This window comes from Trichosurus vulpecula, chromosome 1 (genome assembly GCF_011100635.1).
Source record: "Trichosurus vulpecula isolate mTriVul1 chromosome 1, mTriVul1.pri, whole genome shotgun sequence".
NCBI lineage: Eukaryota > Metazoa > Chordata > Mammalia > Diprotodontia > Phalangeridae > Trichosurus > Trichosurus vulpecula.
In genome coordinates this window covers 53,886,027-53,957,088 of record NC_050573.1, presented here as the reverse complement: position 1 = coordinate 53,957,088, position 71,062 = coordinate 53,886,027, and the positions used below count along the sequence as shown (strand labels likewise).

The 71,062-nt window shown below is 45.6% G+C and overlaps 2 protein-coding genes across 3 annotated transcripts; both read right to left on the bottom strand.

Moving 5' to 3' along the window:
* Positions 1 to 14,578: 14,578 nt before the first annotated feature.
* Positions 14,579 to 22,065, bottom strand: PLPP2 (phospholipid phosphatase 2). The gene is made up of 6 exons (XM_036762349.1): positions 21,935 to 22,065; positions 18,162 to 18,313; positions 17,318 to 17,595; positions 16,921 to 16,978; positions 16,593 to 16,769; positions 14,579 to 16,379 (listed from the first exon to the last, which is right to left on the bottom strand). The coding sequence occupies exons 1-6, from the start codon at positions 21,984 to 21,986 to the stop codon at positions 16,236 to 16,238; spliced, it is 861 nt and encodes a 286-aa protein (XP_036618244.1). The 5' UTR covers positions 21,987 to 22,065; the 3' UTR covers positions 14,579 to 16,235.
* A 3,159-nt stretch (positions 22,066 to 25,224) lies between these two features.
* Positions 25,225 to 68,481, bottom strand: MIER2 (MIER family member 2). 2 transcript variants are annotated; one of them, XM_036742180.1, is made up of 14 exons: positions 68,430 to 68,481; positions 62,072 to 62,159; positions 60,753 to 60,898; positions 59,054 to 59,179; positions 58,348 to 58,471; positions 57,588 to 57,679; positions 56,996 to 57,065; positions 32,782 to 32,933; positions 31,605 to 31,686; positions 31,427 to 31,521; positions 28,791 to 28,915; positions 28,381 to 28,517; positions 27,195 to 27,633; positions 25,225 to 26,834 (listed from the first exon to the last, which is right to left on the bottom strand). In XM_036742180.1, the coding sequence occupies exons 1-14, from the start codon at positions 68,436 to 68,438 to the stop codon at positions 26,813 to 26,815; spliced, it is 1,707 nt and encodes a 568-aa protein (XP_036598075.1). In that variant the 5' UTR covers positions 68,439 to 68,481; the 3' UTR covers positions 25,225 to 26,812. The 2 variants fall into 2 exon arrangements, with proteins under 2 accessions (XP_036598075.1, XP_036598142.1); XM_036742247.1 differs by having other exon boundaries at positions 28,812 to 28,915; positions 68,430 to 68,474.
* Positions 68,482 to 71,062: the final 2,581 nt, after the last annotated feature.

Here is a 71,062-nt window from a genome sequence, read left to right as displayed (position 1 = left end):
TTGTAGGCAGAGAGAAGGGATCCAGCAGAAACAGAGAGGATGATGATGGGGGTGTGGGCAGATAAGACAGAGCCTTGGGGTAAGCTCCCAGAGGAGACAAGAGGGCATGGGAGGGATCAAAGGCACAGGTCTTGACAAGGAAAAAGGCGATCCTTTCCTTCCTCAGATGCTGTAGTGAAGGAGCAGAGAATAGATAAGGGTGTAGAGGGGTGTTGAGATGAGGCAGCTCACAATAGATGGTTTCTATTTCCTCAGTAAAGTAGGAGGCAAGGTCAGAGCTGAGAAAGGGGGGCGGGGAAGGGAGGAGAGAGGGCTGGAGGAGAGAGGAGAAGGCTTGGAATAGCTGCTACTAATGTGTGATAAAGGGTCCATCAGGAAAGAATAAAAGAATTACCATGCAGCCACGAAGGCCCAGTGGAGATTAGATAATGGGAATTTATGGTGGACCCAGGCAGCACCATTACATGACGTCCCCCAGAGATGTTCATCAGCCTGGGAGTAGGGGTGGAGAAAGTGGTTGGGGGAGGCAACTCGGGATTGAGGACAGACAGAACATGAATGGTGGGAGGAGAAGAGGGAAAGGGATTCAAAGGTAGGGAAATGGTTCAACCATAGGGTCAAGGATGGGAAAAAAAGCCAAGTGGTAAACACTGGGCAATTCTTCAAAAAAAGTGAGAGAGGAGGGAGTCTGCAAAGTCTGGGCTAATGTGTCTGACTTTGATTCCTGGTAAAGCTCTAGGAGAGGTTGTGAAAAGCATGGTGGAAGAACATGCAGGTAAGTAAGGCACGGCAGCTTCACCAAGAACAGGTCATGTGAGACTGACCTTTTAGGACAGGGTTTGTCATCACAATGATAACAGTGATCATTCATATACAGCTTTAGGTTTGTAAAGCATTTTACAAATAGTATTTTACTTGGTCCTCCCAGTGACCCTGAGACAGAGACGCTGTTATTATCACCTTCATTTTACAGATGAGAAAACAGAGGTGGAGAGAGGTTTCAGGGTGGGGAACCCGCAGCCTTGAGGCCACATGTGACCCTCTAGGTCTTCAGGTGCTCCCTTTGACTGAATCCAAATTGGCTGCACTGGAGGACCTAGAGGGCCACATGTGGTCTCAAGGCTGCAGGTTCCCCACCCTTGGTTAGGTGACTTGAACAAGGTCACATAGCCGGTAAGTGTCTAAGACAGGACTTGAATTCAGGTCTTCCTGATTCTAACTCCAGCACTCCATCTGCTAATGTTGTCGATGTGGTCTTTGTTTTTGTTCAGTTGACTGACTCTCCGTGACTCCATTTGGGGTTTTCTTGGTAAAGATACTGGAGTGATGCCATTTCTTTCTCCAGCTCATTTTACAGATAAGGAAACTGAGGGAAACGGGGTTAAGTGACTTGCCCAGTTGCCCAGGGTCGCACAGCTAGGAAGTGGCTGAGGCTGGATTTGAACTCAGGAGGAGGAGTCTTCTCAACACTAGGCCTGGTGCTTTGTCTACCACGTCAGATGTGGTTTACCTGGATCTTCAATGGCTTCATAGTTTTTCATGTCGTTGCTTATCCTTTGTTTTCAAAGAGGAACGATGATGTCAAGAACGGTGTTTTGACCTGTGTGTGAATTGGATTTAAGTGAGGCAGAAATGGACAAAGTCGTCCGCCTCGCTCTCTCTTTCAGAGTCATTGAAGCCAGGGTGACCGGCAATGGTCCGGGAGGCAGTGGATAACCCCGGCATCTTCGAGGTCTGACCAAGCCCTGAGTGCTTCACAGTGCCTGCTCCAGCCGCCTTCATGGCCGTTGGAATAAATTGTTCTTATCTGCCTGGTGGGAGGTAGACACCCCCCTAACTCACTGATGGGTTTGAGGCCTGCAGGTTACCCCATTTGTGGAGAGGCTTTTACGGAGGTGTGGCCGCTGCACACGCTACAGCTAACTTTGGAGTCACGGGTGAGAGTTGGGTGACGGTTGGACCCCAAAGGTAGAAGAGCAGCCCTGAAAAGACCTTAGTAGGTCCTCATGCCAGAGGTGCTGGTCCTCCTGGACACCCCACACACCCTCTGTTCTTGTGGAAAAGATGGAAAGATGCGGTCAAGATGACAGAACAATTATATAGAACCAGACCTGCCTGAATGCCTAGACCCAAAGAATAGTCATTAATATCAACTTGGGAAGGAGGTGCTCCAGTGGAATGCTGCAGGGATCTATCCTTGGCCCTATGCTGTTTAACATGTTTATCTATGACTTGGCTTATATCTCACAGTTAATGTCTTACTTATCCATTCTCCAACCTACCCAAAGCTAGGAGGGAGGGTTACTATCCTGTGTGACAGTCAATTCAATTCAAAAAACATTTATTAAGGACCTACTATGGGCCAGGCACTGTCCTAAGTGCTAGGGAGTTGAATAAGGGAAAGAAAGATGATCCCTGCCCTCCAGAAGCCTGTAATCTAATGGGAGAAGGCAGGAGCGCCAGGGAGCACCCAGAGTCTTCTATAAAAGAAGGTTTTGGGAAAAATTTATTGCTCCACCCTCCAGCCCTCCAATCAGAGGGGAGAAAATGATGAGCATCCAAAACTGAGTCAGTCTGCATGGTGATGACATTTCAGATGATCAGGGACATGATGTTCTTGTGGAATCGAAACCGAGCTGATGGAAAAATGGAGAGTTATCTGGAGAGCAAAAAGGTCTTGACAGGCTGGAGCACGAGACTGAATCTAATAAGATGAAATGTATTTTTTCTTCATTTTTTGCTGTCTTCATCTTATTCATATTGATACCTTTTGTTGCTACATCATATTAATTTCTGAATACATCCTTCTCCTCCCCCGTGGGCCAGCCATCCCTACTAACAAAGATTTAAAAAGAATGAAGAAAAAGCAGTTTAATAAATCTAACCAACATGTCAACTGAATCTGAAAATATATGCAATGGACTACATCCACAGAAGGGCAGTGAGGGGGTGCCATAGTGCATAGAGCTTCAAGCCTGGAGTCAGGAAGACTCCTCTTCCTGAGTTCAAATCCAGCTTTAGACATTTACTAGCTATGCAACCCTGGTCAAGTTACCTAGCCCTGTTTGCCTCCGTTTCCTCATCTGTAAAATGAGCTAGAGAAGGAAATCATAAACCACTCCAGTATCTCTGCCAAGAAAACCTCAAATAGGGTCATGAAGAGTTGAACAATAACACACCCACAGAGTTGTCCAACTTTGAAAAAAAAAAAAGGGAGGAAGGTGCATTTTAAAAATTTTTTCTTATTAATTTTTATCTGTTGACTCTACATGACTTTCATTCCTAATGCATATACCTCTTTATCCACTTCCCCGGCAGCCATCCCTTATAACAAAGATTAAGAAAGAAAAAAGATGTGCAGCAAATGAACATATCAGCTGAGTGTGACAGTGTAAGCAGGATTCTGTACCCACGGTCCTCAACTTCTTCTAAGAAGGGAGGGAGGAGGATTTTCTTATCTCTTCTCTGGGACTAAGATTGGTCAGGGTAATCATAAGGCATTCAGTTTCATTTTAGAGGTTTCTTCCTACTTGGGAGTTTCTATTTGTTTTTCCTATTTTTAGTCACTATATCATGTCTAGTGTTTTCCTGGTTTCCGTTGCTTCATTCTGCATCAGTTCATATAAGTCTTCTCATGTTGCTCTGAATTTTTCATAGGATAGTAGATCTAGAACCTCAGAGGTCATGCCTCATTCCACAGATGAGGAAACTGAAGTCTAAGGAAGTTCAGTGACTTGCCCAAGGTCATGCAAATAGCAAGCATAATTTCTTGTAACCCTAAAATATCTCCCTTTTATGTGAGTACCACAGTTTGTTTAGCTGGTCTCCAATCAATGAGCAGTGTCTATTTTGTTACCAAATCTTTGTTACCACAAAAAAAATAAGGAAAGGAAGGAAGGCAGAAAGAAAGAAAGAAAGAAAGAAAGAAAGAAAGAGGGAAAGAGAGAGAGTAAAAGAGAAAGAAGGAAAGGAAGGAATAAAGGAAGGAGTGAGGGAAGAAAGAAAGAAAAAGAGAGAAAGAAAGAGAAAAAGAGAAAGAAGGAAGGAAGGCAGAAAGAAAGAGGGTAAGAGAGAGAAAAAGAGAAAGAAAGGAAGGAAGGAATAAAGGAAGGAAGGAGGGAAAAAAGAAAGAAAAAGAGAGAAAAAGAAAGAGTCAAAGAGAAAGAAGGAAAGGAAGGAAGAAAGAAAGGAAAAGAGAAGGAAAGAAAGAGAGAAAAAGAGAAAGAAGGAAAGTAAAAGAGATAGGAAGGAAGAAAAAAAAATCTCCTGAGAACATTGTGGTGCTGGTGGAACCTTTATTTCTCTAACACAAAACTAAATAGAATATACTCACATTAAAACAAAAAAATTAACTTCCCACGGACAGACTGATTGCTGTAGCTTGCCTGCTGTCAGTTTGAAAAAAGATCTTACGCTGTGAGTACAAAGTAGCCTCAATAGAAAGCCAGAGTAGGACACACAGGGCCACTAAGAGGCGCCATAGTGTATAAAGCGGTGGGATTGAGAGTCCTGAAGCCTTGAGTTCAAATAGGACCTTAGTTCCTAGATGAGAGACCCTGGGCAAGCCGCTTGACCACTCTCTGAGTCAGTTTTCTCATCTCTTAAAAGGGAATAATGGTAGCACCTAGCTCTCGGGGTGGTTGTGAGAATCCATAGGAGATACATTCATAAAGAACTTTGCATAAGCCCCATAAGCCCCTAGATAAATGGGGTTTTTTTTGGGGGGGAGGGAGCCAAAAAAGCTAATGGAAGGGTGGGAAGTAGAGGGCTGGATTTGGAGTCAGAGGGGCCTGAGTTTGAATCCTGCTTCTGCCACTTCCGTTGAGTATGTCATTTAACCCGGAAGGGCTTTCTTAGCTCATCTGTCCAACCCTCTCATCTTACAGACGAAGAAACTGAAGCCCGGGATCAGGATTTAAACCCTGGTCTCATGATTCCCAATCCAGTGCTCTTCCCACAATACCATCCCACTACTCCAGGCCTCAGTATCCTTATTTGGCAAATGAAGGGTTCAATTAGATCCAAGGTGTCAAACTCACAGTCCACACCCCAGAACTCCCTAGTGTGAGCCCAAACTAGATTGAATGTAATTGGGAAGTGTTTCACAAAATTAAGAAAAATACAAGGCAACATAGATGTTAATTTGTGATTTTCTAAGTCAATCTGTGGCCTGCAGGGATATTTTTCAATGCCACTGGACTGGGTGACTTTCTAAGGTCCCTTTCAGATCTAAATTCAGAATCTTAGATTCCTAAGAGATGCATAGTATACTCTGAACCAGGGAGGGGATTGTCCCACTAGTACTCTGCCCTGGCCTGGCCACATCAGGAGTGGTCTGCACACACTGCATCCATCCAAGGGGCATAGATTATAGGCTATAGAACCCGCAGAGGAGAGTAACCAGGATGGTGAAGGATCTTACCTCGTCCTCTGGAGACTGTTTGGAGGAAATGGGGATTTTTTGGCCTGGAAGAGAGAGAGGACTTAGAGGGGATATGATACTTGTGTTTTTAACTATCTGAAGGAAGAGGGAACAGGATTGTTCCACTTGGCCAGAGAAGGAATACAAGGAGTCATGGGTAGAAATTTTGAAGAGACTACTTTAAGTCTGGCAGGGAAAAACCTTCTCAACAACTAACTTAGAGCTGTTCGGCAGCAAGGGGGGAATTGCTACCTCAGCAGGGGGTGGCTCTCTCATAGTTGGAGAGCTTCGAGCCCAGGCTGTTTGCTCTTTTGTTCAGAAGGTTGTAGAGGGTTTTCTTGGTCAGGTACAGGTTGGACTTGAGGCTCTCCTTAAGTCATGGGATCCCTTCCCTGACCAGGTTCTTTGATTCTGTGAGCCTCTATGACCTCACCGAATCACCATCCCTTCACCAGGACCCCTAATAGTCCATTAAGCTATCTTCCCTTTCACTGATGCTGATTTACCCTCGACTGACTTCTCTAACTGTTCAATTCTTACTGAGCCAGGGGTGTGCCCCTTAATGTTTAACAATCAGGTCTTCCCTGCTCCCCAAAATTTATATATAATACACTTTCAAGTTCATTCAACATTCTTCTCTTGCTTTCTTAGGTCTCAACAAGCAATAAAACAACATATGACATAATAATATATAATAACAGAATAAATCAATCCTTGATTTGTAGTTTGCTAATTTCTAACACGTAAAAGCTCACAATGAAAATTTGACAATTGGCTCTCCGGTTAGACCTGGCTCCAGCACACTCCTTCCCATCCCTTCTGTTATTTCTTACAGTACAAAAGCATTCCATTTCATTTCCATACCATACTGCGTTCAGCATCGCCTAACAGATAGGCATTCCTTTAGTTTCCAGCTTAAAAAATGTTTCTATAAATATTTTTGCACATATGGGATTTCCCTTCTTTCTTTCATCTCTGTGGGGTCATGGGGTCTTTGGTCTCTTTGGGAGATGACATGCTATATACTGGGAAACAGCAGGTAGGCCTGTAAAGGGTAATAATGTGAAATAATTCTAAAAAGATGGGTCAGAGCCAGATTTGGAAAGGGCCTTAAATGCCAAAGAGAGGGGTTTGGGTTTTGTTCTGGGCACAGTCGGCAGCCAGGAGCTTCTTGGTCAGGGGAGTGACTTGCGCTGAGAAATAACAATCTGGAGATGATGTGGAGGCTGGTTTGGAGAGGAGAGAAGCTGGAAGCAAGGGCACCGCTTAGGAGAATGTGACAGTGATCCAGTTTAGAAGGGAGGGGAGCTGGCACTGGAGAAGTAGCTGGGGGAGCAGGGAGAGCAGGAAGGTGCCTGAGGTGTTGGGGAGGGAGAGAAGACAAGACTTGGCAAATGATTGGATATAGGGAGTGGGCAGGGTTGAGGATGAATCAGGTTGTCATAGTCATGAGTGGCTATTAGGATGTAGAACCCCACAGAAAGAGGGAAGTTAAGAAGAGGACTGGGTTTTGGGGAAAAGTTAATGAGTTTTCTTTTAAGCGTGTTGAGGTCAGCAAGGTGGCACCACAGTGGATAGAGAACTGGGCCTGGAGTCTGAAAGACTCAGCTTCCTCAGGTCAAATCTGACCTAGCCTGTGTGACCCTGGGCAAGTCACTTAACCCCATTTGCCTCAGTTTCCTCATCTGTAAAATGAGCTGGAGAAGGAAACGGCAAACAATTCCAGTATCTTTGCTAAGAAAACCCCAAATGGGGCCACGGAGAGTCAGGCATGACTGAAAAAAAAAAAACCCCAACAACTGAACAACAAAAAGCTTGTGATGCCTCTGGAACAGCCAGGTGGTGAAATCTAGCGAAGCTGTGATATAAGGACTAGAATTCGGGAGATATCTTCCCTCCACCCCCGCTGGATTTCAACTCATCACCGTCCTCTTCTCCCTTTCAGCTGCCTTTTGTGCATTGTTTTCTCCCCCTTAGATCGCAAGCCCCTTGAGGGCAGAGACCATCTTCCTTTTCCTTATTTGTATCTCCAGGGTTTAACAAATGTTCATTGTCTCAAATATAAGGATTAGGTAGAAAAATACATAGATGTCTCTCTAGCTAGAGAGGGAGGAAGGGAGGTAGATTGAGGAGTCATCTCTCTGTATGTATATAGGTGATAAGTTAGTGCACAGAAGCAGATGAGGTCACCAACTGAGAGAATGTAGGAAGAGAAGAAAAGAAGGCCAAGGCTGCAGCCCTGGGGTCTGCCTTTACGGAGGAGAGGGATAGGAACGATGATCCGGCAGAGGGTGCGAGGAGCCATCAGACAGACAGAGGGAGAAGCGAGAGAGCATTTCCATGGAAACCCAGAAAGGAGGAAGGGGTGGCCAGTGTCAGGTGCTGCAAAGAGGCTGAGGAAGATGAGGCCTGAGAAAAGTGAAGAGATGGTTGGTAGTCTCCGGAGAAAGCAGTTTCTGCAAAGCAGTAGTGTTGAAAGTCAGATTGCAAGAAAGGACAAAGAAAGAAACAAACACCTGGTATATGTCAGGGCCACTTGGCTAGGCACTTTCCATCCCATTAGATCTTCGGAACACCCCGAGGTGTAGGTGCTATTATCATCCCCATCTTACTGTGGAGGAAACTGAGGCAGACAGGGTTAAGTGACTTGCCCAGCATCACACAGCTAGTAAGGGTCTGAGGCTGGATTTGAATTTAGGTCTTCCTCATTCCAGGCCCAGAGCTCTATCTATTACACTACCTAGCTGCCTCTTAGAAGGGGTTAAAAAGTGAGTGGAGAATAAATGGAGACTGAGTACAGGAAGCTTTTTCTAGAAGTTTGACTGAGAAAGGAAAGAGCGATATAGGATTATAGCTTGAGGGGATGGCATTATCAAGTGAAGATTTATTTTTTTAAGGATGGGAAGATCTGGACATGTCTGCAGGTGGTGGGAAGGGCTGGATTATAGATTAGAAATTATTAAAAAGGTGAGCTCTGAGGTATATGTGCATATATATGTGTGCATATGTATATGTGTGTATGTTTGTGTATATATATGTGTGGGTATATGTGTGTATATGTATATTATATATGTGTACATATGTGTGTGTATGTTTGTGTATATATGTGTGTGTATATATATGTATATATATATATTTCAGTTGTTTCAGACTGTAACACCATTTGAGGTTTTCTTGGCAGAGATACAGGAGAGGGTTGCCATTTCCTTCTCCAGATCATTTTACAGATGAGGAAACTGAGGCAAACACAGGGTGAAGTGACTTGTCCAGGATCACACAGCTAGTTAAGTGTCTGAGGCCAGATTGGAACTTAGACCTTCCTGACTCTAGGCCCAGCACTCTATCCACTCTGGTACTTGGCTGCCCAGGCCCATCGTAGGCACCTAATAAATGTTTATTGATCGATTGAGACCTGAGGGCCAGTAGCTAAGAGTCACAAGATCTGGTCACCCTAGATGGGTGGAGCAAATCTCAAGGGAAACAAAGTTACTGAATGCTTGATTGATTGATTGACTGGACGTGGTCACGAGGAACAATGGATATGCCTACCTCTCCTCTTGGGGAGAGGGAGGCAGGAGAGGCCCACCCAGCACTGGAGAGGATGGTCCCCGATGCTGTATCTTCGAATGGGAGCCAACCTTGAGAGAAGAGGGAAAGAGTGTGGGAGGCAGAGGCTAACCCAAGGGCAGTTTGTTAACAATGGAACAGGGGTTCTGGAGGGCCCATGGAGGCATGATGGGGAGAGGGCTCAAGTGGACCTAGAAGAGGGAGGAGGGGTGCGGGGGAAGGGGAGTTAGCATATTACCAGTGTGGGTTAGCAGACAGTCACACCCTCTCCAATAAGCTTAGCCCCAGTCAGATGAGTCGATATTAATTTTTAATTAATTTTACTTTCTCACAATCTTGGGGGAGGAGGGAGGAGAATCCAGGGCCTGATCTTGGGCAGGGTCCAGATGGCCAGGTTGAGAGAGGGCTGGTGTCTTCCTAGAGCCATCATCCCTTCACTGAGCTGCCCTCCCAGGCCTCTCTTCTGTCCTCCTCCCTTTACTGAACCTTGAGTCTCATCCCCATCCCTTCCGCTGAGCTTCTTTCCCACACTGACACTTGTCTTTGTTGGGTCCGGTCCTCACTGGGTCCCCACCCCTACCACTGAGTCCCCAGATGACTCACTGAGCCCCCAATCCTCCTGCATTCCTAGCTCTCTCATGGGGTCCCCTCCTTTTCACAGATTCCCCAATTTCTTCGCTATGCCTCCAGACCCCTCCCTGATCCCCATCCTCCCCTCTCTGAAGGCTGATTTGTCAGGAGCCCTGCAAGCCACCAGTTGTCCTCAGGCCACAGAAATCCCAGCCTAGGCAGGTCCCAGACTTCCTCTTCCCCAAGTCTGATCCCTCTGGAGCCCTGGGCCTCTGCGGTCAGGCTGGGCGGGAGAGCCAAGGGCGGGAAGAGGAAGGAAAACTTCCCCCAGTGCCCCTGGGGGGCGGCTGAGGCATCAATCATTGGTCCTCAGGAAGCCGCTGACCTCAGGGCTGGCCTGGCAGCCACAGAGCCCGGCAGTCTCTGGGAATGGCTTTGGGCCAGCAGTCTGGCCTGGGCTGGGATTCCCACTGGAAACAGGGCCCGTATGGGCAACCTTTCCAAGCCTAGGCTATCCTGGGAGGAGGCCCCCACCTAGGGCCAAGGGAAAGGATGCCAGGAATGCCAAAGGGGAGAAGCCCTCAGGGCCCAGAGGTGGAGGAGGGGAGGAGACAAAGATAAGGAAAATAATTTCCCCCCACTAACATGGGAAGACTTAACCCCTTCCTCTGTCTGCTCCCATGCAGAAGCAGGGAATGGAGATAGGAAGTGTCCCAAGCACGAATGGGAAGGAAAGGCAATATTTAGAAAAAGCCAGGGATCTTCGATCTGTAGAGCTGGAAGGAGCCTCTGACATCACCGGGTCCAGTCTCATTTTACAGCTGAGGAAACTGAGAACACAAAGTTGAGATCCAGCTTCTTCCAGGGAGGGAAAGCACAATGGTCCCTCCATACCTGCCCCCTATTGCTCCTCTGTTCCCCAAACCCTCAGGGGTGGCACCCCAAAAGGGGCCTAAGGTGGGAAGGAGGGAGAAATAGAAAGTCTCTGCCATATTGGCAGGTAAGGACGATTTCATTCTTTGTACTTGGATCCCCTCTCCCCCAGTGCCTAGGATTGGGCCTGAGCCCTGGCAGACTTCTTCCTTCCCGCTCTAAGGCAAAATAGGCTTTGATTTCCCCATGGAAAGGCCAGCAAAAGGGCACTGTTTCAAGAGGCAAGTGTGGTGTGGTCGATCGAGTGGGCACTGGATTTGGAATGAGGAAGATCTGGGTTCAAATCCCACCCTTAAATACTTAGTATTCATTTTTTTTTTTCAATTCAATAAACATTAAGAGCCTACTATGAGCCAGACACTGAGATAAGCACTGAGGAGACAAATAAGGAAAGTCTCTGCCTTCAAGGAACTTATAGTCTAAGGAAGAGGAAAGGAGTCTGGAAAAGGGGGAACACGGACTAGGGCATCGATGTTCCCTAGAGTCCAAACCAAACGGAGATTCTATGCAGAGTCAGATAGAGAGTTCAGGTCCTAGCCCTCCAGAAAGAAAAGCTTTGAGGCGTTGATTAGCTGTGTGACCCTGGGCAAGTCACTTGACCCAGGAATGCCTCACTTTCCTTATTAATCAAGACAGTAGAAAGCCTATAGTTTTTAGTTCTACAAAGTCTTTTCTGAACAACCACTCTGGGAGTGGTTACCACTGTGTATTAGCATCATTAATACTATCATACAAGTGAGGAAATTGGGGCGCTGAGAAGCCTGTTCCAGAGCCAGGAAAGGGAGTTGGGGACCAGTGTTCATTCTCTAGGCTCCCTCTAAAGCCCTGACCTCAGGGAGCTTCCACTTTTGGGCGAGATGCAGCTGAACCCCGAAGGCAGCCCACATCTTAGAGAATACGTTGCCATGGAGCAGGGAAAGACTTAGTATCATGTTATGGGGAGGGGGCAGATAAACGGATAATTCGAAGGGAGTGCTGGAGGAGGTGGGCTCTGATGCCAAGAGCAGGATTTCTAAGGGCTGGGGTTGGGGTGCCCGTGGGCCTCCCACTTGGGGCGAGGCAATATCATGTGATTGAAGACTGCCCAGGGCCGGTTTTAGGCAACCCCTCAGGACTGTGAGAACAGGAAGCGGAAGGCTGAGCTAAGGGAAGAAGCAGCTCCTAGCTTGGCCCAGCCCTGCCCCGCTGGCCCAGCCCTGCCCAGAGTCTGCAGGACAGGAAATCTGGGCCTTTGCTGCCCCCTCCTGGCTCTGCTGCCATCCAGCAAACATGCTCTGCCTCTACTAGGGACCACCCCATCACCTAATGGGCTGGGATGATACAGAACTCCTAGGAACCCAGGCCTGAGATCAGTCTGACATCCAGGGGCCCCTCAGTTCAAACACCTCTCTTCCCTAGCGGGGGCAGTTTAACCCTTTCTTCCCAGATCAATGAACCCCTTTCTTTTGACAACCCAAGGACAAGCACTTAGGTGCCTACTATGTGTCAGGTGCTGAAAACTGAAAAAAAAAAAAAATAGAAAAAAAATCTTTCCCACAAAAAGGTTGTATTCCATGGAGACACATACATGGAGACACAAAGTATATTCAAAACGATTTATAGAGCTCTAAGCACTTTACAATAATTATTTCATTCTGTCCTCACAACCACCCTGGGAATAGGTAGGTGAGGATCCTTATTCTTACTTTACAGATAAGAAAAGTGAGGCAGAGGTTAAGAAACCAGCTAGTACCAAGGGCTGGATTTGAACTCAGATCTTCTTGGCTCCACTGGGCCACAGAACTGCCTCATTTTATACGTAAAACATACCTTGGGAGTCAGATCTGGGTTCAAGAACTGCCTCCAATACGTGCCTGATGGTGGGATCCTGGTCAGGTCATTCAAACTCTCAGATGCCCAGGTAACTCTCTAAGACTAAGCCACGGAAAAGGTGCAGGCTGGCAGAGGAGTGCCAGCCAAGTCACTGGCCCCATCAGACTCTTAAAGAAGGGAGTTCATTCATTCCAGGGAATGGGGGAGCCAGCTATCTAAGTTTGAGATGGCATTTGAGATGTCAAAGGGACCTCAGCAGCAATCACCCAGTCCAATCCATATCCAAAGGGAATCCTCACTATAACCCACCTGAAGGGGCCATCTAATCTCTACTTAAAGCCCCGCAAGCAGGGGCAGCCCACTCTACCGGAGACAGCTCCATGCTGATGCTGCTTCACTCTACCTTTCTACACCATCCACGTGGCTCCTGGTTCCAGGCCAAATAGAACAAGTCTAACCTCTCTTCCACACCTTCCAGGCTTTCAGTGGCTCCTGTCTTCTCTCCACCCTCACTTCCAGGTGCTTCAAACTCTCGTTCATGGAGCATGGGCTCCAGACCTTTCACTATCCTGGTTGCCTTCCTCTAGACACTGTTCAGCTTATCACTATCTTTAAACTGAAGTGCCTAGAACTGAACATGGTACTCCATGTGTGCTCTAAGGCAGAATACAGGGGGGCTATTATCACCTCCTTATTCCTGAAAACTTTGTCTTGTCAACGTGGCCCGGGATTGAGAAAGCTTTCTTCCAACTGCCATACACCATTGCTGACTTATTACATTTGTAATCCACTAAAACCTCCTGGAGGTATTTTCATATCTTTTGTCTAACGTCCCCGCCATCCTGTAGTTGGGAAATTGACTTTTTGAACCCAAATGTAAGATATTACATTTACCCCTAATTCATTCCAATGGATTAGCTTCAGGCCCCCATGCCTTCAAGATCTTTTTATGTGGTATCACCTAATGGGTTAGCTGCTATTCTTCTCATCTTCTGTCATCTGAAAATTTGATGAGCAGGCCATCAACACTTTTAACCATCATTAATAAAAATGTTGAATGGCCCAGAGCCAAGCATGGATCACTGAAGCACTCACTCTACTGGACACTCACTGGCTAGGCTGATGTTAAATAATAACAACCAACTTTGACTCTAAATATGTGATCATCTAGTCCACACCTCTCCATCTTTTCCAGAAGAATTGTACATGAGACCTAATTGAACTCTTCGCCAAAATCTGGGTAAATTATTTCTACGGAATTCCAACTTAAGATACTTTGTCCAAAAAGGGAAAACAAGGTTATTTTGACATAAGCTATATTTGCTGAAGCCCTTTTGGCTTAGATATTCATTAACCATCTATTTGATGTCCATTTTATAATCTCCATAGGACTCAAAGTCAAGTTCACCGACCTATATTTTGGAGGCTCCATTCTCCTATTTTTGAAAACTGGGACATTTACACTTTTCCTTGCCAACACCGTCTTGCAATTATTCAAATATTACAGTGGCTCAACAATCCCTTCTTTCCAGTTCTTTCAGTATCTGAGGACATAGTTCACTTGGGCTAGGTGAGCAGGGGTGTGTCATACGGGTAACAGCAAGAAGGCCAGACTGGCCAGCCCATAGTAGGCACACAGACACATTCAACATCTCAGTCCAAAGGGGTCAAATGAACCACGGCCCTGCTCTTGGACCAGGAAAGCCGCTCTGATCTTTCCTTCAGGCCCCAATCTCTTCACCTTCACAGGCATTTTTAAGAGCCCAGGGCTGGGAAAGAGGAAGCCTGGGTATTATAGTACTGGCTGTGGCATGCTAGGAGTCTAAGTCAGGTTGGTCTTTGCCTACTATTAAGTCTCTGTCACTGATCCCCCTCCTCCTCCCTTTGTCCTTAAGCTACCCCCGGGATGCACGAAGCAACCCAGACCCCCCTCCCCTCTACAGTAAAAGCAAAGCCAGTTTCTAGCTCCAGGGCTCTAGGCGCCTGATAAAGGTTAATATGTGATAATAGAAATGTTACCCTACCAGAAACAACTGTGCCCCTTACCAGGGGCCTCCTGGAGATAGCACCAAAGCCTCAGGAACAATTCAGATGGGGAGGCTTTCAGGCTGGATCGAGAGAGTGGAGGGATGTGGACCTTTTGATCTTGGCTCCAAATAACAGACCCTCTCTTCACAAATATAGTTCGTACTTAAAGGTTGGCAAAGCATTCTATAAATATTAACTTATCCTTCCATAACCCTGGAAGATAGGTGCTATTAAGATCTCCATTTTACAGATGAGGAAACTGAGGCAGACCAAGGGACATCAAGCTGGCAAGCATCTGAGGCCAGATTTAAACTCAAGTCTCCTGAACTCCAGGTTTAACTGGCTTCTTTTCTTCCTGCTGTCCCCGTCTCCCCTCCCCTTCCTCTCTGGCTACTGACTTCAAGGAGAGAAAAGTCATCTGGGGAGCATGGCAGACATGCTTGATATACCCTTGTAAGACACAGCTCCTTTGTTGAAGTGTAATCACAGAATCCTGCTGGAAACAGTTACTTGCCTAAGGTCACCCAGCAGAGCTGGAATCTAGCTCCCCCAAATCCAGGGGCCTTGTAGACCATCTCTTCTGGACCTGAGTTGTTAGATGGGGAAGTGAGCTGAAGAACGGGTAAGGAAATTCTCCAAGTTAGTGGCCCAAGTATGGAATCTCCAGGATCCCAGCACAGGATTTTTCCACAGCCCCACATACCTACGCCCATCCAGAGGCAGGTGGACCTGGGTTGGAAAGGGAGGAACTGCCAGTGCATGAGTGCCCACCCCTATAAAAGCTCATTCAGGCCTTAATTCCTAGCCCCAAGAGGCCCAAGGTTGGGGCAGAGAAGCTCACATCGTTCCCTCCTCCATCCCTTTGAAGTGCCCAGACTGGTTCCTCCAGCTCCAGGCCTGGGGCTCAGGGTCAAGGAAGCCTATCTTTCCAAGCAGAAAGAATCCTGAAATAGTCTGTGAGAGAAGGCAGCGGGGAGGAGGGGTGCTCTTCAGCTGAGCAGGTTGAAGAGGATGGATGCCCTGGGCTAGGATTTGGGGAGATGAGGAATTCCTGTTCTGTATCCAACACAGTGACTCATTTGGTGACCTCCCAAAGGTCCCTGACTCAGTTCCCCATCTATAAAACAAAGGGGTTCGACTTTCTTGAGTTCTCTTCCAGCTCAGACATTCTCTCTGTCCTTCCAAATTGGATAAGAATTTTAGGGCGGCCCAGGAGGCTGAGCTAGGAATTAGGGGTAGCAGCTACTCCTTCTGGGGGGTCCTCTTGGGCTGAATCACAGAAGGGCAGGCTAGAAGTGGAGAGAGAGGACTCCATGGCTTTCTTTCTCTCTAGGGTTGCCCTCCCTGGGCTTTGAGAAGGCAGCAATGGAATCTTTCAGTTTCTGGGAAGCTACTGAATCCAAAGTCTTCAGAATAAGGGAGAGGCAAATGGAAAAGGACTGGAATGAGAACATAGGAGCCTTTCCTTCCTCCTTCCTCAATTTTCAGAGGCTAGCCCAGGACTGAGGAAGGGGGAACCTGTCCCCCATTCCCCCCAGAGTTGTTGTAATTCAATAAAAACTCCAATGTAAGTTACATTACAAAAACAGCAAAGAGATAGGCTGCACCCCCAACCCCACCCCAGCAAAGTGGAGGATGCTGGCATTTCCAGAGATAGCATACGCTAGCCTGGCTTCCTGCCTCCATTCCAGGCTCTTGCTTTAGCTCCTACAGTCCCAAATGGGAAGTGGGGGACAAGACCCCCCTAACCACAGTTCCTTAAAGCAGCTTCTCCCTAACTAGTAGGACCAAGCCCAGGGACATGGAGCAAAGAGGACCAGTCTGGCCCAGGCAGAGGAGTACTGGAGCAGGGCCAGGGTCAAGGGATGTCCATTCAGAAGGACAGGGAAGGGTGGGAGGCAGCTCAGGAGGCTCCCACATAGCTGAAATGATTTTGGTCACTCTCAGTGAGGGTCACAGCCACTGCCAGGCTGGGCTTCCGCTCCAATTCCTCATTTGGTCTGGGCTGAGGGGAGCGAACCTTGAAGAAGTCCGAGACATAGCGTACCTGAAAGGGGAATAGGCCAGTGAAGCCAATGAGTGAATGAATTAATGAAAAAGAACTTAAGTGTCTACTATGTGCAAAGCCAGAAGAGCAAAGACCATTGGGACAGAAGGGGAAGAAGCAGGAGAGGAAGACAGGAGAACAGGAGAAGGGTTGGAATGTCCCAAAGATGGGGGAGCCCAGAGATAGCCCTAAGGGGTGGACATAGTCCCTCACCGTGAGCCCTGCGACAAGCGCCCCCTGCAGGAGACCAGTCAGCACATCACTCCAGTGGTGCTTGTAGTCAGCCACTCGAGTATATCCCACGTAGAGGGCAAAGGCCACCAAGAAGAACTGGACTGTAGGTCTTAGGAGCCGTGCCCATCGCCAGCAGAGACGGGCTTGCACATACAGCTAGAGGAAAGATTGAATTATTCACAGCCTGGGCTAGGGGAAGGCCCTCTCCCACCTCTCCCACTTCTCTTCTCTCATCCCTTCCCACCCTCTTGCTGCTGGTCTAATTGGGAGACTCAGGAGTCCTAGGGGCCCATCAGGACTCACTCACCGCAAGGAAGACCATGCAGTACATGCTGAAGGAGGAGTGGCCTGAGTAGAAGGACAACCTAGGGCAGGAGCAAAATCATGTCCTGGAGGGTCAACGGTCTCCCCTCCCTGCTCAGGCTGACCCCTCCCACAACCCCAGAAAAGATGCACTTGATGGGACCTAAGGATGCAGAACGTCAGAGCTGGGAACACCCTTAGAACACAGGATGCCAGGGCTGGGAGGGCCCTTAGAACACACGATGTCAGGGCTGGGAGGGCCCTTAGAACACAGGATGTCAGAGCTGGGAGGACCCTTAGAACAGAATTTCATCCTTTCTGCCTTAGGGAAGTCAGGTCTCAATGGAGGAGATTCATCTCTTGGGCAGCGTGCCTTGTGGGTCCTAGCCCCCTTGGCTTACCTGGACTCAGTGACATTGGCAGGGCTTCCCCGGCACACAGCCTCAGGCTGGACATAGCCAGAACAGTTGACCCGAGACCAGTCGGGGTCACAGACTGCTAGGAAGTTGGGGCGAAGACGGCCAATCATGTACTTGGCTAGATCAGTCAAGGACTGGCTCACACTTGCCCCAAAGAGGTAGGTGCCCAGGACCTTGTAGAGGGCAGCCACATAGTTGTTGAAGTCTGAATGAGAGTAGAGACGCTCTGTGTAGACTAGGTAGGCCTCCCCAGATGAGACCTGCCAAGGGAAAGGAGGTTAGGGGACACAGACGGGGCTCTGCAAGGACCTAGGAAAGGGGCAGAAATGACAAAAAACCGTTCAACTTTCTAGGGGACATGATAGTTCAGGAAGGGCATGGTGGTGTGGTGGACAGAGCGCTGGACTGGGAGTCAGGAGGACAGGGTTCAAATTCAGCCTCAGACACTCACTAATTGTATGACTGGCTATATGCCTGTTCCTGGCTGTTCTCATGTTGTCTCCCCCATTAGACTGTCAGTTCCTTGAAGGTAGGGACTATTTTTTTTCCCTTCTTTTTATCCCCAGTGCTTAGCTGTGCCCAGCACAGGTCTCTCTCCCCTCCTGCCTGCCAGTCCATTCCTCTTCCTATACCATAAACTGGGCCCCTTTGGCCAGCTGCCCCTAAATATCTCCCCGATTCTAGGTGGTGGTATTCCTGGCTCAGGCAAGGCAATATCAATTCTCATCAGAGAAAAAGTCTCCCCCCTTTCATTGTCCCCCCAACCCTCCCTCAGGGCCAGCTTCCCTTTCAGACTGGCTGCTCCCAGGGGGCAAGGCATCCTTACAATGATGACGCTGACAGTGATGGTAACACCAGCCAGGAGGCCATGGGTGATGGTGTCAGGGCGGTAGGGGTATCGGATGGTATCATCACTGCAATAGAAACCCCTCTTGTACGGAGAGTTCACCAGTGTCAGGATGATAAAGGGCAGAGCAGCTTGGAATAAAGAACACAACAACATCACTGCAGGGAGGGCCCTTAGAACCCAGGATATTAGAACTGGGAGGGCCCTTAGAACCCAGGGTGTCAGAGCTGGGAGGGCCCTTAGAACCCAGGGTGTCAGAGCTGGGAGGGCCCTTAGAACACAGGGTGTCAGAGCTGGGAGGGCCCTTAGAACACAGGGTGTCAGAGCTGGGAGGGCCCTTAGAACACAGGGTGTCAGAGCTGGGAGGGCCCTTAGAACACAGGGTGTCAGAGCTGGGAGGGCCCTTAGAACCCAGGGTGTCAAAGATGGGAGGGCCCTTAGAACACAGGGTGTCAGAGCTGGGAGAGCCCTTAGAACACAGGATGTCAGAGCTAGGAGGGGGAGGTGGGCACCTCCAGTTCTCCTGATCTATATCTGACCACAAGACCCACGTGTCTCCAGAGGAGAAAGTGAGGCTAGTGATTTTGCACAGCCCTGGCTCACTTAAATCCAATTCACTTGTGAATCATAACATTTTCTTCCTGATGTATGGTCCTCTTCCGGAATGAAAGACAAACAACAACCTGTGAGTAGTAGTTTAGCTGCACCACTGGGGACCCAACTGGCCAGTTCCAATTGGGCAGAGCAGCTCCTTCCTTCTTCTCCCTCCCTCTTCTCCCACTGTCCACCCTTACCTGTTGGTGCTCTGCACAACAGAATATAAATTTCGATCACTGAAACCTAGTAAGATATCTTGGGGTTTATGGGCTAGATTTCTTTTTTATTGACCATGACAAACCCAAATCACTCAGGCTCTTAAAGACTGGACAACAAAAGGTCCCAGCCCAAGGCTTACTAGGTCATTATCTGGATTCTGATGGCTCAGAGTGACTGTAAATAGCAGTTGTTTCTGTTTTGGCCAGAAACCCTGAGGGTCTATCCCTCCCAGATTGAATTTTTTTTTTGAGTAGGTAATAGAAGCCATTCTTTGCCTCATTTCTTACCTATCCTTAATCAATGAATGGGCTTTGCCTCAGACAAACTGAGACTTGGGAAAGACCTTAGCTTAAAAAGGCCAGGGTCTCCCTCAGCCTCCAGGGCCACCTCCAGCCATCCTGATCCATATCTGGCCCCTGGACCTAGATGGCTCTGAAAGAGAGACTGAGGCTGGTGACTTGGCACAGCCCTCCCTCATTTAAATCCAATTCACTTGCAACTCATCCAATCCCTTCTCTGATGTCACGGTCCTCGAGGAACAAACAACAATAAGTCAGGGCTGGGAGGGTCCTTAGAACACACAGTGTCAGAGTTGGGAGGGCTTTAGAACACTGGGAGGTCCCTTTGAACATACAAAGTCAGGGCTGGGAGAGTCCTTGGAGCACAGAATGTCAGAATCAGGACCTTAGGACATAGGATATCAGGGCTAGGGTCGGGGGACGGTGTCCCCTAAGAGATCATAGGGTCCAACTCTCTGATTTTACAGATCAGGCCCAGAGGAATGGAACCTGCCACAAGTGATCAAGTCAGTGGTAAAGACTAGAATTCAGGTCTCCTCGTTTCTGACCCAGAGTTCTTGCCCTCACCCTGGCAGCTCATGCCCAGAAGCACCCTGTCTACCCTTTGCCCTCAACCCAAGAGGTGGCACATTTCCTGATGGTTTTCAGGCGTGGGACAGGGCAGGGCCCACTGGACCAGCCTCACCCAGGCACAGGCCTTGGACTCCCTTTCCTCAGGGGCCATAGCTGTTCTCAGACTTGACAGGTTTGAAGTAAGGGAAAAGGGACCTTCTGTGAGGGCTGGGTAATGGATCCACAAAGGGGTGGTCTAAAGTCCTGAATACTCTGCCATGGGGCCCAGCAGGAGGGAAGGTGCCCCAGGTTATCCTCCCTCTCTGCATACACTTTTCTCCTCTATAAAAATGAGGGTCTGGTATTCTATCTCCTTCTCTGGTAAACCGCCGAGCAGGAAAAGACTTACTGGACCATATAGACTAATGCAACCCCCAATCCCCTTGCATTTTACTGAAAGAAAGCAGTGGCCCCTAGCAGGGCTCCAGGAGAAGGAGAAAACAGGGTTGAAGGTATTAACTTCATCCAGAGGGCCACCACTCCCTTCCCACATCCTCCATTAGAGAGGGATTAGGGATTAGCTCCAGACAGCCCAGGTCTGTTAGATTCCCCTCCCCCAGGCCACCTTAAAGGGCTACCTTTAGCCCAGGCTCCCACAGCTCCAAGCCTCCCAGGCTATTGTCTGTCAGCCCCGGAGTAAACACTCATCCTTTGTCTGGGCCCTGGGGGAGGGGATCCGAGGGGGCCCTCAGGCTGTCAGCAGCAGCACCCCCCTCCCCGTCCCAGGAAAACCAACCAGTCAGACTGGTTTGGGATAGGCAGGGGCCAGGGTCCCCAGCTCCGATTGCCCCCCTCCTTCCCCCAGCCACTCAGAGCTTTGATTAACCCATACCTGTCCCCTAAGCCCCACAATCACGATCTACAATTATGTCTCCCCAGAGGAGCAATTTCTGCAGCTAGCAGCAGTATTGGACCAGGCCAGAAACCCAGGAGGAGGTTAGGCCAGCTCGGCTGGCTGTGGTCTGTCCCAGTGTGCAGGTGTATGGGTGATATTTGGTTCGGGTTTGTTGGGAATCCATGGAGCCCTGGCCAGGGAATCAGGAGTCCTGGGCTTAACTGGCGGTGTGACCTCGAGCAAGTCTCAAACTCTGGGTTTCCTGTCTGGGGAGCAAGACTGCTGTCTATATGACCTCCATTTTAGCGCTGACATTCTATATTCTGAAGTGCTTGGGGATGGGTCAGAAAAAGTCGCTAAAGCAATCTTCCAAATTCGGAAGTTAGATGGTTATGGGAGGGAGGGAAGACACCAAGAGATCCAGACCCTGAAATTTCATTCAGTCAACCCTCTCGAAGTCCTGGGTGTGTGCTGTGTGTGGGATTCGGATCTCGGCCCTCCCGGCTTCTGCTCTAAGGTCTCCCTTCCCTACAAGCACTGGCCAGGCTTTGGTCAGGCACAGCTCTCCCTGATCAGGGCTCCCTCCCTGCTATGATTCATTGCCCCAAGGAGAGAAACAGGAGGAAGGGGGGCTGGCACAATCCACCCAGGTTGGAAGAGGGGCCAACTTCCTCCTCTTCCGAAGGAACTCCCCATTATTGGTGGGGATTTACTCACAGAGCTATAGATTATAACATCTGTAAAGACACAGTGCAATCCAATCCTTTCATTTTACAGATGGGGAAACTGAGGCTCAGAGAGAAGGAGGTTGTTAAACGCCCAAGCCAAAGTCATGGAGTCAGGCGCAAAGCTGGGGTTACAATGTAGTTTGTTCCAGAGGTCGTTCCCCTCCCTCTCCCTCTCCCTTTCTCTCCACCCCACCCCCACGTCTTTTACACAGGGGAATCCTTCCTCAGACTCATGGGGGCGGGGTGTTGCTTTAAGCTCCCCAGCTACAGCCTTTTCAGGTCTGGGCTCTCGGAGCACCTCCTTTGGGGCAGACGTCCGAGTAGGAAGGCCCTTTCTTGCATTCTTCACAGATGGCTGGGTCCGGCACAGCGGGAGATGGGGGGTGGGGTGGGGGGGGACAATGGGATGGGAGAGGGGTCTGGTAATAGGAGGGAGGGTTGGCGCTGGGACGCCCGGCTTACCGACCACAAGGCACACCACGTCGAGCACCACGAACACCTTGTTCCTCTCCATGCCCGGCCCGTCCCAGCCCGGCCCTGGACGGCTGACTCCGAGCGCAGCTCAGACCCGCCTACTCTGCCTCGGGAGGGGGACGCGGACGGGGCGGGGGCTCCGGGTACTGGAGCCGGAGCGGCGTAGAGGGAGGGAAGCCAACCAGTCTGGGCCAAAGGGAGGAGAGGGAAAGGGAGCGGGTCACATGGCGGCTGAGCTGGGCTGGGGCGGGCGCCCGAGAGGCGTGGAGCAGGCGGGGAGGCTGGACTCTGGCCCCGTCCCGCCCCCGGAGGGAGAAGGAGGAGGAAGAAATGAGGTGAGAAGGAAGGAGCAGGTTGACGGGAAGCCAACCTTAGGACTGGAAGGGCCCGGGGAGATCCGCCCCGTCCAGGTATCTTCTGTCAAACGAGACTTTCGTCAGGCGATTGGCTCAGTACCTGGCGCTGTGCAAATGCTTATTCCCTTCCTTTCCCTTCGTTTTGGAGATGGGGAAACCGACACCCAGAGATCTCTGAGGCCATCGGGTATTAGTGGCAGAGCCGGGACTTGGGGACCCGAGTCTCCTGAAAAAGTCCAAGGCTTTTCATGCCATTGCTTCTTAACTTAGAGGTCATTTTGGCAGTTAAGCCTCAGTTTTACCATCTGGAAATTGTCCTTCCAGGTCCGACAACATCCCTTGACACCCTCAAAGCATCCCCTCTAATGCGATCTTCTTCTTCCTGGAGGAAACAGTGGAGGAATTCTGGAGGAATTGACTCACTTCTCAGATCAAAGGCAATCCTGCCTCAGACACTAGCTGTGAGCAACCTTGCAGCAAGTCACTTAACTTCTGTTTATCTGAGTTTCCGCAATTGTAAAATTGGGATAATCACAGCACACAATATTTGTTAAAGTGCCTTCCTGCCTTCAGTCGCTCCTTTCTCCAATTCATTCCATAAGGCTCAGTTCTGGTGCCACTTTGAAGACCTTTCCTCCACTCCCTATTCCCCTCAACCTCTTCCCCTAACAGAAAGTGTTCTCTTCCTTCTCCAATTTTATTGAAGCACATTTGTCTTTAAGGCCCGCATAGTACCTTGAATCCTATTTCTCACATACATACTTTATCATCATCTCCTGCAAGCTCCTTGAGGGTAAGGAATTTTTTTTATTTCTATCTGGTCCAGTACTTTGTAAGTACTTAATATTAGCTTGTTGAATTGTTCTAAAGTTCCATCTAGTTCTGACCTTTGGTTCTAAGGGAGGGATGGAGAGATCCAAAATCCAGGTCCCTAATACATCTGGATGATAGCCATCCACTTCCCCACACTGAAGGTTGTGAATAGCCCAGGTAGAAAGATCTTTTCATCCATGGAGGCTTGGAGGTGAGGCTGTTACTGGGGCCAGGAAAGGACTCTCCTGGGGCCTCAAAATCATTAAGGATTAATGATTAATTAAAAATTGGGTCAGTTCAACACCAGTCCATAAAGAAGGGGAGACAGAACCAAAGGGATTTGTTCACACATAGTTATTCCCAAATACTAACCCAGAGCTCTTGTCACTCCAAGAACTGGAGAGGCAGCATTGCAAAGCAGAAAGAAGACAACCTGAAGTCAGAGAACCTGGATTCAAATCTTGGTTCTGACACCCACTACCCGTTACCTTAGCTGTTGTTCCCTCAACAGAATATTGGGTTTGGACTCCACTGGGCAGTGCCATGGGGTAGTAGACTGGACAAGTGGAATAAGAGGGGCATGTTTCCAAGTTGGGGAAAATTCCCACCTGCCGCTGGTAGTCTCATGCCAAAACCACGCACCAGCATCGCTTTGCTTTCCATTAGATGCAGTCCTCAGATCCTTTACAAGGGTTTCCAGAGTGGCATGGCCTGGCTTACACTGAATGCTCTTTGTAAGCTGCCTCAGTCGCTAAGGGTTCGCTTTTTGTAAAGACAACCTTTGAATAGAAACTTGGTTGTTTTTCCACCCCCATTTTATAATGGGGAGGGTGGGCTCATCAACAGGCAAACATCTATAGCATAGGGAAGGCTCAAATTCAGTAAGGAAAACAAACTAATTCCTTCAGTCCACTTCCTCTCCCCTCAAGGGACTTTCCTTTGGAATATAGGATGTAGTTATGACAAGCTAATTTTTTCCTCATTCATGGAGGGGGTAGTGATGTTAGGAATATGGTTAGAGGATTAATTAACTAATTAACCCTTCAACTTACAGACCCCAAGGATTGTTGACCTATTCTCATCTTTGAGAATCTAGGGTGGAGGTTGTCATACAAAAGAGGATCAATTTTGTTTCTACCATAACAAATAGATTCAGTCCAGCAGGAGTCTCCAAAAACCAGAGGAAGGAACCCTGGATAAATTTTGTCTCCATGGATCCTTGGAAGATTGTACTCATACTGCATATAGGAAAACAGGCTGTTGTGCAACTGAAAAATTTTGTGTAAACCAAACTCAATTTAAAATGTCCAAAGATTTGAAATGATGGAAGGCACGCCTAAAAATACCCAGTCTGAGTCAGATTCCATTGGTAGTGACAATCCAAGGAGATAATGGCCTGAGGGAGTTAATGCTAGGTTCCAGCTCTATCTGGTCTCCCCTTAACGAGTAATATAGCAGCAGGATACTCAAGTACTCTAGAACCCCGGATCCCTGAAAAACCTTGAAACCACTAAACTTCAGAGGGGTAAAGACCTTTCTACTTTGGGTCAGGTCTCTGAAACAGATCAGAACTGTCCCCAGTTGGGTCCTCCCTCCCTCTACTGCCCCCAGCAAGCAGAAACTTATCAGCTGGTAAGAAAAGCTGTGGCTGTTCTCAGCCACTTCCATTGCTTCTTGGCTTTTTTCCTTCCAATTTTTAATGCACTAACTTGCCAAAAGATTTGGTAGCTGCTTAATCTCACCAACGGCAAAAAGTTACTTTAGGGAAAATACCTCTTCTGGACCCAGAATTACAAACTACATCTGTGATTTTCTCCAGAAGGGGGCAGGAACTACACAACCATCTATCCACACACTCACTTCTCTGAAGATACCAATGACAGAACTATGTTGGCAAAGACAAGCCCTAGGCTTGCCAGACCCCAACCCAGGACTACACTGAGTCATAGAACCTAAGTGTTGAGCTCATAGGCCCTCATTAATGCCCACCTCTACGGAATGAGCCATTGCCTAAAAGGACCTTAGCTCAAACAACAGCTTAAGCATAGGCTGTCACTGCTTTCGTAAGGCAGCAAGGCTTCCCAATTCCCAATATGACAAGGACACATCTTTGACTTCAAATTAAATTTAATAAATAACGGCGAGGGCTATCGAAGGCAGTTTTCACTTCACAGTGTGGTCCTTGGGGGAGCATTTGAGGCTGGCCCTCAGGAACAGCTCAGGGGGAAAAACAAATGTGCTTCATGAGTATGGACCTGGGGGTGGGGCGCAGAAGAAGCCATGGCCCCTGCCTAACCTTCAGGAGCCCACTGATTTGTAAACAACAGAAATATAAATAAATGGGAAAGGAGGGGCAGGGGAAGAGAAAAAAAAAAGAACAAAGCCCTCCAGCCATTCTGCAGAAAACAAAATCAAGGCTTGGAGGAAACATGGGCATGGACAAGTGCCCTCTCTATATTGCCAGGGGAGGAGGTTGCCTCCTTCCCAAGAGCGCACAGCGATTCTGAAATCGAGCTGTGGCTGCTGCTTGCTTTATGCAAGCTAAGAGGCTGGACACTCCCACATGGCTCCCACCCCTGCGGCTTGGCCAGGGCCAAGCCAGAAGAGGGTCCTCTCTCCCTCCATTTCACAGAGTGGAGAACCAGGTTCTCTGGGCCTATTGGGCCCTCTGGAGTAGAGGAGGTAGTGGGCCTGGGAGGTGAGGTCATTTGACCAGGGCCGGTGGCCACTGTGACACAAGGGTGGTGGGAGGAGCAGGGAGTGAGTGTAAAGTGCTGCTTGACCTGAAGTGGAGGGGAGCTGACAGGAGTCACTAAGGGCCCAAACACAGTCAAGAGGTATATGGCTCCAAGTCCGGCCCCTGCCCCACCCTTGCCCCCCACGTTATTTGGCACCATGAGCAGCAGCTGGCCATCCTGCTGTCCTCTTTCCACATGCCCCTAGGGAGGTCCTTCTCCAGAAGGGAATACCTTTCCCTTTGCCCAAGCCTTGATGCTGACAAAGTCAGGAGCTGCCATCAGGCTGGGGGAGATTGCTGGTGGAAGGGGCTGGGCCAGGTCCCACTCACCCCCAAAGCCTGCCTTCCCCCCGCCCCCACTGGGGGAGTGACTTTGACCTTTTCTGAAGGTCCTGGGGGTCCCTTTTCTGGGCTAGGCTGGCAGTCTCAGCAGGCCCCTCCCAGAAGGCTCATCCTTACAGTGGAAGAGTGGTCCAAGAGGCCATCATGTCCGCTGCCAGCAACGGAAGTCCAGGGAGGGGTTGGGAGGCCTAGGTCCTCCTCCTTCCCACCCTTACAGGCTGCCCTCCAGCACCCACTCTACTCTGCCTGGGAGTTGCTACCAGGTTTCAAGTTGAGCTGAGGGGGGCTCAGGACCCTGCCAAGCACTGTTTCAGGGAACTTTCTCTGCCCCAACCCTTCTATGTGGCTGTGTCTGGGAAGGTAAGTCATCGAGGGCCCAGAAAGGCCAGAGCTCCTCATCCCCTTAGTTCCACCTTCCAAAATGGAGGAGCTGACCAAGGCCTGGGCGGAGCAGGATGGAAGGGGGTGGGGGGGGCTCTGACAGAGGCAATAGCAGGACAGGCCTGGCATGGGCAGAAGGGGGAAGAGAAGTTGTGAGCCAGAGCCCTACAGTCTGAAAACAGTGACGCGTTAACAGAGAGGAGTCTCGGTGCACACACCTGCCCCCAGATTAACAAATCAACAGGTCATCACGTTACAGCTGTCAGAAGAGAAGAGAAAGAGAATTATTTTCATTTTAACAGGAACCACCCCCACCCACCTGCCAAAAAGAGATGCTGACTTTCCTCCCACTTGTGGGGCCCAAGTACTCAGGCCACAACTGCCTACGTGGCAGGAGCAGTCCTCCTGACACCCACACACTAGCCAGCTGGCCAGCCCTCCTTCCACTCCGCTCTATGACACCAAGGTGGGCCCCTGAACTTCTATCCAGGGCCCTGCTGGCTTCTTGCCCCACATCTTCCCTTTCCATGTACTAGGTAAATGGAAAATGGATTTGACCGTGAGGAGAATGGGGAAGGAGAAAGCCTTGGTTGGGTGCTTTGGAGTGGGAGATGCTTACTGTGACAAGGGCTCAGGGTGCAGCACAGGGGCTGGGCAGGCAGGGTGGGCAGCCAGGAAAGGATTTACATCCCCGATGCCAAGGAGTCCAAAATCTGTGACCGACAGAGCCACCTGGGCAGGGGCCACAGCTTCCTCCGGGTCTCTGTCCAAATCCACATGGCTGGAGATGAGGGGCAGCTCCTCCCCAGGGAGTGCTGCAGGCAAAGCCAAATCCACTGCCAGCCGCCCAGCAGGGGCTGGGTCCAGGTCTGCCTTGTCTACTGCCGGCAGCGGATAGAAGCCCACGTTAGCTGGGGTAAGGGACCGCTGGGGCAGAGGGATGCCCGAGGACTCCTCAGCTGGGTCCAAGGAACAGTTGGCCTCTGAGGGTGTGCTGCACTGGCCGGACTCACTCAGGCTGCCCAGGCTGCAGGCTGCACTCTCCACACTGAGAGGTTCTGGGGGAAGGGAGAGGGAAACAGGGATTGGGCAAAAGGGAGGCAATTCCACTTGTACACTCCTCTCAGGACCCCCCTAACACCCTCCCTCCCGTAAGACTTGAGACAATAATTCCCAGGTGCAACCAGGCTTTAACACTTTGAGTGATGGGGAGCTCACTACCTCCCAAGGCAGCCCATTCTATTTTCTCTCACTGGCACATTTCCAGTGGGAGATGTGCCACACAACCACACTTCCAGAGAAGCAGCACTGCAGGGAGGAAAAGAGCCCAGGGCTAGAAGTCAGGACACCCAGGTTCTAGTTCCGGCTCTGCCACTGACCAGATCTTAGCCTCGGAGAGGAAGCAGCAAATCAAGTTTTCGCCTTTTCAAATGTACCCACAGTAATGCTGACTGAGGGGAGGTGAAAGAGAAGGGTGTAAGTGGACAGAATTAGGCAGTAAGGTTTAAATGGGGCTGGGAGGGAGAAAGACAGTTTTGCTGGTGAAAGCAGCAGGGAGCTGCTCACTGCCTACCCCAGTTCTAGGATAGGTTTCCTGGCTTGGCTTGGCCTGGCCCTCTCCTGAGGTCTGTCCCACCCCAGGCTAGGAGGCAATGCCCTGAGGTCAAGTTCACTCCCATACCACCTCAGGGCACTTTGCCCAGCTGTCAGTAAGCAGCAGAGCTGGGACCAGAACCCAGGCCTTCTGCGCCCCAGTGCAGGGCTCCTTCCGTTACACTGCGTCTCCACTCCCCCTTGGGAGCTACCTGTGCTCTCCATCGCCAAGTGGTCCTGTGGGAAGGTTGAGTCCAGGCAGTCAGTGGCAGAGGGGACAGGTGGGGAGCTCCGAGAGCGGCCAGAGCCTTCTACCTCCCCACTCTCTAAGTCATTGTCTGCAAAGTCCCTGCGGAGCAAAGAGGGCACCATGAGGGCATGGGCTAGGACCTAACGTGAAGGTAAGCTGGGCAACCTTTCACCTCCTCCCTCACCCTCCTCCCTGAAAGCCCCTCCTGGGAATGGAACATACTGAGGAGCCCATGGGAAGTTCTAGCCCTCCCCTGCTGCTGCTTGGGATAGGGGTCAGAGCTGGGGAAACTCCAACCAGGAGCCTAGCACCAGTGGTCCCCTGGGGCCTTCATGAAGTTACTGATGGTATCGTGAGAAGCTTTTCACGCACGTGGCTCCGGGCTGGACGTACTTCTTCCGGCCGAAGCGGGTTTGCTGGGTGAAGTAATCATAACGATCAGACTTCTTCCACATATAGTAGTATTCCACGCACTCACCCACTGACCGTGTACGCACCTGGAGTGAAACCACAGAATCCAAGAGCTTGAAGACCCTGCTAGTCCAACCCATACCTGACCAAGCAATCTTGCTCCCCACCCCTACTGCTGCCCAAGCAGATCATCCAACCTTTGCTTGAGAACCTTCAGTTGGTAGACTCTCACTATCTCCTTCCCAAGACAAATCTTTGATTTCACTTTGAGACAGCTCTAATAGCTAGGAAATATTTTCTCACATGAAGCCTAAACCTGCCTCTGTAATTTTGACTCACTGATGCCAATCCTCCCCTTTTGGTGGTGGTGGTGGGGGGAGAGGAGTAGAGGTGGGGGGGTAAGGAGAACAAGTCTAATCGCTCTTCTACCTGATGGCCCTTCGAATACTTTGAAGATATTGATGATGTCACACACCATTCCCCCCCACCCTCACTCTCCATCTTCTCTATTCTAGGTTAAACATTCTCAGTTCCTTTAACCAGACTATGTGGTGGTTCTCACACCCAACTGAATGCCCTTTTCTGGAAGCACTTTAACCACTAATGACAGTGGCAGTCTCTGCCCCATCCCCTTGCTCCAACTCTAACATTCCATGGACTTTCCTTCCTCCTCCCTACTCTAACTCGGACTCTGTTCCTCGTCTGCTGTCTTAGGTTTGACCTGACAGCTTGGACTCTGCCCTTGGCTTCCCATGCATTCATTCACTTACCCCGTTTCTACATTCACCTTGTGACCTAACTGTGGCAGTCACTATGACAATCTGATTTCTGTGTCCTGCTGTCACCCATCATTAGGTGCCGATGATACCAGCCAAGGATACAGATTTATTCATATTTAAGGTTTGTTAACCCTTCTTTCATGCAATTTGACAGGTCCCTGGCACATAGAAAAGGCTGGTGGTCGTCGGTTCTTAGGGCAAAACCCTCTGCATCTCTATTGCTGAAGGGCTGTCTAACCTTTGGCTCTGGGACTGGGGAGAGGAAGAAGCGAGAGAGGAGGCCTGAACATGGAAGGATTCCTCCTCCTCTGATCTGGTGAACAGGAAGAATAAAGAAATGTCACAGGAGCAGATTTGATTTCCTAGTTTTTCTGGTCAGGAATGAGAACGAGCTTGTGTGTTGTTTCTGTAGCTTCAAGTACCACAATGATCAACGAAGTGGGGGGATACAGTAGACTAGATGATTTCACATCTCAAAGGTTAGTGTCTCCAGCCCTTAATGGAATAAGAAGAGCATGTGACCACACACAGCTAACTTTTCTCTGGGAGAAGGAAAAGCCTGACTTTAGGCACCTGGAGGATTCTTGGAAAATTCTCTGTAAATCAAACTTGACTTAAAATGTCCCAGGAAAAGCAACTTGGAACTCTCCGAAGAGAGGGATGGCCCTGGGGTTCCACTCCTAGCCACCTACCCCAGGAGGCAAGAAAGGCCCCAAATATTAACAGCAGCATCTTTTATGGTAACAAGAACTAGAAACAAAGTGGCCGCCCACTGACAGATGACGGTCTAAACAAATTATGGGATATTAATGGAATGGAAAATTACTGGGCTGTGAGAAATGCAGAATCTCACAAATACAAAAGAAATATGGAAAGGATGTAGAGTAAGGTAAGCAGAACCAGGAAAAAACAATATACAAATGTAAAGAGAACCAGAATAACAACAAAACAATCAAGGCTGATTTAGAGCTACCAAAGGAGAAGGCCCAAAGAATTCTAGGAGTCTTCTGGGAGCCGCGCCACTCCCTGCTTCCCTGCACATCACAGCCTTTACAAGATGCCCGTTATTTTCCCGAACTTCCTCATTCTTCCTCCTTTATTATATTCTGTCTTTATTCCAGGGGATGGGAAGGGAAGCAGTACGAAGGACAGTTGATGTGAAGACGAACGTTGAGGGAAAGACTGAAACTTAAGTCTGAGAACTCCAGCCAGCGGGGGCTGACGCCAGCCCCCTCCTGAAGCTCACACTAAGAGCGGCGGTTCTTAACCTGAACTCTATCAACTTAATTTTCTGAGAACTACTTCAATATAAATTAGTTGCCTTTGTTATCCTTTGCATTTTATGTATTTTTCTGAGGGAGGGTCCTTAGGTTTGAGCAGATTCACTGCCAAAAGGGTCCAGACACACAGAAGGTGAAGGGCCCTTGTCTCTGAACTGCCTGGAGCACTGTCATTCTTTTCCTAGCCTGATTTTACGTTCTGCACCTTCCTGGATATATTCCAGCCAACTGGTTATTCCCTGAACTCACCATTTTCTGTGCCACAGGCTATCTCCCCGCATCTCTGCCTTCTGTAATCCTCATTTTCTTCCATGGCTCACTTCAGGCGCCACTTTTGCTATTCAGCCTTCCTTGATTCCCTGCCTCCCTCATATCCTAATTCGGGCCATAGTTGTGTGTGTGTGCGTGTGTGTTGCTTTTTCTCACTAGACTACAAACCCCTCTCAGGGCTGGGCCTGTGTTGTTTTTCACCTCTGTGTCCAGCAGACAGCAGAAGCTTAAGAAATGTTTGTGAAATTCCAAACTAGGGGCTCCATACCTTGTTTGCCTGGATCAGGTGGAAATTTTTCCCATGGACCCTGAAGCCGTGCTCAAAATTCCTACATTCTTCATCACTCCATGCACAAAGTTCGTCTATAATAAAAAAAGAGAGTAGGCTGGGGGTTGGGGCTCCAAGGTGCTGAGCAGGCCAGGTAGCCACAGGCAGGCCCTCTCACCTCGGATCACTTTCACGTTGAACCGCAGCCTCCGAAGTGCCTCTTCCATGTTGAAATTGCATTTCACCAGCTCATACAGGGCCTGGAGACAGCAGAGAGTCCATGGCTGAGTCCCCCACATCCCACACCTATAGAACCCCAAGTTGAAGATGACCAAGTTACCACCCTCGATGACAAGTCCCTGGAGCTATGGCCACAAGGAGCCTGGGAATGGAGTCACGTGGTTTCAGGGGCCTACCCTCTGCCTCCTAACTCACCTTTGGTGGTCAGGGAGAAAATTTTGGGAGGTATAAATTGTACATCTCACTTTATTGTTAGTCTTGACAGAGGTACAGCCATATGGCTGGGCCCCAGGTATTACAAAGTACCTCCAATTAGGTACCAAAAGGAATTACAGAATCAAACACTCAAAAGGACCTCATAAACCAGCTGGAATACCCCTCTCCTGCTTCATTCTACATAAAAGGAAACCAAAGTCCAAAGACTGGAAGAAAATCTAGCCATACGCTTAGGATATAGGTCAGAAAAGAATCTAAGCAACCTTTGACTTGTTATAGAGACAGAGATGCAAACATTCTGCTCCAGGCACCATCAAAGTTTCTTTCTTTTGGCCCAGACTCAGACTCTTACTCTGAGACCCCAAAGCTCAAGGCCATCAGCAATGTACCAAAGGTGCTTTGTGCACCTTCTGGGCTGCAATGCTGGCTCTGTCAGTAGAGTGGTGTGGTTTGGGGAAAGCCTTGGTTGCCTTTTGTGATGCCAAAGCACAGGAGAGGGAGAGGGCCCAGACACACCAACCTTCCTATAATTAACTCACTATGTGTCACATATCCAGAAAGTTACTGAGCTTTTTGTGAACTGGCTCACGCTTGCCCTAACCTTGAGGAAGAACTTAGTTCTCTACTTATTTACTCCCAACTAAGTAAATTAAAACAGACAAGACTTAATTCTTAAGATCACAGGCTCTAGAGCTGAGAGAGATCTAGCCCAATTTCTTCATTTTAAAGAGGGAAACTGAAGCCCGAGGAGACCATGAACTGCTTTGGGTCACTATGTAAAAGAGCTAGGATTCAAATCCAGGCTCTCTGCCTCCAAGTACACAATGCCTAGTTCTAAACCAGGCTAGGGTGACCCTTCTCAGCAGTGTGGGAGTATCTTTCCTCCCACTCAGGCTCACCTGCTCATTGTCTTTCACAGTCACACCCACAGGAATCTGAGAGGTGGCCATCTCATCCCACTGCCGGTTCACTGCCCGGTACAGAAACTCTTCCACTTCCCCTTCAGGAAGGACATTGGGATCCCACAGCAGCTGGTCTTCTTTCTCATAGACTGAGGAGAGAAGAGAAGGAAGGGACACATTGACAATATGACAGCTCTTGCCCAATCAGCCATAAATAGGACAGGGGTACAGTGGTTGAGGGGCATAACGAGAACTTAGTCTGCAAGGGCACTGTGCTGTGGAGCTTCAGGTAATTTCCTTTCTACAATCACCAGCATCACTTCTAAGTATTTCTAGCACTATTTAGCAGAGATCTTTTTGACACTTCATATTACTAGGCTATGCCAAACCTCTACCATGGCTTACTACACACCTCATCCTGACGTTCAAAGCATCATCAGCCTACTACCTCCCTCCCTTTCCAGCCTCATGTGTACTACTCTCCAGGCAACTCAAATGCCGTGCCATCTACCAAGCACGCTGAACACACTCTGGATTTAACTACTGCCATGCTTTTGTCCCTGTTGTTCCATATGCTTAGAACAGCTTCACATCCTGGACAGGAGATCTGGAAGGGTCTACATACTTTATTCAATAGGAACAGGATAAGAAATAAAAGTTAGGAGGACAGAGTGCCATTGGATATTAAGATGTACTCTTACGAAGAGATCTAGAGAATTGGGAAGGAGGTACATGGTAGAAAGAAGATAGGGAAACTGAAGGCCAGGGAAATTTGGTAAACCAAACCAGAACCCAGTACCCACATGCTTCTCTCAAGTGTCTCCTTTTAAGCTCATCTGCCCAGGCTCTGCCAGGCCCTGCTGGAAGAGGAAAAAGTGAGTCACCTCTGTGGAACCCATATCCTGTTAGCCAACTCTTGGTGGCTCCGGCTGATCGCCTGTAGTCTCATGCTAGCAGACACATGGATATATCCTCATATATGGTATAATGTTGCTTCCAAAGCCAGAGTTGTCACTATCTCTAGGAAGGTCTGACTGAAATCAACTTGGTGGGAGAAGGGACTCTGGGAGATGGCCTAGTTTCAGATCTCTGGAACCCTAACACCAAGCGAAAGGTCACATTCCTTTCTGGCCTTTATACCTGAAAGAGCCCAGACGGAGAGAACAAGTGAGGCTTTCAGAAAGCTAAGCTTACAGGATGAGTTCAGGCCAATGCAGAGGAAAAAGACATGACAGAACTACTGGCCTGGAAAGGGATGCTTTTCCCCTCAGAAATCATAGGGATGAACAGGATCTCAAAGCTATCTAACTTCATCCAAGTCTGGCAGTCATCCAACGTTTTTTTAAAAGATTTCCAGTGAAGGGAAAAAAACTAATTCTTGAACAAGGGTGTTCTAGGTTTGGATCTCTAATTGTTAGGAAGTTTTCCCTGACATCAAGCTTCTATCTGCCTCTTTGTAGCTTCCACCCATTACACCTAGTTCTTGCCTTTGGAGTCTAAGTCAAGACAAGTCTATTCGCCTCTTTCACAAAACACTTTACATGCTTATGACCTAGCCTCTCTGTCTTATCTTTTCTTAGTGAACTATCTCTAACCAATCTTCATATGCTATGGCCTCTGGGTCCTTCTTGAGGGAGATAACCCTTGATGTTGGAGAGCTGAGCTGAACTGGCAGAAGGTCAGCAGTTCAAACATGCCCCTTAGAGGGAACGAGGCCTCAGGAATCCACAGGCCCCTGCCTCGACTGTCAGACAGGTCCAGTGACCGGATGTTGGCTCTGCTGTCGAGCACACACCTCCCCACCACTTCTGTCTCTTTCTCAGGGACTGATAATCAAATCCACCCTACCTTTGGTACTGCAAAGGGTGTATGAACCTATGGCTCTACTCAGCATCGCTGTGCTTCTGAATTGCAGGTTCATCAGACTGAAGCTCCCCAACCACCACTCCAAGCTCCCTGGTGCTGCTGCGAGTCAGCCCCTGGCCCACTCTTCTTGCCCTGTTCCTTGTCCCATTGTGCCTTCTGGAACTGCTGTTCTATTGTTACCCAACAGCACTTCCCAACAAATATCCCTGGAAATGACTACGTGTTATTCATTTACTTATAGGTTGCATGTGTTGTTCCCTCCAACAAATTTTAAGTTGAGGGCAAAGAACAGTTCATTTTGTCTTTGTAGCTCCAGGTCAAGCCTGGAACACAGTAGATGCCTAATAAATGCCTAACTTAAACCAACGCTCTTCAGCTAATTAAGGCCCTTCTCAATGTGGTGCCTAGAAGAAAACTGGATCTACAAAATGTCCCAGATGTGATCTCACTCGGAGGGTGAGAAGGGTCTCCTTTTGTCTGCGTCCGACAGAGTGAGCACTTCATGATGTCTGGCCTGGCCCATGACCTCTACACCGGGCTCCTTATTGCAGTTATGTGTACAAGCTCGTGAGCACCACGATGGGTGAGGAATCTGTGTATGCCAAGCTAGGATCTCCCCATTTCAGACCTGGCAAAAGTGAGTTTCTGAATCTCGGTGTAGGGAGTTAAGGGAGGGTGGTTCAGACTCAGAGGATGGAGGCTAACTAGCCCCTTGGAAAACTTCAGAACCTCAGAGTTGCTGGAGGCACTAAGGAAGAAGAGGCCCAAAATGCACCGCCCTCCAGCCCAGGCTGGCTTCTCTCTACCCACACGGGCACACCGCCAGCCCTCCAGTCTATTTTTTCACCTTGGACCTGTGATGGCATCCATGTAAGAAAACTATACCAATGAAGAGAAACAACTGCTCTGCTGCTTAGTCTGAGAGTGTGTGAGACACTAAGCAACTTGCCTCTAAGGTCACACAGTCAGCGTGTGCCAGAGACAGAACTTGAACCCAGGCCTTCCTGACTCCTCAACCAGCTTTCCATCTTCTATTCTATGCCTCCTCTCAATCAAGCACTATCACATTTCATCCCATGAGACATACCTCAGTGCTTTAGCCTGCTGAGTTCTAATTGTATCCTATATCACAGTGTGAATTGCATGCTGTCTTCATCCAAGTCAACTGATAAAAATGTCAAACAGCATAGGGCCAAGCATGCGTCCCTGGGGCACTCCAGTAAAGACCTCTCCAAACTGACATCAGACCACACCTGACCAAGCTTCCATACTGTACAGTCCAGCACATGGGCCTCTGTGATGTCCTTCCCTCCACATTCCATCTCTAGGCCTTTGCACCGGCTGTCCCGACTGCCTGGAATGTTCTCCCTCCTCACTTCCACCTACCAGCTTACTTCAAGATAGCTTGAATCTCACCTTCTGCAAGAGGCCTGTCCTCATGCTGTCCTTCCTACTGAGAGGACCACCCATTCGCTCTGTATAGATCAGGTATGTACAGAGATGTTCACGTGCCGTCTCCTCCGATCGAGTGTGAGCTCCCTGAGGGCACAGAATTGCGCTTTTGCCTTTCTTTGCATCCCAGTGATTAGTAGGGTGTCTGGCACATAGTAAGCCATTAGTAAGTGCTTATTGGGCTGCCTGAAAAAACTATGCTTCAATCTGCATTCAGAGGCCACCAGTTCTTTCTCTGGAGCTGGACACCATTTTTCATCCTAAGGACTCAGAACTGTCTTAGATCTTTGTGCTGAACACAACAGATGAGTCTTTCCAAATTATCTTGACACTACTGCTGTCACCGTGCAGACTGCTGTCCTGGTTCTGCTCACTTCACTTTGCAACAGTTTATACGCGTCTTCCCAGGTTTTTCTGAGAGCATCCTGCTCATCATTTCTTACAGCACAATAACATTCTATCGCAATCATACATCACAGCTTGTTCAGCCATTCCCCAACCGATGGGCGTTCCCCTACTTTCCAATTCCCTGCCATCACAAAAAAAGCTACTATAAATATTTTTGAGCACATGTCCTTTTCCTTTGATCTCTTTGGGATGCAGATCTAGCAGTGGTAAGAGTGAGTTAAAGGGTATCTGTAGCTCTTTGGGCACAATTCCAAATTGTTCTCCAGAAAGGCTGGATCAGTTCACAACTCCGCCAACAGTGCATTAGTGTCCCAATTTAGGGCTTGCTCTTGACGGAACTATGCTGATCACTGTTTCTTTTTCTAGATGCTCATTAAACATCCCTTTTATTAATTGCAAAATTTTGCTAAGAATCGAAGCCTGAATAACTTGCCCATAGTTGGAAAGTTCTTACCTTCTTCACTTATCAAAAACAAGAACTGAGCAACAGTGACAACCACAGTCACTACTACCTGCGCACCTTCAGTGACAACCCTGCCCTTTTCCTGTGGTGCCCCACAAATGGCTGCAAAATCACCTTCTGAGCCGACTTCAACTTATTCTTAGCGTCTGCATCCCTGATCCTGACAGAACTCTGTACCATATTTTTGTGTTTACCTTCCGTTACCTTCTGTACCCGTCTCTTAAAACCCAAGATAGCGGGGAGGAGCCAAGCCGAGAGGGCAGAGTGAAAGGTCACAGTTGTAAACCCCCTCCCCCCCAAAAACCTCTCCTACAAAATGACCACAGGAAACACCAAACAGAATTCTGAGCAGGAAAATATAAAAAAAAAAAAAGTCGGAGTCATTTTCCTAGCCCAGGAGAGCTTAAGGAAGGCAGAAAGAGGTTGGGGGGGTGGGGGTGGGGGGCAGGGGAAGCGAGCTAACATAGCTGCTGGAAAACAGGAACTCGCTTAAGCTCTCCCCCAAATCCCTCCAAATACCCGTAAAAAATGGCTCTGAACAAATCCTAGAGCTGCAGAACCTGCGAAATAACAGAGGGAAGCAGGGCTCCAGCCCAGGACTGCCTGGATGGTTGCTGGGAAGGATCTACCACACCATACTGAGAGAGGAGCGCAGCCCAGCATGGACGGTGCCAGAAATGACAGGGCCGGGGACAGAACAGGCAGAGCAGGCCTTAGGGGCATGAATCCCTGAGCTGTAGCAGTTACCAGACTTCTCAACCTACAAAAGCCAAAGACAACAGAGCAGGTCAGTGGGAAAACTGCTGGATCTGGGTGAGAGAAGCGTGCTGTATGCTCCTGCGGCTGCTTCCAGAGCTTCGGATACCATCGCTTCTGGCCCCAGGCCCACCTGGTGGGAGGAATCAAGCGGTGGATCAGAGCGGGAGTGCAGGGAGCACTTGGCTGGCACAGAGGCAGGATTCTCTCGCTTTGCCCTGCTTGGATCTGAGTCGCGGTCCTGGTTGGCAGTTCTTGGGGGAGGAGGAGCGCTGCTGTGGCAGGGCTTGCTGTGTAGAAGTCGCTCTGAAAACAGCAATGCAAGACCCCTGAAGCTTGGGACAATGCACTCTCTACTCTACAAGCAGTCATACCCTGACGAAAAGCTCAAGGGGCAAGTAGTTGACTGGGAACATGAACAAGGAGTGAAATACTCAGACTACTAAATCTTCTTTTGGTGACAAAGAAGTTCAAAACATATAGCCAGAAGAAGCCAACAAAGTCAAAGAGCCTACAACAAAAGCCTCCAAGAAAAATATGAATTGGTCTGAGGCCTTGGAAGAGCTCAAAAAGGATTTGGAAAAGCAAGTAAGAGAAGTAGAGGAAAAATTGGGAAGAGAAATGAGAATGATGCAAGAAAATCATGAAAAACAAGTCAACGACTTGCTAAAGGAGACTTGAAAAAATACTGAAGAAAATAACACCTTAAAAAATAGACTAACACAAATGGCAAAAAAGCTCCAAAAAACCAGTGAGGAGAAGAATGCCTTGAAAGGCAGAATTAGCCAAATGGAAAAGGAAGTCCAAAAGACCACTGAAGAAAATACTACCTTAAACATTAGAATGGAGCAAGTGGAAACTAGTGACTTTATGAGAAATCAAGAAATTATAAAACAGAACCAAAAGAATGAAAAAATAGAAGACAATGTGAAATATCTCACTGGAAAAACCACTGACCTGGAGAATAGATCCAGGAGAGATAATTTAAAAATTACTGGATTACCTGAAAGCCACGATCAAAAAAAGAGCCTAGACATCACCTTTCGAGAAATTATCAAGAAAACTGCCCTGATATTCTAGAACCAGATGGTAAAATAGAAATCTAAAGAATCTATTGATTGCCTCTTGAAAAAGATCCCAAAAAGAAAACTCCTAGGAATAATGTAGCCTAATTTCAGAGTTCCTAGGTCAAGGAGAAAATATTGCAAGCAGCCAGAAAGAAACAACTTGAGTATTGTGGATAACACAAGATCTAGCAGCTTCTACATTAAAGGATCAAAGGGCTTGGATTATGATATTCCGGAGGTCAAAGGAGCTAGGTTCAAAATCAAGAATCACCTACCCAACAAAACTGAGTATAATACTCCAGGGAAAAATACAGATTTCCCATAAAATAGAGGACTTTCAAGCTTTCTCAGTGAAAAGACCAGAGCTAAATAGAAAATCTGACTTTCAAATACAAGAATCAAGAGAAGCATGAAAAGGTAAACAGGAAAGAGAAATCATAAGGGACTTACAAAAGTTGAACTGTTTTGTTTACATTCCTACATGGAAAGATGATATTTGTAACTCATGAAACCTTTCTCAGTATTAGGGTAGCTGAAGGGAATATACATACATATAGGACACAGGGTGAGTTGAATATGAAGGGATGATACCTAAAAATAAATAAATAAATGAATGAAATTAAAGGGTGAGAGAGGAATATATTAGTAGAAGGAGAAAGGGAAAGATAGAATGGGGTAAATTATCCCACATAAAAGTGGCAAGAAAAAGCAATTCTACTGGAAGGGAAGAGGGGGCAAGTGAAAGGGAATGAGTGAATCTTGCTCTCATCGGATCTGACTTAAGGAGGGAATAACATATATACTCAATTGGGTATCTTACCCTATAGGAAAGTAGGGGGGAAGAGGGTAAAAGAGAGGGGATGATACAAGGGAGGGCAGATGGGGGAGGAGGTAATCAAAAGCAAACACTTTTGTTTTTTGGCAGGGCAAATGGGGTTAAGTGACTTGCCCAAGGTCACATTGCTAGTACATGTGTCAAGTGTCTGAGGCCGGATTTGAACTTAGGTCCTCCTGACTCCAGGGCCTGTGCTCTACTCACTGCGCCACCTAGCTGCCCAAAAGCAAACACTTTTGAAAAGAGACAGGGTCAAGGGAGAAAACTGAATAAAGGGGGACAGTATAGGCTGGAAATATAGTTAGTCTTTCACAACATGACTGTTATGGAAGTGTTTTGCATAATGATACATGTGTGGCCTATGTTGAATTGCTTGCCTTCTCAAGGAGGGTGGGTGGGGAGGGAAGAAGGGTGAGAATTTGGAACTCAAAGTTCTAAAAACAAATGCTCAAAAAAAAAAGTTTTTTTACAGGCAACTAGGAAATAAGATATACAAGCAATGGTGTATAGAAATCTATCTTGCCCTACAAGAAAGTAAGGGGAAAAGGGATGGGGGGGGGCAGGTGGGGTGACAGAAGGGAGGGCAGACTGGGGAAAAGGGCAATCAGAATATATGCCATCTTGGGGTGAGGCAGAGGGTAGAAATGGGAAGAAAATTTGTAACTCAAATTCTTGTGGAAATCAATGTTGAAAACTAAAAAATATTAAATAATAAAACAATTTTTAGAAAAAGAAAAAAAAAGGTGAGCCCCTCGAGAGAAGGGAATATATTGCTTTTCTGCTTCCCAATGCTTAGCTTAGTGCCCAGAATATAGTACGAGATTAACATAATAATATACTTATTACATGCATTATATGTATACTTACATATATTAACAATAATAAATGCTTTTTCATTCAAAAACAAAACAAAACAAAACAAAAGAAGTCTGAGGACACTGAGATGGGGTCCGGCCAGGAGTGCAGCATAGTAGAAACAGTACCCACTGTGGGGTAGGCAGCAATACCCAGGACAGTAAGGAGATGTAACACTTAGAAAGAGATCCCAGAGGATCCCTTTTCTAGTATAGTACTGGGTGCAGGACCAGGAGTTCTTTGGCAGCTTCTTCACCCATTACCCTGTCCCAGGTCCCAATTTCAGGGCAGAGAGGAGCAGTCATGGTCAGTCACTGCTGTGAGGGAGTAGAGGCCCTATCTGGGTAAGGACCAGAGTACATGCAGATCAGAAGGGCAGTGACTGGACTGCTTCCAGATCAGACCACATTGGACGCACCAAAAACTTACAGGCTCTTATTGAGCTGAGAAAGCAGAATGACATAAAAGGCAAGAAGTGAACAGAGCCCAACTATAACAAAGTCCAAGGTCAAGAAGTAGGCTGAAAAAATGAGCAGACAACAACAAAAGAACTTTTATGGTTGGTTATAGGGAAGCTCAAAGCACAAACTCTGAAGACAATGACATGAGAATATCTACAAGTAAAGCCTCGAGAAAAAAAAAATGCAGATTGGACATAAGACCAATAAGTATTCCTAGAAGAGTTGAAGAAAGCAAAAAAAAAGGAAAAAAGATTTCTGAAAAATCAAATAAGAGTGGTGGAAGAAAAATTGGGAAAACTAATAAAAGTGATACCAGAAAATTATGAAAAGAGAATTAATAGTTTGGTAAAAGAAGCACACAAAAATACTGAAGAAACTTTAACTCCTTAAAAAGCAGAATCGGCCAAATGTTAAAAGAGGTACAAAACCTCACTGAAGAAAACTTCCTAAAAATTTGAATTGGTCAAGTGGGAGAGAATGACTCTATGAGACATCAAGAAACAATAAAACAAAGTCAAAAGACTGAAAAAATAGAAGAAAATATGAAGTATCTCATGAAAAAAAAATGACCTGGAAAACAGATCAAGACAGTGTAAGAATTACTAGAATATCTGAAGGCCATGATCAAAAGGAGAGCCTAGGCATCATATTTCAAGGAATTATAATGGAAAACTGCCCAAATATTTTACCACCAGAGAGAAAAGTAGAAATTAAAATAATCTCCTGATCATCTCCTGAAAGAATTCCCAAAATGAAAACTCCCAGGAATCCAAATTCCAGAACTCACAGGTCAAGGAGAAAATACTACAAACAGCAAGAAAGAAACTATTTTAAATACCACAGTGAGGATCACATAAGATTTAGAATCTAACACAATAAAGGAGCAAAGGATATGAAATACGATATTCTGGAAGGCAAAGGAATTAAAGTTACAACTAAGAATAACCTACTCAGCAAAACTGAGTATAATCCCACAGGGGAAAAATGGACATTTCATGAAATAGAGAACTTTCAAGCATTTCTGATGAAAAGTTCAGAGCTGAATAGAAAATCTGACATCCAAATACAAGACTCAAGACAAGCATAAAAAGATAAATATGAGTGAGAAATCATAAGGGAATTAATAAAGTTAAGTAGATAGTACATGTAACTCCTTTAGCATCATTAGGACTGTTAGGAGTTCACTTAGAGAACACAGGTGTGAATATGTTATGTTGGGATAATCTCAGAAGAATAGAAGGGTAGAGAAAGCAGGATTCACAGAGAAGGGAGAGAAAAAAGAAGGGGGAAATTATCTCACATAAAAGAGGTGCGAAAGGAAGAGTTTTTACAATGGAGGGAAAGTGAGGGGAGTAGTGTAGGCAATACTTGAACCTCACTTTCATCTAAACTCGTTCAAGGAGGGAAGAAGATATAAATACAAACACACACACACACAACTGGATATAGAAATACATCTTACCCAACAGAGAAGTAGGAGGGTAAGGGTCTACTTTAAGAGAAGGGGGAGAAGGTGGGGGGAGGGGGAAAAGCAGTGATAAGAGAGAGGGTAGATTAAAAAAGACAATTATCAGAAGTAAGGCATTTCTGAGGAGGGGATAGGATAAAAAAGGATAAACAGAAGAGAACAGAATGCAATTATAACTGTGAATGGGATGAATTCACCTATAAAATGGAAGAGGATAGCAGAATGGATTAGAAACCAGACTCTTACAATATTTTGGTTACAAGAGATATACCTGAAACATAAAGACACACTGAGAGCCTAGAGCAGAATCTATTATGCTGCCACTGAAGTTAAAAATGCAGGAGTTGCAATCATGATCTCAGATAAAGCAAAAGTAAAGACAGACTTAATTAAAAGAGATCATCAGAGAAACTACATTTGGCTAAAACAAAGAAAATTAATAGCAGAACTGAATATATATGCACTAAATGGCATAGCATCCATATTCTTGAAGGAAAAGTTAAATTAATTACAGGAGAAAATAGTAATTGTATACTAGTGTATACTCAATTTGCCCCTCTCAGACCTAGATAAATATAACCATAAAATAAATAAGAAGTTAAGGAGAAGAGAATTTTAGAAAAGTTAGATATGATAAACTGCTGGAGAAAATGGAATGCCTTTTTTTTTTTTAATCACCTACATGTGGCACTTTCACAAAAACTGACAATGTGCTACGGCATAAAAACCCCACAAATACAGAAAAGCGGAAATATTAAATACATTTTTGGACCATAATGGAATAAAAATTACATTCAACAAAGGACCTTTGAAACACAGATTAAATAATCTAATCCTAAAGAATGAGTGGGTCAAAGAATAATTCACTGAAACAGTATTTCATCAAAGATAGTACAACGAAATGATATGCCAAAATTTGTAGGATGCAGCCAAAGCAGTACTTACGGAAAAATTTATGTCTATAAATACTTACATCAATTAAAGAGGTAAAAAGCAAATCAACGAACTGGGTAAGCAAATGGGCACGAAAATAAAATTTAAAATCTCCAATTAAACACAAAATGAAAATCCTGAAAATCACAAGAGAGATTAATAAAACTAAAAGTAAAAAAAAAAACCCCAAACTACTGAACTAACAAAGCCAGAGTTGCTTTTATTGTGAAGAATAATAAATCACTGGTTAATTTGATTAAAATAAAAAGGAAAACCAGATTACCAGCACCAAAAATGAAAAGTGTATCATAGTGTTTAATAAACCCAAGATTCCATGACTAATGAAGATGAAATTAAAACCATTATTAAAGAGTTACTTTGCCCAACTATACACAAACAAATCTGACAATCTTAATGAAATGGATGAATATTTACAAAAATGTCAATTGCCAGGTTAACAAAACAGGAAACAGAATATTTAAATAACCCTATTTTAGAAAAGGAAATTGAACAAGCAGTAACTGAGCTCCCTAAGAAAAAAACCCCAAGAATCAGATGGATTTACAAGAAAATCCTACCAAACATTTAATGAACAATCAATTCTCATATAAACAGTATGAAAAAACACATAAAAAGGAGTCCTACCAAATTCCTTCTATGACATAGATATGGTTTTGATACCTAAACCAGGGAGAGACAGAGAAAGAAAATTACAGCTTAATTTCCCTAATGAGTATTGATCTAAAAATTTTAAATAAAATATGAGTAAGGAGATTACAGCAATGCATCACAAAATTATACCCTATAACCAGACTGGATTTATACTACAAATGTAGGGATGGTTCAATATTAGAAAAACTATAAGCATAACTGACCATATTAAGTAACAAAAACATCATGACTTTATCAATAGATGCAGAAAAGTCTTCTGACAAAATACAGTACCTATTCTTATTAAAAATACTAGAAAGCACAGGAATAAATAATGCTTTTCTTAAGATAAGTAGCATCTAACCAAGAGCAAATATTATGTGTAATGGAAATAAATTAGAAGCCTTTGCAATAAAATCAGGGGTGAAGGAAGGATGTCCGTTACCATCACTGTCATTTAATACTGTACTAGAAATGCTAGCTATAACAAAAAGAAAAAGAAATTGAAGGAATAAGCAAAGGCAATAAGGAAACAAAACTATCCCTCTTAACAGATGATATGATATACTTAGAGAGCTCTATAGAATCAACTAAAAAAACTTATTGAAACAATGAACAATTTTAGCAAAGTTACAGGATATAAAATAAACCTACGTAAAATCATCATCAGCTCTATACATTACCAACAAAACCCAACAGGAAAAGATAGAGAAATTCCATTTAAAATAACTGCAGACAATTATAAAATACTTGGGAATCTATGTGCCAAGACACACGTAGGAACATAATTACAAATTATTCTTCACATAAATACAGACCTAAACAACTGGAGAAATATTAATTGCTCATGGGTAGGCCAAGCCAACATAATAAAAATTGGCAATCCTGTCTAAATTATTCAGTGCCATATCAATCAAATTATCAAAGAATTACTTTACAGAGCTAGAAAAAATTGTAACAAAATTCATCTGGAAGAACAAGACTATTGAAGGAATCAATGAAAAAAAATGTGAAGGGAGGCAGCTTAGCAGTACCAGATCTCAACATATATTTCAAAGCAATAATTATCAACGCAATCTGGTACTCGATAAGAAATAGAGAGGTTGATCAATAGAACGGATTAGGTACACAATAGAGGCAAATGAGGACAGTAGCAAAGTGTTTAATAAACCCAAAGATCCCAGCTATTGGGACAAAAATTCACTATTTGATGAAAATTGCTGAGAAAACTGGAAAGTAGTTTAGAAAAAATTAGGCACAAACCAATTTCTCACCCTATATAACAAGATAATCTCAAAATGGGTCCATGATTCAGATATAAAGGGTGATTTTTATAAGCAAATTAGGGGAGCATGAAAAAAAAATACCATTCAGATCTATGGATAAGGGAAAAGTTCACGACCAAAAAAGAAATGGAAAGGTTAATGGGAAGCAAAATAGATAATTCTGATTACATGAAGTTACAAAGGTTTTGCACAAACAAAACCCATGCAGCCAAAATTAGAAGAAAAGCAGGAAAGTAGGGAAAATTTTTTTCAAATATATGGAGAATTAAGCCAAATTTATAAAAATGGGAGCTATTCACTAATTGACAAATGGTCAAAGGATATGAACAGGCAGTTTTCAGAGGAAGAAATCAAAACTATCATCATATAAAAATGTTCAAAATCACTAATAATTAGAGAAATGCAAATTAAAACAAAAAATAGGCCTATTAATGCATTGTTGATTGACCTGTGAAACCTTTCCAACCATTCTGGGTAACAATTTGGAACTATGCCCAAAAGGCTATAAAACTATACATACCCCTTGAACTAGCAACACCAATAGTAGGGGTATACCCCAAGGAGACCAAAGAAAAATTAAAGGGACTCATATGCATAAGAATATTTATAGCAGCTCTTTCTGTGACAGCAAAGAATTGAAAACTGAAGAGGATGTCCATCAATTTGGGAATGGCTGAACAAGTTGCAGTATAGAACTGTGATGGAATACTACTGTGCTGTAAGAAACGATGAAGGAGGTTTCAGAAAAACCTAGTTAGACTTATATGAGCTGATGCAAAGTAAAGTGAGCAGAACCAGAAGAACAATCTACACAGTAAAAACAATATTATAAAGATAAGCAACTGTGAAAGACTTAGCAACTTTGATCAATACAGTGATCCACCACAATGTCAAGATTCATGATAAATGCTATCCACTTCCAGATAAAGAAGCTTGTTTTTTGCTATTGTCTTTTATTTTTTTCACCTTTTTCCTCCACAGAACATGGCTAATGTGTAAGTATGCTTTGCACGACTTCATATGTATAATGGGTATTAGATTTCTTGCCTTCTCAATTGGTTGGGGAGGAAATAAAAGGAATAAGGCATTTGGAACTGAAAATAAAAATAAAATTAAAACAAAAAAAATTTCAAGTTGGTAGAAGAGTTCCTTGGGTACCCATTATCTTCTCTGTAGACAGTTTCCTTTTTTTCCCCCTCATTGAAACTGCTTCTCTTTGCCTGTTTGGAATTTCATTCTTCCATACTTCTTCCCTCCTGGATAGAATTCTCTAAATTTAAGTTGACAGAATGTTTCTCTGAATCCTTTCTCAAACACTAGAGTACAGGTCAGATTATGCGCAACTTTCACCTTCTCCATCACGAATTCTAAGATAGAGTTGTCACTGTGCTGCAAAGTTCCACCATTTCTACCTCAGTTCCTCTTTTTTGGTGAGAATCAAGTCCACAAAACGATGGCAATCATCCTGTCTGACAGTCTTGTAAAGTTTTCAGTCACATCCTGGTTATATTCTCTAGAAAGATGTAAGTAAGATCTCTCTATTATTATCTGGTCACCAAAGACCTGCCTCTGTGTTTTTCAGCAGACTCATCAACCCTCCAGGACTTACACCTTTCACTAGATGGTACCTCCAGATGGACACGGATGCCTTCATTGGAGGGTTGACTGCAGTTCCTCGTAATATTGAGATTGAGGGTTACATCTGTTCTTTAGCTCCAAGTGTTTAATGATCCTTCTGCTCGACACAGGAAGTGACTGCCCCTCTGCAACTTCAGATCTTTTTGTTCTTTATTTTCACACTGATTATCTTCCATGTTTTTAAAATACCTGGGAAGTTCCTTTACTTTCTCTTCTATCTTCCAGGAGGGAGACTAGCTTGTACTTTGAGCGGGTAACAGTTACTTGGCCATGGCAGAAAAACAAACACCATCTATTCTATTCAGGTCACTTTTCATTTTTCAATTAGAAAGTGCCTGCTTTCCACACTTCTGGAAGGGAGGCCCTTAATATTTTTAGTCATTCTTCAGAGTAGCTCTCCTGGTGAAACGCTATGGCAAATTGCTTCATCTCCTGATCTGTCAATCTCTTTCTTACCTTAGTAAGCACCTATCAGCCATATTCAACTTTTTTTCCCTTCCCTTACTAAACTTTTATCTTTCTTGTTACCCAATTCCTTTTCCATCCTAGTGCCACAGTGTGACGAGTTATAGCACTGGACTTGGAATTAGGAATAACTGGGTTCAAATCCTGCCTCAAACATTTTTGTTGCTATGTGACCCTAGGCAAGTCATTTAGCCTGAGGCTGTTTCTTCACCTGTAAAATGGGATTGATAACAATGTTTACCTTACAGGGCTGTTGTATCAAGTAAGATAATGTACGTAAAGTACTTTGCAAAATTAAAAATGGTATGTATTTTTTCTGTATTACGCATAGCACAAACTGCAAATGGACTGAGATATGCCAAAATCTCCTTCACTAATTAATTCAACGATACTGTAAATGCTGGACCTATCTGTTCATCACATAATGGATCAAAATAATGAAATACCAGTTCACCTTTATGACTGGTAAGCTTTCAACCTGTTATGACAGCTTAACGATGTGTGTTAAAGACATTCATCCCCAGGGCCCAGAATCTCTATTCCGTGCAGCTTAAGAAGAAAGACATCACCTGAGAGAGAAAAGCCTCGATGGGCATCCCATCTACCAACACCGTCATTCATCTAGGTCTTCAACCTTGGATTCATAGATTCCCAACTTTAAAACACTCTTACCTCTCTAAAGACTGACATTAAAACAGAAAACTGAGGCCCAGAGGGAAGTGACTTTTCCAAGGTCATGCAGTAAACGATTATGCTGGCAATCCGATAAAAAAAAAAAAACCAATGCAGACCCCTACAACTTCAGAAACATTAAGTTTTCTAATGTTTGCTCATCTTAACAAGCGCCTTTCTGGTTTTAAATGAGCCATATCACTCCTTTGCAATATCTGTCATTATTTAATTTTTATGTTTACCACTGATGTTTGCTTTGAAACCTATTATGAATTGATACTGTACTATCATGTATTGTGTTACACCTGGAAAACAACCTTTAGATGGGGAATCAAGGTGGTGGTACAGCAAGAAGTAGTGCAAAACTCCTCCCAACAGACATAAAAAATGCACCAGACCAAATTTTGATGGAGAAATCCAGAAAAAAGTCAACAAGTCATTTGTTGCACCCATGTCAGCAACGGCAGACAGGTCTACTGACATTGGGGAAGGGATCTGGCTGGAGCATGGCACTCCTGGAGTACCCAGTGCCTAAGGAAAAGGCTGTGCATGAGGGCAAGAGGAGGTCTCAGACTCATACAGGGCACCACGATGGGCATAGCTGCTTATTGACAGGTCTGTCACTCACTTTCCAGTTCTGGGTCACAGATCTAGTGTGGAAGACTGAGAACCTATGGTTGCAACCAGGGGTTGCATTCCCAAGTAGGAAGACCCTGCGCTATCTACTGAGAAATGAGTAAGTTCAGAAGCAAGCTGCAGCAGAACAGGATCTCATTCCCAGAGTCTAGCCCAGCCTGCAGAGGAATAACCACAGCAGGAATCGCAGACCAAGGAGACGCTATAATTTTGTCACTGAACCACGAGAACTTTCCAAGTGGCTGAGTGGCTGAGTTCAGCAGCATCTACTGTTGCTCAGACCCAAACTCAAGTCAAGAATTTGCAGAACTGAGACTGGGGGCAGCAATCAGACTTTGTTCTGGATCAGACCATTCTGGAAACAAAAGCTTGCAGGTCCCCAGCCTGTTTCTGAATAGCACCTGAACAAAAGAGCAACAGGACCAGACTAGGCCTTCCCTCCAGAATTGATACAAAGCCCAGTCCTAACACTGAGTCCAAAGTCAGGGAGTTGGTTGAAAGAAAGAACAAATGAAAAATAATCCCATCATAAAGAGCTATTGTGATGTTAGGGTGGCTCAAGACACACACCTAGAAGAAGAGAATGATGCTGAAACATCTATGAGCAAAAACCTCAGGGAAAAACACAGCTTGGGTATAAATTCAACAGGAATTCCTGGAAGAAATAAATCAAGAGTTAGAAAGAATTAAAAAATATTTTTGTCAACGAAATGAGAACACTCAAAGAAAAAATGGAAAAGAAATTGATGAGGAGTTTGTGCTTGGACCCTAAATTCTAATAGCCTCTGCTTTGGATGCCTGTGCCTGAACCCCAATTCCAAAACACATCCAGTTCTCACAAACACATCTAGTTCTCAAAACATAATTCTGAACCAGGCTGTCTCTCTCTAGCTAAAGGGCAGCATGACCTAACTTATCTCTGCTTCTTCCTCAGTAAACAGCTATGCCCAATTGTAGATTGATTTCCGGACGCTGATAACAGACTGTACACTCAGTCATAACCATATTTACTATTCACTGACTTTTCTAACATGTATCCCAGACATAGTATTTTGTCTAACAAGACACTAGATGAGAAACTATTCCCCTTTAGCCCTGACCGACAGTGAACTTGGTGACATTTGACAGTAAAGACCACACCCCCAGTAACCCCTCTGTGGGCTATTTCCTAGAGAACTCTGGGTAATACACCTGTGCAGTAGATACTAAATGTGCATGTTCCTTTAAGAACCACTCCCTAATCCCACCTCCAAACACCTAACTGACATGTCCCCCTTCTTTATTCCCTATTAGCTTCTATAAAGATTCCCCCTGCACCTCTTTATGTTGCAGGTTCCCTAAGAACTCTTGCCCACTTTATTTACATAAAGCATAATAAATCTTTGCCTCATTGACTTAAAGACTGCTTGCATCCGTGAATTCATTCCAGGCAGCCTCGCCCTGGGAACTTTGGTTTGGGATCCCTGCATCCCTGGGTTTCTTCTCCCCCCTCAACAAAATGACAGATATGGAAGAAAGAATTGGAAAGAAGTTAGCAGCTCAGCATAAGTATGAAACTTGGGCCAAGCATCAAACTCCTTGAAAATTAGAATGAAACAAACAGAAGCCAAATGACTCCATGAAACAAGACAGTAAGAAATACTGAAACACAGTCAAAAGACTGGGGGGAAAAATAGAAAAAAATAAGGTATCATAGCAAAAACAGACAGAAGAGAAAAAGATCTAAGAATCATTGAATGCCATGACCAAAAAAGGAGCTTAGATACATTATTTTGAGAAGTCTTAAAAGAAAACTGCCCAGATATCTTAGAACCAAAGGGCAAAGCAGGAATAGAAAGAATCCAATGGTCACTTCCTGAAATAAATCCCAAAATTCCCAGGATGTCATAACCAAAATCTAGAGCTTCTAGGTCAAAGAAAAAGAAAGAAATCAAGTACGTAGGAGCCAGATTCAGGATCACACATGATTTAGCAGTCACCACTATAAAGAAGTGGAGAGGTTGGAAGATGTTCCAGAAGGCAAAAGATATGGGCTTATAGCCAAGAAGAATTTACCCAGCAAAACTGAGCAAACCTAAGAAACTCTAAAGTGTCTAAGGGGAAAAGATGGACCTTCTATGAAATAAAGGACTTTCAAACATTCCTGATGAAAAGACCAGAGCTGGGTAGAAACTTTCAAGTTCAAACACAGGAGCTGCGAAACATACAAAGGTAAAGAGGAATAACAACAGGAACTCAACAAGGATAAAGTGCTCACCAACAGACAAGGCCTGGGAGTAGTTTGTAGTTCTATTACATCTTAATAATCTTAAGAATGAAAACAAAGAGGTGGAGAGACTGGGAGTGGGGGGGGGAGGGGGGAAGGAGGGAGGAAGGGAAAGGAAGGTTATAGTGAAAGTTATCTCACATAATCAAGATTCAAGAGTAAAATCTACAGAAACAAGGAGAAAGGGCTAAGGGGAGTGAGTAGCTGACACTTCAATCTCACTCTGTGTGAACTAGTCCAAAGAAGGATACATACACATATACACGCATACATACACACACAACATTTGGGCACAGAAATACACCTCACTCGATGTGAAAATAGGAAAGAAAAGGAGAATTATAGGGACAGTAGATTAAAGAAAGGACTAGTCCTAAACCAAACAAACTGAGGATATACAAAAAATATAGCTCTTTTTGAAGTGGCAAAGAACAGGAATCTAGGGTTCCCATCAATTGAGCAATGGCAAAGCAAGTGGTGGTATAGAAATGCAATGAAACATTATTATTATTCACGAAATGAGGAAGAGGATAAAATCAAAGAAACCTGGGAAAACTTGTATGAATTGATGCAGAGCGAAGTGAGCCGAAACAGGATTAATTTTTACAATTACAGTAATATGGTAAATACAAACAACTTTATAAGAACTGGGAATTCTGATTAGGGTAATTACCAGCCACAATTCCAGAGGACTGATGATGAAACATACCCACCTGCTGATAAAGAGGTGAAGGACACAAAAAATTGAATGAGAGACATTCGGGCCGGTAGGGAGGTGGAATGTGGTCAGTGGGGAGGGGGGGAAGGGAACTGAGTCAAGTTAGTGGAGTGAGAGGTAACATTTTTACTTTATTACTCCATAATGACCTAGAACAGGGCTGTCCAATCTTAGGTTTTTATTGAAACAATAGACAATATATTTTGATTCGCCATTGTTTACTAAAGCATTTATGTAAATTTTTATGCTTGTAGGCGGGCCCCATAAATTGCACTGCAGGGCAGACTGCCCTGACCTAGAAAGCAGGATAGACCAAATTCTTATTAGGAAAGCAAAGAAAAATTAACAGTGAGTCATTCTTCCAGCCCAGGGCAGCTTAAGAAGACCCAGGTGGAAGCTGGCCAGGAGCACAGCAGTAAGGTTGCAGTAGCAGGAAACAGCCCCATGCTTAGGAATACTAATGGGAGTGAACATCTGAACCAGAGAGGATTCCAAGGTATTTATGTACTTGTACAGGGAACAGGCGCGGGTGCTATTTAGTAGCTCTGTTGCCCACTACCCAGGTCTGGGTCACAGTTCCTGGGTACAGAGGAGCAGCTGAAGTCACAAAGGCCCTACCTCGACAAGTTCTAAAAGGTCATATGTGTGGCTCAGAGGCCAAGAGCAAAGTGAGGATTCAGTTCTAAACCCACAACCAAATAATCAGAGCAGAAGATGAAAACCAAAGGGCAGTCAAGTAATTTAGCAGCTCTGAGCCTGGACACCCTCTCAGCAGGCTAATAGTGACTGAGTCCAGCAGTCATCTACTAAACCCTAAACACACAAAACACGAAAGACCCAAACCTGGGTCAGGAACTCTTAGAGCTCTGACAAGGAGGGCAGTAAACAGATGGCTCTTCAGGTCATATCCCTTTGGAAGCACTGAAAACTTACAGGCCCCCAGACTGAGCTGTGAGGTGGCCAATGTGGAGATTTGTTTTGATTGACTACAGATGTTTGTAACAGGTTTTTGTTTTTCTTTAGTTCTCAAGTGAGGGAAGTGGGGTGAGGTAGGAGGGTAAGAAAGATTTTTTGCTGATCAAAAAAATTAATTTTAAAAAACAATCCAAATATCTTGTATTATTAATGCCAACAGAACTAACTAAATCCTGCTCTAAATCATCAGCAGAGGGACTCATTGTGTTAGGCGGAATCTCTGGGGACTATAGATTTCATTTATTTATTACGATCTCAAGTTGATCCAGGTTAAAATGTTTATGCTGACACATCAGCATACATGATGGAAGTTTTGGAAAAATGCCAACTGTCACTTAGAAGTACTAGCTGAGCACTGTTCCCCATGGACGTGGGTTGCTGGGATGTTTGGGGTAACAGCAGTGAACAGCATAAGAGTACCTTGACTTGTTCTCCCCCTTTGTTCCATTTAGCCACCCTGAATGATAAAATCTCCTGCCTATTCGATGACAGCTCTGGCTATCGCATGAAAACAACATGAATTTACGACTTGGTCATTCCCAATTATTCCCAGACTCTAATCCTTGATCAAACAGGTAAGGGAGTCTTATCCCACAGATCATACATGACACTTCAGCTCAAACTTCATGTACCACTGTCTCCCTCTTTCAGTACATTCCTCATTGCAACACACTTCAAATGTCTTAAGATGTCTCCCTAAATCCACAGTGAGTGGCTTCAGTCAGTTCCCAGATGTTGTTCATACCAGAGCTAAAGTGATCCCCTAAACTCAAGCATTCGGGTGAGGGGGTATGAAGGCTATTAAAGTAAAATAGCAGGTGAACCTGAGTCCCATCAGCTAGCATGATGAACTCTAAGAATCTGTCCTGATTTAAGGGCACCCTTGTCCAATGCTTCCATCAAAACTAAACTTTACACTTTAAAACCACACTTTCAATGGTCCTCTATGACTCCCTCCATCATCTGTATTCTCTGGAGATATTTCTTGCATAAAATAAAAATAAGTTACATGCCATCCACATGAAACAATGGCAAGGAGGGAAACTAGCATTTATATAACCCCTACTATGTGCCAGGCATCATGCTAAGCACTTTACTAATAATATCTCATTTCATCCTCGTGACATATCTGGGAGGTGGGCGCTATTATTATCCCCATTTTATAAGTGAGGAAACTGAGGCAAACAGGGTTCAATGATTTTCCCAGGGCAATATAGCTAGTTAAGTCTCTGAGGCCACATGTGAGTTCAGGTCTTCCTGACTCCAGGCCTAGCCCCTTTCTCTACTGTGCCACTTAGGACATTAATTTCTTTAAATTTTCTTTTGTAAGCCCAACAGTGCTGTTCAAGCTACCTTATCTCTGAGGTAAACTGAAAAACCTAAAAAGGCAGAACACCTCACTGCCCATCCATGAGGATCCCCTAAAGCATAAAATCTGCAAATATTTGTGGCTCAGTCATTTTTCAGTTGTGTCCAACTCTTTGTGACCCCATTTGGTGTTTTCTTGGCAAAGATACTGGAGTGGTTTGCTATTTACTTCTCCAGCTTATTTTACAGATTAGGAAACTAAAGCAAACAGGGTTAGGTGACTTGCCCAGGGTCACACAGCTACTAAGTGTTTGAGGCTGGATTTGAACTCAGGAGGATAAGACGCAAATATACAGACTGATTATACAGTTTTTCTAATGACAGGTTCACTGAATATGTATTCGTAATTGTTTGCTAGTTTGTGAACTTGCAGCTACTATGAAATTTTTAAAAGAATTTATACCCAGATAGGGCATCTCTTTTTAGCAGTAGTGACAGTTACCCATAACAAATGGTAAAGGAAATTTCAAGGCCTGAAAGATTTTGTAGCATTCTTATGGCCTGTATTATCTTGAGTCTACAAAGGGCAACAGAATAACAACACGGAATTCTTAAGAATCTAGCCAATATTTGTGCTAAGACTGGACTTTGGGGGCTTAAGCTCTGTTCCTTCTTTTCTGCTCACTAAAAGGGAACAGAAAACATAGCAAACCGAAGAGACTCTCGTCTCATGCTGTATATGAAAACCAGCCAGACTTCCAGTCACTTCCATACCTAAGAGATCTTCAACTAATAGATGAGACTGTGCTAACCACAACCAGGAGCTAACGAAATGGATCTCAATCATCAATAGCTATCAGAAGTTCTAACTACCTGGTAACCTTGGCAGCAACTTCCAACCAGAATTCTAGGTTTATATCAAAGCCCCATCTATGGAGAAAAAAATTCTCTGCCCCACTGCAAGAGTCTTCCCTGGGTCTTGTGAACCCCTATACTTTATTTGCTGCCAGGATCATCAGGTCTGAAATGAATACCAAGTCTGAACACACACCCATCATGCAACTCCTGACCTGGACCTCTTTGCCCCGCTAGAATTAATGGAAAAAGAAACCACAGAGTAAATGTACTAGCCTGCTTTCAAATCATAAACCATACATAGGATCCCTGCAGGCTGTATGTTCAATTAGAAAACCACATATTAACATTAACTATGTTCTACTGTATTTTTATTTTGTGTAATATTTCCCAAATATATTTTAATCAGGTTCAGGCAATACTAGAGAGTGTGGTGGAAGGTAGCCTATATAGTTGACACCTCTGAACTAGACCCTGTCCCCCAATCTTCTGACTTAGGCATCTCATCCCAGATTGCCAACCATATCCAAGGGTTAATTTCTAAAGCCATGGTCTTCTTAGTTTTTCCTTGTCCTGCTGATCTCCAAGTACATGACTTGAGCTCTCTGTCATCCTATGGCTGCTCCCCTGCCTCCTACTCTGAGGATCCTGAGTGTTAATTCTATTTCTGGGGCTACTGGAGGTTGATATCACTGAGTAAGGCTAAAAGAAAAGCTTCAATGGGGAGAAGGTGGAAGTAAAGAGACAGACATTCTTCTGTCATGAATGACTCCCACATTGAAGCCAGCCTCCTATAACCAGTCATCCTGAAGAGGGACTCCCACATGAAAACAGTAAATAGGCACACCCAACTCCACTGTTTATATTTGTTCTTCTCCAATTGCCCTGCTATGCCGGCCATAGAGTAAAATAAAGTTGCCTTATGGTGCTCCCCAAGATCTATGACAGATTTGTGAGCCTCAACACAACTTCTAAGATTTCACTGCACACCTGCAATGTCTGTCTTCCATTTTTTCTTTGCTTCCTACACTGTACTTATTAGTCTGAAATTGTCTGCATTCCTAGCTTACTCAGCTGACAGCAGAGAACTGGCTTTCAACTCATCCATTCCATCACAAAAAAGCTTCTCTACTCAATCTTCCCTCCAAGTCACAATAATCTTCCATCGGGGACCCTAAGTGGCTGGGGAGAGGCACAGCCAGGATTCACTTCTTTGACAATACACTCCTCTGGGCTTGGTTCTTCTTGGATAGGTCTTTTCATGGTCCCTCTGAAGAGACAGACTCCTTTTTGCTTCCACACCACTACTAATTCTATCCTCTTTCTAAGCCCCTGATCAGGTCAAGTCCTCCACCATAAAGATCTCCCTCCCCAGCCCTAAACTAGTTCTAGACTCTTAACTTTTTCCTTCTAAATTCCTATTATACAATACAGCCTGCGCCATACCTTCCAACGTTCTGTCACCTATGGTTATTCATTTTCTTTTTCTAATAAAATGAACGTTGCTGAAGGAAGGATGTCCTTATTAAGCACCTCTTATTTGTCAAGCACTGTAGGGACCAAGAAGTTTACAATTATTAACTCACGTGGTCCTCACAACCACCTTGGGGGTAGGTGTTATTATTATCTCCATTTTATAGAGGAGGAAATAGAGACAGAGGTGAAGTGACTTGCCCAGGGTTACATAGCTATGAAGTATCAAAGGCTGGATTCCTTTTTTTTGGGGGTGGGGGGGAGGAGGGAAGGCGCAATTGGGGTTAAGTGACCTGCTCAGGGTCACACAGCTAGTAGGTATTTGAGGATGGATTTGCTTAGCTTCCACTTACTACTTCACCACTTAGCTCCCCAAGGCTGAATCTGAACCCAGGTCTTCCTCACTCCAGGCCCAATGTTCTATCTACCAGCTGCCTTTGAAGGCATTCATTCATTCAAATGTTAAGTACTTACTGTGTACAGAGCACCGTTTAGGCATTAGGGAAGACACAAAGATATGACCATGGAACTTACAGAGTATATGCTTTAGGAGTATCTGTTGAATGAATGGATTTGTTGACTTACAGATGCATCTGTTTACCCTCAGATGGCGCAGACAAGGGAAAATTTAATCTTCCTTCCTTGTCTTTCCCATCTTATAATTCCACCTGGTTCAAAGGCCTCCAGAACCTAATATTGCTTACCTTTTTCACTGTGTCTGTTTGAGTGGAGGGCAGGAATAATAGCCTGATACTGAGGTCCAATCATGATCTCCTGAAAAGTCAATATACCAGAAGAATTACCCACAATAACAGGGCACAAAGGGGCATTCATGGGGCTCCCAGCATGCATATGGTCTGGGTAGCTATTTCCCAAGCATCCTGTTTGCTTTCTCCACAAGTGCATGCAGGTCAATTCTGTCTGTGGGTAGGTCCTCCCAGGTATGTATCTTTGTTGGTTCCTGTTGTGGTTACCTACCCAGCATCATCCAAATGACTTGGGTAGTAGAAACTATCCTTTTTCTGAAGATAACCAAGCTTTTGATGTTCTATCTACTATTATCACCATTTCACAGAGGAGGGAGGAAACAGACTCAAAGAAGTAGATTGACTTCCCGAGGTGACAGAATCCGTAAGCGGCAGAGCCAGGTTCCAATCCTCTTTCCCTTATGCTAAGCCCCCATGTTCCCCCACAAAGTGATTCTCAGCAATGCTGGGGTCTGTTGATGTGGGCCTGGGGTTCTCTTAGGCTCCCATCCCACCTCCCACCTCAAAGAGCCCTCTATGGATCACTCACTTTCTTACACTCATTGGAGGGCAGAGAGTCTTCTTCCGAGTCAGACGAGGAAGAAAAACAAGGCTCTTTGTCTTCATCAGCAAGGAAATGTGCTTTGGGAAGAGGAAAACAGTAACACATGGGCAGTTACGACTTTGCTGCAGCACTGCTCTGCTCTATGCTACGGATGGGACCATAAATAATAAAGAATGGCAGCTCACACCTCTAGAAACAAAAAGCTGCACATATTTTTCTACATTGTGAGTTTAGGAGTGCAAAAATCTTCCTCATTTTGTTCATGAGAACTAAGGTTTTGAGATGGCGACTGATTTGTCCAAGAACACAAAGCTAAGTGGGAGACTCAGAAGACCTGAGTCTCCATGGCCAATGCTCTTTCCATCACACCCTAAACCCCTAGCTATCAAGGGGGAGGAGGGACGGGTGAGGCGGGGGAAAGGGGGGTAGGGAGGGAGAGAGACACAGACACTACATAAATGGCTGCACTGGATTCTAACTATGTGATTCTGACCTGGGGAAAAAGAAAACCAAGGTACATGAGCAACATCCCTTGGAGATCACCAAGGGGCAGGGGTTAACTCTTGAGGGGTTCTCCCCAATTGCCCCCCAAAACCTTGCCTCACCCCCAAAAGAGGCTCAAACTGGTGGGCAGAGGAGCTGAATTGAAGTTCAACTCTTGGCATGTACATCTGTTTGGGGTGAAGCTGTGATCCACCCTTGATATTTATCAAAACTCTCAATTGACATCAGTAGTAAAACCTACAGCTGGCCTGGTTGGGGAACAGGTCCGATGCATCATGGGAAGTGACAGATGGGGTCAGGTCATCAGCTGATGACTGTGTCTCCTCTTCTTCTTCCCCTGAAAGCAAATCCTTCGCTATTTGTTCCTTTTAACAAGAAAGTGAAAAACATTTTTTTTTCAAACTTAAGGTCCAGAATGAAGCAAATGTTTTTCCCAGGTACTATAAGGCTTAGGGCCCACCCACCCCCACCACTGCTCCCTCAATCTCATTAATCCCCCCCCCCCCCCAGGGAATTCTCTTCAAGATAGTCCCACAAATGGGCCTCCTAGATAATCTCCTCTGGATCCCTGGATCTCCCCTGGATCCAACTACCTGAGGTCCACAGGTCATGATGTTCTAGAAAAATCTCTGCGTTCCTCTTCCCTTAACCAATCTTCCTTCTGGCCTCACTTCTTATCTAACATTCCCCAGGGCCAAGGCAAATTTTATCAATTAATCAATCTAAACCAGATTTGCAGACTGACACTCACCCAAGGTGAGAGTTTATGCTGAAAATATTAGCAAGAGACAGACTTTGTTAATTTTACAATCTTACGTTTTGAACAGGATTTACAAGGTTAGTCAAACGAAAAACTGCCTTGATATGAAGAACAAGGTCAACCTAGTTTCCACACCAGTTTGCAATCTTTCCAAGTGATCTGTCTCTGTTCTACAGTTCTCCCTTACCTTATCCAGGGTCATATCTGGGAGGTTGGGGGCAATGTCATTTCCCTCACTCTCTTGCTCCGAAATTGGATCTGATGCTTCATAGCCATAGAGTGCAAGCAGTTCTTCAAACGGCATGTCGCTGCTCTAAGGGAGAAGATGACAAAACATCACCAAGGGGGACTGGGAGGCCCAAGACCAATCCCTATGAGCTTTACTCATGAGCTGGAATTGAAGAGGAAAACCCAGGATAAAGAAACCTACTAAGGTGAGCTGGACACATGCAGACAATCAGGTACATTTATCCCAAACCTCCCTATTCTTCAGGGGACATCTTCTTCAGGAACATTCCTTAAAACATCGATCCTCAGCGATCAGTACTCACTATGTAGGAACAGACAATTATTGCTTTGTTATACTGTTTTACTGTCTATTTGTTTCACAGTATATGCATTCTTTCTCAAATGAGACCAAGATCCTCAAGAATATGGACCTGCACTCAACTGTAGTGGACACTTTGTAGGCCTTCAACAGACACCTTTTGAATGTTGCTTTCTAACTCCCCAAGAGCTTCCTATGGTGAGTGTGCCACATCTTGATAAGGTTGTGCTGAGCATAAAGGGATGTAACAGACCAGAAATCTGTTACCTTAGGTTTGCACTCCAGCTCTGTCACTTAAGAGCAGTATAAATTTGCTTGTAACTGTTCTGAGACTCAGTTACCTCTTGTGTTAGGAATAATAAATCTCCACGCTGCTTACTCCAGGGATGCAAAAAGATACTGGAGCACTTCAAAACAGTAAAATGTAGTACAAAGACAAGCTGTAACATATGTTACACAAACTAGTGTTTTTAATGCACCTTGTAACAGATGATGGAGCTGATAAAATTTTTCACTCTACAACTTCAGATTTTTATATATTTCCATGGGTCTTGTTTCCTCCTCAGAAACAATTGGAGAAATAAGGGAGGTAGGGAGTGGAAAGAAGTCAAAACAGTTATGAAAGGCTGAATAAAAAAGGTTTTGTTGAACCCAATTTAAAGAAACGTTGAGGCATGGGGAGAAAGGATGTATAAAACATCCTCCTGGCGCAATCCCCATTGTTCTATAAGCCCAGCAGCCTATCTCTAAAAAACAACACCAAAGGATGGTTTGGAGGACATGGGTTACTGTCCATAATGTTAACTTCCAAGATTCTAGGACCATGCTCCACAGTCTCTGGAGGGATTGGGTCCTAGTATCCTTTGGAAAGAGGATGGCGTGTCAGTTTCCTGAGCAACCTGCCACCCCACCCTTGATGGCTCAGAAGGCTACCTTCCCCAGAAAGGCTGTGGTTACGACTCTAGGAACACTAGAAGGAAACAGCTCTGGATTGGGGTTGGGGATTCCAATCATTGGTGTTACTGGCCTACTGCCCTAAGGCATTTTGGTAGGATGAATTGAATCTTTTATCTTCAGGGCAGGGTAAAAGAAATCTGGTCAATCCCCCAAGGACTCTTTTCAAAGTGGAATATCTTATTTCTCATGAAAAAAACCAAATGAGGGTTTCAACTATTGAACATTTTCACTCTTATTCCCAGGTGCTGAAAACATGCCAAGGAATCCCAAATCAGATTATGCTGTCCTCATCCTCACAGTGAGGAGGTGAGGCTACTGGGATGGATTAGAGGCTGACCCAGACAGGGTTTTTTCTAGCCTGTCCTGCTCCATCACTGTGTACCTGAGATGTGTTGAAGCTTTTCTCCAGTTCTTCTAGTGACTTTTCTTTGTCCTGTGTTTCACCTTCCTGTTCTTCTTGGATACCGTAGTTTTGGGACAAGATCTCTGACAGGCTGAAACGGTGGTCATCGGAGCCCATGGACACAACTGTGGGGGATACCAATCTGAATGAGTTTCCCTGACTTGTAGGACAGCTGTTCAATACCTGCTTCCCCCATCCCCAGCTCTGCCTTTTGCCATCCTACCTACCCTTTCAAAGGCCAAGCTCAAATGTAGCCTCCCCTCATAAAGTAGTCTCTGTTCCCTCAACTGGAAGTGACTCCTCCATCATTTGATTTCACAGTAATTTGTACTCTTCTCATGTACTTGTTCTAATCTGAATAATGTTCTGGTATCTACCCTATTAAACTCAAGTTCCCTAAGGCAAGGGTCCATGTCTTACTCATCTTTGAATGTTCCCCTGCAGCCACAGAGGTCCTTAATATATATTGAGTTTAATTCTAGCATATCAACATGAATGACTCCAAGAAAATATACCTAGCTTTTCTAGTATTAGGTACTAGGAAAGATGGGAAAAACTAAAACCATTAAGGCAACTGGGAAAGAGTCTTAGAAATCTGTTGGAATAACAGAAAAACATTATTTTTATAAATAACTTCATTTTCGACAGACTGCCTGCCAGCCTCTTCCTTAACCAACACTACTCCCCAGAAAGGCCAATCTAGGCCCCAGTACTGCCCACACTGCCTTACTTTTAGCTCAAGGAATCTTTAAGTTGAGCTCTCTAATACCACTTGGTATTGCACAGATTTGCATAAACCACAGATCAAATCAATCATTTAAGGGCTGGATCTAACCTATGAAAGAGGTTTGAGTCTTATCCCTTGACACCAGTCTTATAAAGGGCTGTCAACTGCACTACAACGGCTTCTGCCATCATGTTTCCTAACTTGAGTTGAAAAAATCTTATGACCAAGCTCCCCTTTTGCCCCCTTGTTTGGTCAAGCAAGCCATGAGGCCAAAGAAAGCTGTTTGCTAGTAAAGAGCAGAGAACCTGAGCCAGAACCCAGTATTCTCTGCTCTGGGTTCTCACTGACCTAGAGGGAGAAGCAAGGGGTGGGTGGGTCCTGCCTGAGCCCTGGGCAGTCTCCACTCACCAGCTTGTCCCAAAACAAACAAACAGCACTGAAGTTAGAGACCCAGCTGTCAGGTGACAAATGGAGGAGGGGACTGGCCTCGGCCTTGGCAGTCAAGTGCCAGGGTGCCCATGCCCGTGGCTGGAAGCAGAGAAGGAAGCCATGAAAACTTGAGGGCAAATACCTGCTGCTGTCTGCAGGCCGGGCTCCCCGGGGCATAGGCTGTGAGCTGGGTAGGAGACCACCCGCGGGCTCTGCCTCCCCGCCGAGGCCTACGGAAGGAAACAGACACCAATGGATCACATGATGGTCTGCCAGAAATTGTTCCCTACTTCCTCATGCCCCATTCCTGCCCAGAGACTTCTTGATAGTCATATTCCACCTCCCTCATTTCCCCTCTCACCATTTACTTTGGACTCTGGGAAAACTGTTGCCAGACTGTGAAGTCTAAATGAACCAAGAGCTTCAGTGACTTGGTCACGGACACTTTAGCAATATGACTGCACTGGTGATTCAGCCATTGAAGGGACAAAAATCAGAACGTACATTTCCACAAGTGTGCTAGCAGCCCAACTATAGCACAAGGACCTCATCATGCCATGGGATCATATTAGAGGGGAGATGACCTTAGTCCTTAGCATGCAGACTTTTTGGCCTATCAGAAACTAAATCATCCCAGGCTGGACCTAGGAAGGAACCTGCCTTTTATACCAAAGGCTATACAATAGAAAGAGCAAGAGATGCTAAACTATGTAAAAGAAAAGGAAGGCTTTTTGGTGCTTAACTCCCTTCTACCATATTTCACTGAATAAATTTTTTGCAGTCCAAAAATTGGTTTGTAACCTTTCATCAAGTAATCATCTGTTTGTCATACCGCTGAAAAGGTAAACAGAGCAGCAATGTATTCACCAGTGCCATACGGATATGCATTTACCTCTGAGTAGAGAGCCTAAAATTCTCAGCACACATACACTGTCAGTATATTTCCCAAAGTCCACTTGTGTGTTTTGTTTAGAGCACTGCAGTACTAACACTATTGTTACTCAACCCAATGAAGAGCTGTAGTCGCAAGGGGAGAGGGTGGACAGGCGATGCTGTCACAAGTAAGTCACCTAATATGGTAAGCCTGGCATCTTCCCCTGCTAGCTAAACTGTACAGTTCATCTGCCAACAAGACAGTTTAGTAATAAATGATTTTTAAGTAATACTGGCACTTTTTTAAAAACTTCACATAATGGTCACCTCCCCCCCCCCCCCACAGGAAAAATTTGCCATAAAATCTGCAACGACTATGCAGTAAAATACAGTAGGTAGCCAACTTCCAGGGGGAGGGAGAGGAAGGGGAAAAAAAGGATTTATTAAGCACCTATTATGTGGCAGACACTGTGCTGAGCACTTTATAAATATCATCTACATTTGACCCTTCAAGCAAATCTGAGAGGTAGATATTATTATCCCATTTTACAGATGAGGAAACTGAGGCATATAGAGGTGAAGTGAGTTGCCATGGATTACACAACCACTGTCTTGAAGATGGATTTTAATTCAGGTTTTCCTAACTCCAGGCTCAATTCTCTATCCACTGTACCACCTTGCTGCCTCTATAAGTCTTTCATCATGAAAAATAACACTTGTTACAACCAATCTCCACTGAGAATGAGGGAGTCTCTTCTTTCTCCCCATCTTATGACATCAGACAAGTTATTTAATCTTCTCCCTCACTTTTCCTATCTAGTCTCTGCTCTAAAAGCAGGCCAGCCTCTTTAGTGACCCTGGCTCCACACATGCTAACCCCCTTCCCCCACGGTGCCCCCCAATTAGAATTTTTCAAAACTTTGGAACTGATTCCAACAATGTTGCCACTGCTTGAAACTGCCTTTGGGAGCTGTTTTGAAGGCCTGGTATTTTGTCTTCTGCGTAGTTTCAATGCTGGCCAATCTTTGCTTTGCAAGCACATATGAATTTTAGAAATAATGTCATTTGGAACTAAATCTGGACAACAACGCAGAAAGAGCTGAGAATGTGTATGTTGTATGAAAATAAATAGGGTTGTAGATTTAAGAGCTGGAAGGATCTCAGAGATTAAGTGACTTGTCCAGGTTCACAGGGCTAGTATCTCAAAGGAGATATGAACAGGGATCTTCCTGACTCCTAAGTCCAGAACCATACCACCACTCTAAAATATTGGAAGAAACAAGCCATAAAAGAGTAAAGTAGGAGTCAGATGACGTTCTCAACTCTACCACTAACTTGCCCTATAGGTCAAGTGCAATATAAATGTTAGGTGAATGTTGTACAAATTGCAAAAGGAGATAGAACAAAAAGCACTTAGGTTTTTGGGAACTCCTCAGGTGGTTATAATAAAGATCTCACACCCTTCCCATTCCTCATTAAAATATTTGAAAATAATTTCAGGATCCTTTAAAATAATCTCAGAATCTCTAGTTTCCTTCCAAGCTCATCTCAATGCTTTTTTCTACATGAAGCTTTCCCAAAGCTCTCAGCAGTTCCCCTCCACCATTACTTTTATATCCAAGGATATATTACATATCCTTGCATATGTTTGTTTTCACCCACAGAATGTAAGTCCCTCGAGGGCAAGGATTAGTTCATTTTTGTCTCTGCATTGCCAAAACCTAGCAAATTGAAGGGGCTTAATAAATGCTTGCTGATGAATTGATATCTTAGATAAAAGTCACAAGACTGATTTTCCTGGAGCTTCTAGACTGGCTGTGAAAACAATTCCAGCTGTGATTTAAGGGCTAGGGTACCAGTGGCCCTAAATGCCCAACTTATCTTTGGGCAACAACATTCTTACCTGGTTCAGAATCTATGGGAAATAATCTCTACTTAATACTCCGGGAAGCAACCAACTGCCTTTGTGAACCCAAGGGTCCCCACAGCCTGGAGGTTGGTTTTATGACAATAACAAAAGAAAAATACAATTTAAAGAAACTGCTGGATCCAAGCCTTCAACAAGCATCTAGTTAACCTTTCGATGTGCCAGGCAAACATTAGGTACTGGCAGTTTAGCCAAAGCCTGCTCTCAGGATGTACCTTCTTCCTCTGAGCCATCTCATCTTACCAAGGTTTTCCATGTAGGGCTCCTATGCAATCCTGTGCTCTCTACAGTAGCTGCTGTAGATCCTTTCCCCAGGGCAGCCTGCCTGCTTTAGTGCCTTGGTTTCTCTTCAATCTCTCTTTTTGGGGGCTGGGGTCAAATAGTCTCTTTGTAACCATGGCACTGTTATGAATATTCTGTTAACACCTGCTTGTGACACAAGAGCACAAGATAAGAGTCAGGTTGTTTGGGATACCCACAAAGTGCCATACCTCAAGGAAGTAGAGGACATGGTAATGCTGAATTCCTCTATAACTGACTTGGGGTACAGCAACACCAAGGGAACTACTTGGACATAATTAAGACACTGGAAAGTCTTGGTGTAGTTGTTTTAAAAGTCATTCATAACACTTGGGAAGTCAGATCTCATAGTGTATTGCGTATCTTAATCATATCTTGTCTCTCCAATCAGACTGTAGTCCATTCACGAGTAGGGATCTTGCGTTTCTCTTGCATTCCTATGTCCCTCCTTGCCTCCCAAGCCCCTTACCTAGCAGAGCCAGCATGAAGAAAGAACTCAAACACTTGGTGACTGAAAAAATGCAGGCGGACAGGGCAAGGCAAAGAGGTACAAAATGTTGGCAGAGAGAACAAAGATTCCCCACCCCCCATGGTTGAACCTTCCCTGATTCAACCATGCTTTAATAACAGGGCAAAGTTGTTGCTCCTGATGGAATTGTCTGCTGATGGTCTCTGATGTAAATCACTTTAATTTTCCCATGAGGTTGACAGTATTGCCCTGCCCAGCTAGTAAAACTGATGAAGACGCTTCCAATAGCAGATGGATTTATGGCCATTTCTAGGACCAGAAAGCCAGGGAATGCATGCTTCTCACTGGTGGTGCTCAAAGTCTGGATGCCCTCCTTCTGGAAAAACTAAGCTTCCCCAGAGAATCACTGGCAGAGAGGCCTACAGTGGCACACTGGGCAGAAAGGTCTGGGGGAACCTATCCTTCATAGACCTCTGACTAGGAATCAACCATGCTCTTGTATTACTGGCCATTCACTGTTATGGAGGTCACTTTGCAAAATCATTCCTCCTCCTCTAAACACCAACTAGATTGTCAGGAAGATTACACACAACCCAAAATGCCTGGCAGGAACTAAGTGACAATATTCCTGATAGATCCTTTTTTGCAAATATCAAGTGATAACCCTAAACCAATCATTCCTTTTTTTTTTTTTTAAATAAATTAGTCAAGAGATGATGAGGCTATAGTTACAATTCCTTCAGGAACTGATTTACACTAGCTGGTCTATACCCATTAGGCCAAGGCTTAGGAAAAAGAGAAAGAGAAGCAAGAAGCCATCACTCAAAATCCTCAAATACTTCCCACTGACTAAAGAATAAATCTAAATTCTTCAGATGGTCATCTTCAATCTAAATACACCCCACCTTTTTGGCCTTATCTTTCTCCTCTCTCTGGTCCCAGTTTGGCTGGAGCACAGTGCACTACTGGTTGTACTCAGGCATGTCCCTAAATTTCGTGTTTCTCCACCTTTTCTCACGTTTTCCTTTTCCTGGGAGGTCTTCCCTGGGCCACTAAGTCACCTGTCAAAATCGTGAAACTTCCTTCTTGAACCCCTCTCTGAAGCTCCCAAGTGGCAATATCTGCCATTTCACTCCTTTCCGACTAAGTCATTGTCAATGTCCTTCTCCATTAGATTTTAAGTTTCTTGGGAGCAAAGTACAGCTGTGTAGAAGCTACTTTGTATCCCCAGTGACTGGCAAACAGTAGATGCTTAAAGCCTGATGAATGTACGGAAACTTGAATGAATTAACTTGGTGGTGGATCCAGGGGCAGAGCAGGCGGCCACCAGAAATTACCCGGGATTGCCTCACTGGCTCTGGTACAACAAAATGACTACCCCAAATCAGTTTATTACTTTCTCCTCTATTGAAGTTAATGACTTCAATCTGTACCCAAACGTTCAACAGGAGGACACCTATCCTTCAGGTTTTGCCAAGAAAACAACCCAGGCCATGAGCAATACTTAAATGTCACTTTGCAGGGCACATATAAGCCCCTCTTACCCAGACAGCTTTAATACAACACAACACGTTAACCACTGAGTCTTTAGGAATAATATTACAACCTGCACTGCTCATCTCTGTCATCACCTAGGGTCCCCTAAAAACCTGCTTTTCTAGTGAGAGAGAAGCAGTAAGGTGAAGTGGAAAGAGCCCTGGGCCGGGGGAAAGAGGTGGGAAGGGGTAAGCAGATTTGGCTTTTAGTCCTGGTCCCAGCCTCTGACTCACAGTGGGAACTTTGGCAATCGCTTCCCTCTCTAAGGTTTTTTCCAGCGCTGCCTTTTTTTAGGATCTCCGATCCAAAAGCCCTCTTTCTTCCCTTTCCCCACCTCCCGCATTTGCTGTAAAGCCTTACCTAGGACCCAGATTCAAGGGTAACGGCCTATGCAAAAGTTTCTAAACCACCCCGCGGGTGGAGGAGCAACCCAAGCGCCTCCGCTGCAGCAAAGCGCAAAGCTCCCAGGTCCACGAAGCAGCCGCGCTCGCGCAACACGCAAGGAGAGTAATGCAGCGCAGCAAAACATTCCCACCCCACCCCACCCTACCCCGTGCAACTCCTTCGCAAAAACCCGGGAGAGCCCCGCCCAGCCCCGCCGCACCCGGCCAATAGACCGCCTAGCTGGACCCTGAAGGAACACTCCTTCTCCGGCGCAAACAGCGCGGGGCGCGCTCAGCAAAGTTTGCAAACGAGCCGCGGCGCTAAGATGAGCTGAGCGTCACCTGGAGAGCCGCAGAGCAAGAGCTGGGGAGATGGGGGGTGCGGGGACGCGGTGAAGAGGGAAAAGAAGATCCCAGCGATTCCCGGTCCCCCCCCCCCCAAAAAAAATCCACCCACACACACACCCGTTCCACCGGGACGCTGAGCCTCAACGCACCAACAGCTAGCTCCGCAAAGTTTGCAAGCGCCGGGTAGGCGCGTACCGCCCCCTTTTCCCCTCCAGCTCCCCTAGCATTCCGCCCCCCTCCCATTCCCAGCCCCAACTCCGCTCCACACCCCCTCCCCACCCGGCCGCCCGCAGCCGCCCCGCTCCTCCGCCCCCCCTCCAGCCCAGCAGAGCCGAGGCCAGCCGCCGCACATGCGCACCCCGGCCCGCGGCTCACTATTGCGCCGCCGCGGAGCTCGGCCCGTGGCTCGCTATGTGGCAGCCGGGGGCGGTTGGCGGTTGGGGGGGGAAGACGAAAGCTGCGCGCGGCCCCCGGCGGGAGGTGGCTCGGCTCGGGTCCTCGAGCCCCGCTATAAACCCTCCCCACCCCCGTCCCGGTTCCTGTCTCCATCTGTGTCTCGTCAGGTGCGGGCCAGGAGAGGCCATGGCCACCGGGAGGTGGGGGGTTGGGGGGGGGGATACAGCAGCGGTGGCGGGCGGTCCTCGGCCAACCCCGGTTCACTCACCTCCGCCATGGCCGTGTGTGAGCGGGAGGCGACGGCCGCGCCGGGAGCCCCGGATGTGAAGCCGCCTGCTCATTGGCTGCCGCCGCCTCCATCAGGAGGCAGGGGGAGGCTGCGGGGACTTGCAGGGAGGTGTGGGGGGAGGAGCGAGGGGAGGGGTCGGGAAGGGAAGGAGCGAGAGGGGGAGGGGCCAGGGGAAGGGGCGGGGTCACGAGGAGATGTGTTGGTGAGAATGGGAGGAGCCCTAAAGGGAATGACAAGGAGGGGAGGTAGGGGTAAAGAAGGGTGGGACCGTCCAGGAAGGGGCAAAAAGGAGGGCTTGGAGACCAAAAAGAGTTAGGGAGAAAGTGATGTGGTAAGGGCGGAGAGAGAAAGAACAAGAGAACTCAAGGGGCAGAAGGGGTGGGCGGGGCTAGGAAGAGGGCGTGGCCTCAAAAGAAAAAGGTAGGGGCGTCTTTAGGTTAAGGTTAGGGAAGAGGGCTTTAACTTAGGAGGAAGGAAAGACCCCCGAGAGCACAGAAGCATTGTGTAAAAGCCCAGTGGTTACACTGTCTCCAACTCACCAAATGACTTTGGACTGGTCCTTTTCTCTTTCTTGGTCAGTTTCCTTTTTTGTAAATCGAGGGAGTTGAATTCCTGCTTCAAAAACCTATGGAGGATGTGATGGGAAAGGTATCTTGGTACAATGAAGAGGGCATGGAACTGGGAGTCTAGAGGACCTGAGTTCAAATCTCTGCTGTTACTCATTGCTTGGATGAGCCTGGCAAAGTCGCTTAACCCCATTGGCCCTCAGTATCACTATCAGTAAAATGAGGGGTTGGACCAAGGTCCCTTCCGTGTCTAACTCTTGTAAGTCCTTTACCTTTCTAACATCCCCTTCCTCTCCCTTCTCAGTCACTCCAAATACAGCTTACTTAACTCACTTATCCTCTTGCCCTCCCTTCTCAGTCCTTATTCCAAATGTAACTTAACCCGGTGATCTCTTTTTCTCACTCTTCTGAGTCCTTTCCCCAAATGTAAATGTACTTAACCCATTGGCTGGTGTTGTGAGTAAATTTTTCACTGGTTGGGACTGGATTCACCAACCTAATTATATGCTTCCTTGAGGGCAGGGATTCCTTGGTATTTCCAAACTAGCCCAAGGCAGTACTTCTTTATTGGTTTATAATTTTTAAAAAATGGCCCACAATTTATCTAACACTTTTAAGTTGTGCAAAACATTTTACTTTTACACAATCTCATTTGAGCTTTACAACTGAAGGATTTGAACACCAAACAAAACATTTTATATTTGATCCTGGAGGTGATGGAGAGCCATTGGAGTTTATTGAGGTGGATCTGTGTTTTCCGAAAATCACTTTGGCAACTGTGTGGAAGATGGATTGGAAAGATGGTAGGGATGCCAATCAGTAGACTGCTGCAGTAGTCCATGTGTAAGGTGATAAGGGCCTGAACCAGGGTAGTGTCAGTGTTGGAGGAGAGAAAGGGTCATATAGGAGAAACTGTACAACATTAAATCAATAAGCTTTGGCAACAGATTGGCTATGGGATGGTGAGAGAGAATGAGGAGTTGAGGATGACACTTGGGTTGGGAGCCTGGATGACTGGGGGGATAGTGATACCCTCAACAGTAATAGAGAGATTGGGAAGAGGGGAGAGTTTGGGGAGGAATGGTAGAAATATGATATTGGAGGTCAGCAGAGGGGTTAGGGTTAGATAAGTAGATTTAGGAACTATGAACATAGAGGTGAAAATTGAATCCATGGGAGCTGATGATATCACCAATCGAAATAGTGTTGAAGGAAAAGAGACAAGGACCCAGGAGATGAGCCCTGCAGGAGAATATGGTTAGGGGACATGACCTGGATGAAGATCCAACAAAGAAGACTGAGGAGAGCCAGGGGTCCCAGCTAAAATCCCACTTCTACCAGAAGCCTTTCTCTGTATTCTCTAATGACAGTCCCTTCTCTCTCTTGATTATCCCTAGTTTATCCAGTATCTATATGGGTATAGATATAGATATAGATGGTGTGTACATAGCTGTTTGCATGTTGTCTCCTCCAGTAGACTGTAAGCTCCTTGAGGTCAGGTACTGATTTTGCCTTTCTTTGTATGCCCAGGGCTTAACCCAGTATCTGCTATGTAATAGGCACTATATAAATCCTGTTGAGTAACTGACTTCTGGGAAAAAGCATTCAATCAGCTCCTTGTGGGTGTCATTTTCTATAATTGACCCATTTTCCTCAAGAGATCAGGTACCCCTAATTTCTAGGAAATATCTCCTTTTTCCCTCAAGATTTCCCAATAATCAATATCAATGAATCAGGAGGCCCAGTCCCATGATAAAATAGATTACCAACAAGTAAACTTAAAATGAGCACAAAAGAGGAGATACTATATTCCTTTTATGAGATAAGCATAGTCTTAATACCTAAATGCAGGAAAAATTAAGCACAGAAGAACTATAGTCTAATTATCATTAATGACGTAGATTGAAAATTTTTCAATAAAATATTTTCAGACCAGTAATTCATCCAAGAAATCATTCATCATAGCCAAGTTAGATTTATATCAGGGATGAAAACATAGTTCAACATTAGGAAAACAATCAGTGTAATTAATCATTAAAAACAAAA

Coding starts and splice junctions, on each gene's coding strand:
- PLPP2 (XM_036762349.1), bottom strand. CDS start 21,986: ATGGAGAGGAACAAGGTGTTCGTGGTGCTCGACGTGGTGTGCCTTGTG. Junction 18,314..21,934: donor CGTGGTGTGCCTTGTGGTCG/GTAAGCCGGGCG, acceptor CTTTATTCCAAG/CTGCTCTGCCCTTTATCATC. Junction 16,979..17,317: donor GCCAATGTCACTGAGTCCAG/GTAAGCCAAGGG, acceptor CTCCTGCCCTAG/GTTGTCCTTCTACTCAGGCC.
- MIER2 (XM_036742180.1), bottom strand. Junction 59,180..60,752: donor AAAGCTTCAACACATCTCAG/GTACACAGTGAT, acceptor CTTCTCCCTTAG/AGCAGCGACATGCCGTTTGA. Junction 58,472..59,053: donor CAGATATGACCCTGGATAAG/GTAAGGGAGAAC, acceptor TCTTGTTAAAAG/GAACAAATAGCGAAGGATTT.